The sequence below is a fragment of the Erpetoichthys calabaricus genome, chromosome 11 (assembly GCF_900747795.2).
Source record: "Erpetoichthys calabaricus chromosome 11, fErpCal1.3, whole genome shotgun sequence".
Classification (NCBI taxonomy): Eukaryota; Metazoa; Chordata; class Cladistia; order Polypteriformes; family Polypteridae; genus Erpetoichthys; species Erpetoichthys calabaricus.
The window spans coordinates 12,593,933-12,666,021 of NC_041404.2; the positions used below are offsets into that span (position 1 = coordinate 12,593,933).

The window sequence follows — 72,089 nt, forward strand, 5'->3', positions numbered from 1 at the left end:
AGCCCAATTACTTTTTTTATAGTAAAGAGAAACCCAGCGCAATACTTATTTTATTGAAGTAAAAAAAAATACCTGCATTAATACTATCACAGCAGCACTGGGTTTAAGGCAAGAAGCACAAGTACAGGGTCAGTTGCAGGAGTCAATCGCATAGCCAGGGAGAAAAGAGAATGCTAGGTGCAATCTGGCAACAGAAAAACATTAGTAACGTGTCAGTTTAGCTTTCATCCAACTATAGGTATGTTGGAACAGCGCGATCAGGTTATGCAGTAGCCGATGTCCATTCTGTAAATCACCAGGGGCTGAGATTTGAGATGTAAAACAGAATGGATGTTACTTACTTCACAGCACATGAAGAACTACATTTACTTATAAGACACAAGATTATCATCACAGGCTTCATGCTTGTTTTCAGATTCACAGTGGTCAATGATGACATTCAACTGCTTGTTTTAATGACATCCGAATGTTCTGACAAAGGAGAACTCCAGAAGACTCCTTGTGCATGTAAACACAGATTTTTAAGAAACCAGGCTTCTGCCTTAACCAGGTTACAGCCTTTATCTTGTTTAGGTGTGTCCGAGTAAATGCACTCAGTGAAAAAAATATGGAAAAAAAAAAATTAGAGAGAGATAGAGATGGAAAATAAAGCCATCAGCAGCAGTATGTAACAGCTTAAACTTGAATTAACTGGACCTGTTCATTATGTGTTATTTTCAGTACATACTGATGCAAACATAAACCTAAAATCTGACAACGTGACTGGTAGATAAACCCGATTTAAAAAGACAGCTATAAAGAATTATATGCATGAAATGTGTTAAAAGAAACCATCCGGAATAATGGCAGCATTTACTATTTCATGTTGTAGTGATATACTGTAGTAATGTTGATTTTAATTGGGAGCATAGGCGTAAGCAATATTTATTATTTTTTTTAATGGCCAAACAAAATGTCAGTGAATGCAGTTGTTGCGTGCAAATGATAAATCAGGAATCTTATCATGATTATATAATCTGTTTATGGTATATAAACCTACATGTATCCAATTGACAAACTGAAAAGAAATTCTTGGCAATTTACAGACAACCTTAGTAAAAATGTTTTTTTTTTTTTTTTTTTTAATAATGGATCAGTCCGATTGACTCTGAGGCTTACAAAAAAATGTATTTAATTAGGGTAGGGGGACAAATATGAAACTACAATGCAATATAATATTTAATTATTGTAAAGGGTGAGCTTAGTGCTAGCAGTCTACAGCAGTTGCAGTACAGCATATCTGGACGTTGTTTTTTTAAACAACATTGTGTTGTTTTTTCTCCTGTCTCATTATTTATCATGCCAGTTCATAAGTACGTCTATAGTATTCTACAAATGTCCGTTTTTCTACTTACTATCCTGACAACTCTTAACCCATCTAAATAAATGAAATGGCTTGCACAATGTAATTCTTACTACTAGTTCATTATAAAACTGATGATGAAATCTTCACCTCCAGCTCAACAGGTTAAAGTTTTTACTTAAATATTTGTATCTCCCACAGAGTAGTACAATAATGGCACTAAATTATAAACTACAGACAATGAATACAACACTACACACTGAACACAGCATGAGACGATACATAAAAACAACAGACGCCGTGTACAATCATGGAGTTGTCAGTGCAAGTAAGTGCCGAGTAGCCTTAGAGCACAAACAATGAAAACTGCTCCTAAATCTTGTGGTTTATGTGCTAATGACCCAATACCATTGGCCAGAGCAAAAATACGATTGTGAATGATGGCCGAAATCTCAACTATACTGTTCGCCTGGCCAAGCTGCGTTACATACAGTACAGTGGATTCACAAAATACTCAGACCCGTTTACTTTCTGCACACTTCATTTTGTTAAAGATTTGTTGCAATTTTAACATCAACATTAATTTATACTTAATCCATAATGACAAAGTAAAAACATAATTTCAGAAAAGTTTTCAAATTAATTAATAATCAGAAAGTGAAACCTATCATCTATTAATTAAGCACTACGTAGAAGCCCCCTGTAGTTGGAAGCAACTACAGATTAGACTCTTCGTGGGCAAGTCTCTACAAGCTGTGTGTATCTGGACTACGGGCACATCCTCCCAAGTTCCGTTAGACTGGATAGGAAGTATCTGTAAACCTTCACGTCTCTCCACAGTTGTTCTATGGTACTCAAGTCTGGGCCTTTGGCTGGACCATCCAAGGTTAGTCAGAGACTTGTCCCAAAAACACTCCAAGCATTGTCATTATGTAATCAATAAAGTTTGTAACTGCACTTTACCGGAGAACTTTTCTCAGCCCTCTGCACCTATACTATGTGAAGAGTGCTATACAAAAGTACACCGAAAAGTTGAATTGAACAGTCACCCCAGACTGAGGTTGTGTGCACGGTTTGGTAGTTTTTGTTTTGTTTTTTTAAAAGACCTCTCTATACTTAGCTTCATTCATCCTTCCATCATTTCTGACCAAACTCCCTATTCCTACTTCTGTCTCTGAGAAGCCCCCAGGAAATGATGGAGTTCTGCCAAAAGAGTCAAATGTTTGTTTCATCATATCAGAGAATCCTTTTTTCCCCTCATGCTCTAAGAGACCTTTAAATGCCATTTAGTTATTCTACCATAAATACCTGATTGAGGGAATGCTGCTGAGATGGTCATCTTTCTGACCGGTTTTCCAATCTAAGCAGAGGACTTCTGAAACTATTTTAGAATGACCACTGGGTTCGCGGTCACCTGCCTCACTAACACCCTTCTTGCCCTGTTACTCAATTTGGCAAGAGGTCAACTCGAGGAGAGTCTATTGGTTCCAAACTTTTTTCCATGTCCCAATTATCAAGGCCACTGTGCTCCTGGGAACACTCAAGCTTTAGAAGTGGTTTTATTCCCTTGCCCTGATGTATGCCTCACCACAGTCTGATTGTGGAGGTCTACAGATAGCTTCTTGGATTGTATTGCTTTTTTTTTTTTTTTTTTTTAACTTGACATGCAGTGTGAATTGTGGGTGCTTACACAGCCTTTCTAAATGATTTCCAATCAGTTCACTTTGCCACAGGTGTCTGCTAATCAAATTTTAGACAAGTTTCAAGGATAAATACAGCAACCAAGTTTAATCCATTTAAAACTAAATCTACCACGTAAAGCGTGCAGAAAGTAAAGGTGTCTGAATAATTTATTAATCTACTGTATATGACAAACTAAAGAGCTCTGTATGCCATTAACATACCAAGAGACCCTCACTACCCTCAACAATTCTTTTGCAGTCCTGAGCCGAGCAGACTCTAAACCAGGATATGGTGCACTGAGAATGGATACCACTAGGCACCTACAGAAGACGAAAGAGACAATCCACAGGCATTGGCAAGTCCTCTTCACTAAAGCCAAGGTTTGTTGTGCCCTCTTTATATCACGAATTGTTGTGACTCAAAGAAACGTTAAGCTGTTGACCTTCTCCATCCAATGAATACTGGAGTGGAGTCTACTGTACATCCTGCTTCCTGAAATATCCAACTTACTGTTTTTGCTCATATTAAGGGAGAGATTAACGCCCTGCCACCACTGTGTCATAAGGCATTTGTTCAGCTTTCCTCTGCTTTTTAACCATTAGTTACTGCCCTTAAAATGCAGACTAGACAATTGATTAAAAAAAGATGGGAGTTTCACTTTCTCCATCTGCTTCGACTGAACATTAACCTTTGTTACACTGGTATAATGTCAAAATAAACGCCATCTCTACAACATAGGCTGCTTCGATAAAGTTACGTGGACACCATTGGCTGGCAGATTTAAGGAACAAGCCCCATAAAAGGTAGGAATTTAGCACCATCATTGTGCAATGGAATTTGGCGTCAGCTTGCATTCAGCCCCAAGGAGGAGCATTCTTATTTCACATTACTGCACTTGTATGATAGGAAGGTGCTGCAGTACTTCAACACAGAGTTTGAGTATAGTTTTGGCTGTGTAGCTCTCTGCAGTTTGTTCTTTAATCACCTCTTCTATCGAGATGTAAAACAAAAATAGAACCTACTCACCCTGCCTTTTAATTAACCAATTTCTTAATATTTTGCAAAACAAATAAATTGAAAATGTAAAAATAACTGTCACAACTACCTTTCTTTCCTTTACGTTTTCAATCGCAAGAAAAAGGTCAAATCAGTTAAGACTAGCCATTCACATGTTCTTTATTAAAGCTGTGTCACTGGGCAGATGCCTATGGCAGCATTATGGGTATAATTCATAAACTCAAGATAGGGTACCAATCCCTCACAGCACACACTCATACAGGGTCATATTAGAGTAACCATTTACTTTAACATGCACATCTTAGGATGTAAGAGCAAAATTGGTGGGCCCAAATAACCCACGTTGGCACAAGGTGAATATACAGTACAAATTCCACACAGACAGCAACCAGACTAGGACACTCAAATCTATATATCAATCTAAGCCTTACTCTGTTACAATTTAGATGACCAAAGCAAAATTAATCTATAACAAAAAAAAAACTCCTTTGCAACATTTAAATCACTGTTTCTGGCATGACACAGATAACCTTGTTACTGGCATAATCTTTCATGTTTTTTTGAAAACACACCAGTCATGCTATAAACAACCTTCAAGCAGACAGGCGTTTTTAAAACAGAATGTGCGATACAACTGACAGCAGGAAAGAAAAACAACTCTCTCACCTGAAATGGGAAGATGTTTTCATTGCGGGCCATGTTCTCCTCTAGCCATGACTTCTGGGTGAAACCTGGGTTCGTCCGGGAATACTTCTGTGATGGTATGTGACTGTTGGGGAAGGTCTTCTTCAACGGGGATATGGAGTTAAGGGGTGCCATACCTCCATTGAGACCCCTACGATAATCCCGGCCCTGTGATCCTCCCCAGCCCCCATAACCACCCCCAGGACTCCAGGAGTTGGAGGAAGGAGTTGGGGAGGGGCTTTGGTAGCTGCCCCAGGGTGATGCCGGTTTACTGAGATTATTGGCCAAATGTGGCAGCTGGCTAAAAGCAGCATTCCTATGTGGAAATGGTGGTGGATGGGGACTTGCTGGAGACCTCCTGTGCTGTTGATGCTGATTGTGAGGATGCTGAAAATGTGGGTGGGGTGGATGGTGCTGAGAAATGGGTGCAATCTGAGGTGAGAAACTGCCCCCAAAGCCAGGACCAACATGGTGTGAGAAATTCTGAAAGAGCAATGGGGCATTACTGCCAGAAGCTGCTGGGTTGAAAAAGCTAACATCTTCATTAATGATTGTAGAGGGGGTGGGCTGTATGGCAGCAGACCAGTTATTAAAACCTGTCAGGGATGATGTAGAAGTAGTGCTGGATTGAGCAGCGGTTCCAAGCCCGGATGGCTCCTGGTAATCAAACCCAGTTAATACTGGGGACTCAATTCGCAATTTCTCCTTGCCATTTCCACTCTCGGGAGTACCACTGTCTCCTTTGCTCTCTTCTGGTCGTGACTTGTCATGCTCCGAGATGATACCAGTTTCCTGATGATTAGGAGAGAGCTGTTGTTTTTCTTGTGTTTCTTGTATTTCCTGTTGCTGCTGTTGGGCTTTGGATTTTTCAGACCCAATGATTTCATCCTGCATGTTGCTGTGGGCAGCTGCTGCAGGAAAAAGCCAAGCTGATCCAGCGCTGCTGCCATTAGCAGCTGTGTTATTATTTATAAAAGCAGCAGGACTTGGAGATGTATTTTGATGGTGATGCTGAGGCTGCAGATGTGGATGAAATCTTACTGGAAAAGCTGATTTATTACCAGTGTTATTCTGCACTAAGACTCCAAACCCGTAATCCCCCATTTATTATATTTTCCAGTATGACTTTCCCCAACAGTATTTGTTGTCAGATGTCCTAAAAAACAAAAATTATAGATCAAAATAAAACATATCAATTTCATACCTAAAATGAATGCACAATTTAATTATCAGCAAAATAAGTGTATTTTATTTGATCTACATAAACCAGCAACCACTTAAATGAGATAAAGATTTGCATGCAACATTTTTAATTGCATTTCAGAGCAGCGCAATACCAACCCTATCATGCTCATCATTGGTGATCTACATTTGCTCTGCGTTTCTATCCGCCTCCTCATGTATGTAATTTCGTCTATAATTTTGCACACACACACACGATATCGGAGCAAAGCTGCACAGGCCATCACATGTAAATGCTGCAATATCGTGGTGGCGTTGTGTGAAATAAAAAAGGGGAAAAGGGATCCGCAAACAACATATGAAAAGGGAGAATCGATCACCTCGTTCAAATGGAAGAAAAACAAGGAGTGAGGGACGAAATCGGGTTTGGACGTAGCAGAAGTGTAAGGCGTGATGTGAATACAATCTGCTGCGGTGCACATCTGTATCGTCACGCACACGCACATAATAAGGCTCACCGGCCTTGTGACGTGGGCAGAAACGCAGAGGCTCATGTCCTCGGTGCCCCAATACATTCTCCACGAAACAAAAAAGGTTGGCGATTCCATCTCGACAATTAGATTTACAAATAAATGTAACCGTACCTTTTCGTCCGTTCCTCTCGGATCCTTAACCTGCCAAAACCATTTAAAAACAGGGAAATTCTGATGACGTCTTCTGTTTGTTCGGGATTTGGGCCAGTTTTCCTTTTCGGCGATAAATAGCTGTTGAAACGAATGTTAACGTTTGTTAAAAGACTCTTTACCACTGAAAACACAGTCCAGGCCGATCTACTCCTTTTTCAAAATCGTAAGAGCCCCAGCAAAATCCTTCAAATTATTAAAGAAAACTGAAGTGCTTCAACGGATAAACAACGTTCTTTATTGTATCCTAAATAAAATGTTAAAAAAATAATAGCAATAATAAAAATAAATGTTCTCTATTTACTCGATTTTTCTTGTGCTGACCTGAATGACACAGCCGTACGAGATAGTATATTTTAACTATTTTTACAGATAAAATTACGTCATCGGTCGGTTCTCGGATTCCCCGAATTGTAGTGTTACGTAAAGGAAATATGACTATACAAATATCAGATGTACGTTTCGACAGTTTTCATCTTTGTTAATATATCCTTTTCGCGTCCGTATTTAGTTATTCTTTTATTTTAATTTTCTTTTGCCGGCGCTACGTCGCCGCCGTCCTTCTCCTCAGAACCGACCGAGGCTAAATGACAGTCAGGCGAGCCGCGAGACACTTCCGGCTAGAGCCTGTCCCCCTTTGAAACCCCGCCCATCACGGGTATTTAAACCTATCTAGCGCTGCCTACTCTGCAGCTATTGCTTAATATGTGTTATCATTGGCTAACTGCTTTTAAGGCGACGCCCCATAAGGTCAAAAAAGGAAGTCCTGGCTAATGCTCAATGTTGCTTTGAGCGGGTTCGGCCCAGTGAGGTCGCAGAGTACTATATGCAGCTTGTAGAGGTGGAGTTAAAGGAACTTGAGTCCCCACTCGAACATTAGCAACATTTCGACGAGAACAGGCCATTCAGGGCAGCAAAGCTCGGCGACCCTATCCAAGTCTTCTTCCAAAATAATATAAAGTCAAGTTTTAAGGGTCCCTAAAGCCCAGCTCTCTGCTACACTACTTGTTAATGTATTCTATGGGATTGTGGTTCTCTGCGTAAAATAAAACTTGCAACATTTGTGCAAGGAGCTTTGTTGAATCCTGGGGGACTCAGTAAAACCTGCTGGAAATGTTCGAGTCCATAAATTTGGAGTTGTTTGGACATGGTGGAGAAATATTGTATTCACCAGTCGAGGAGTGACATTTGAAAATGTCTTTATCACACTCTATTGATTTGTTTTTCTTTTAAGCATGGTTCAGTTTTCACATAATTATTTTACGTTTATATTTTTACATGCTTCATTATGTTTTCTTTTACAGATAGCTAAATACCTACAAAATGTATACTGTGCAGCATCACACGTTTGACGCAGCTAGTACACAAGCACAAGTAGTTACTGGCTGAGGGACACGCAGTGACCTTGTGGATTTTAAATGCAATTCTTTAACCATTAGACCATACTGGTTGATTTATCTTCCCCATTAACCTGCTCAGGATAAACTGGTTTGAAAATGGATGGATGATTGTTTTTTTAACAGTGACTTTATTGTAAGTCATTGTAAATGACATATTTATTCTCCCCCTGCTTTAACCATCATGTATGGATTATCACCTCAGCATTTCATAGTCATATCACCGAATATACTGTTGCCAGTTAAGCTGCATTTTCAGTCCATCTCTTTTTAGAACCTTCCTTACACTTTGTAGTATTGCTGCCATCTGAAGCCCGTTCTCACGCGATCACATGCAAGGGCTGGAACTGATAATAGTTAGATAGGACATCAGCCCAACACAGGGAATGTTGATTTGCTTACTCCTGGACAATTTTGAATCAACAATCATTTTGTAATTTTTCTCATGCATTTTTGCACATGGGAGTAAACTCATCTATCCATGCATGCATGAACAATACTGTGAACGAGATTGCCAGTCCATCAAAATATCCATTTATCCCCACACAGGCATAGGAACAATTTAGAGTTGCTGACCTGCACATCTTTGGGATATAGGGGTGTGACGAGGGGTAACATAGACACAAGGTTGGGAACATGCGTTGATATTGCGTTGCCAGACCCACCACACGACAAACCACCTGGATTGGGACCCGAGTACAGCGGGTGACACCTCAGCACCACACTGTAACATTGTGAGTTTTTTTTATAGTGACTGGAGTGCCAATACCTGCCACCAACCCCCAAGTTTTTCCCTGTAAGTTGGAGGACCTGCTTGCAGATTAACGTCATACCCAGGACGAAGCAATTGCCGGTTATGGGCCTTGCTCAAGGGCACAACGGAGTAGAGTAACTTCTGGCATTTATGAGATTAGAACTGGCAACCTTCCGATTGCCGGCACAGGTCCCTAATGTCAGAGCCACCACTCCACCCACATTCACAAGGAGAACATGAAATTCCGCTGAGTCAGTGACTGGGGTAAGATTAAATGATAATAATATGAGACAGCTTTGTTAACCACTGCAATACCTTGCAGCCATGAAGAAATTCATGTAAGAAGAATTGTGAATTTGCAAAAAACAGTACACCCCATACAGTTATCAAACTAGACACCAAGCACTGTAACATCATTCTATTTACATCATATTAAACTGTATACCACTAAACAGTTACCATCTTGTATCTAGTTTTACTGCATTTGTAGATACATGTACAGGGAGAATAAGGTTTCTATAAAATTGAGATTAAGTACTTAAGAAAAATTTTTGCTGATGAATAGCAGTTCTTCACTTTTGGTGCATGAGGTTCTATCATCGCTTGGTATTTACTGTATATTAATGCATACTTTTACAAGATATGCAGTTTTTATCATTTGAAATCTCTTTAATATTTATGACTTAACAGTGCAGCTATATCCTTTTACAATGTTTTAAAATAAAAAGACATCACTAGCCATCTGATAATATGCGGTGATATTGTTTGCTTTGTAAGGCACTTTGTGATTTTGTTCAGAATGATCCACCCTTCACTTCCCAAAAGCACTCGTCTCCCTGCCTGTCACAATAAGAAAGGTCACTCCTAGGCCTGTGTGTATGTCTCTTACCTAGACACATTGTATGGCTAATCTCTATAAAAATATTTTTGAGATTTAAAGGTGCAAGTTGCAAATATGGTTATTGAAAATACTGTTGACACTTATCTCAGAAAATAAACAATTGTCCCTGTCCCCACTCTTAAAAGAAGAGCAAAATTATGTATTTATTGTTTGTTTCTAGGACTCTCTTCCTCCAGTTTGTGTTTCACATTAGAAATTAACAGAAAGTATTGCTTCAAAGTGGCATCCTGCTTGCTCTACATATTGTTTTCATGCCTAAATGTTGAGACCAATCATGCCCCCATTACCCCAAAACCCACCCCCACCCACTCATGTGCCACCTCCTGGAAGTCAAAGGACACCAAAGTCAGACACATTTTGATAGAAAAGGGGTCTGATAACAGCAGAAATCTGAAGGCAAAAGTGGGGTTTGGTTGTAGGAAGTGATGGGAGTTGAGGAAGAAACAATGTAATAATAGGAAAGATGGGGGTAGGACATGGTGGTGGACTGGAGCACCTGCTCCCCTTGTTCATTCCATTTTAGGAAGCGGGTTCCATCACATTTCTAGCAGCAGTACAAGCTAATGGCTTGCATGCCAGAAGAGTGCAGAGCAGCTGGGGCCTAAGCAAGAAATCTCATTAAAGTAAGCTGCTGCTATTTTCAGCCTGATTATTTTTCTCACAGGGCAGGTCATGAGGAACTTGCATCTCCTCTGCATGCTGCCATATGTCCTGACTAGCAGACCCATTTAGTGATCACATCTAGCTGAAGCTCCTAAAATATTTTTTTCAAGGTACTCTTTTTAACTGTAGAAATCCAAAATTGTCCTGTGCCAATGAGATCTTGAAACAAAATCCTGCAATAATTTTATTATAGAGCATTTTACATAGGTTAAACACAGAGGCTGTACACTGGCAGAATTAAGATGGCTTCACATTGATTGTGCTACCATTTGCAATCTAGTAGACTGATGTATTTTTTATACCTAATGCTGTAAATAAGCAGCCTCCTTAACACATAGTACCAAGCTGTCACATGAATTTGTACTGTATGCAAGCCCCTTTAATGTCTCTTCCATGCACCCACTTGCAGAGACCCTGAATGTTTCTCTTCCTGGAGCATTTCCAGCACATCTCAAAATGTCATCATTGATCCCTTCTGTGCACCCTCTTCCCTCCCAAGATGCCCTAATCTTCCCATTATGCACACACATACACCCTACACAATCAGTGACGCACCGGTCTACAGCAATACAAGTGCTTATACGGTCAGGTGTAACACATGGCACTACACATTGTCCAGTAAAGACTGTGGCACTTGTGCTTGACGGACCTGTCCCAATTTTTTCCCTGCTGATGGGAAAACTGCTGAGTAAGACAGGGGCACAGCTCTCAGCAAGCAGCTCATCAATGATTTAAGTTCCTCCATAGAGCTGTAACCATGGAGACATGAACTGAGGCTGAAGTAATGAAAGGAGGCCAGACTGCTCCTTCTTGAGTCACTGGAAGTGGAGTATGAAACTGCAGTGAAAATACATAGAGAACTGGTTGTTGGTTGTAATATTTAGAGAACTGAGACTCCATCGGTTGTAATATTTAGGCTGCTATGTGTTTTATTTTTTTTCTTTTCATAACAAATGTGTGCATGACAGTTGCTAATATTTTAGGGCCAATATAAAAGCAGAAGCTACATATCTGGCCAAGGTAGTGTTGAATAGCTATTCATGTCTTCCAGTGCGCAAATCTGTTTGGCTGTGGTGTAGCTAAAATGGCCAGTGGGACTAAAACCTTCCTAGGACTTGTTCCCTTGTCCTTTTCCCATGAGTTGGCCTTTGTTGCACTTCAGGCTGAAGGGTAGATGTTGGGGTTTCTAATGCCATTCATTTACAACTATACTTTGACTCATTTACTGAATGCAGGTTTCAGACAGCTGGGAATGTTTGGTGTGGGTACATGGTTTTTACGACTGTCAGTTTAGATACTGGTTTAATGCGCAATACTGCTCTGGCACCTCATGTGAGGTCAGAGATCACATCAGGGAAGGGGTTATTGCTTTGTATGCGAGGAATAAATGATTACTGCGATACCCAACTTAAACTAAACAGAACCAACTAATTTGTTTGGTAAAATAATGAAAAATAAGATTGCTGAGAATGATTTTCTGAAAAAAAGTGAACAACACAAGAAAATGCCCTGCTCCGTCTCCTTTATGCACACATTTTGTTGCTTATTTCTATCAAACAGGTTTGCCTAGATTTTTTTTTAAAGGGCAGAGCTGCTGTCAAAGGCTGAAAATGGCCACTGGATTTTAAGGGGATCCTTGCAATACTGGGAAGTCCCTGGTTCGATCAAGGTAACTGTTGTTAAGAGGCCTGCTGAACACAAACAATCTGTCCGGGTGTGTCTCATGGAGCCCTGCAGGACAGGTGTGTTTTCTGTTCCCAAAGCAACTGCAAAGGAGGAGCTATTCTGTATCTGTCCAGCTCTGTTCAGACAATAGTCAGGAATCTTCTAGATTTGGCTGCCAAAGCAAAGATGCAGCTCATCAAGGTTGGTATGGCCCAAGGATTTCTATTAGACTTACTATATGAGAATCCAAAGATAATGCTTACATCCCTTGGATTATGTCTAGTGTGCTAGAAGCATATCAATAGTGCACAGCAAGAGTATGCCTTCCTCCTGACATTGCCAGCTTGTTTCTGATTTTCAGCACAGTATCCTATACATTGGCACAATCATATTAAAACAACAATTTTACATACTGTGGTGCTCTTCACAATTTTAAATGAGTTAAAGTTCTATACAGACTACCAAATGCAAAATCATCCCTCAGTATAAAGGGCCAAAAACATACAGTAGTTCAACACAGGGGAAAGGCTTAGGATAATTAAAAAATAAACAGCTATGGACCCTCAAGTTTTACATAAAGGACATCCTAAAAAATAGACGACATGGCCACTAACCTCTTTAGAACTATTCTAAAAATGTTTAGGCTGTCCAGGTAAGTGTCCAAGATTGTGATAGTGGTATGCGTAACAAGGAGCTGGTCCATCTCAATTATACAAAGACTGTCCTACCATTCAAGAGGTTTTAAAAACAGTTCTGCAGTTCTTTGAGGAACTTCACACTTGTCTTGAAGCTATACAGTATTTTCTTGAAATGAAGCATCTTAATGTGTGTATGCTAGAGCATGTTTATGTATTTGTATTTATCACAAGATAAATAAAAACATAACCAAGATGATATTATCACACAGTGAATCATAAATTTTAAAATGACATGCTACCTAATGAGAAGACTAGCCTTAGCACACATTTTAGTATAGCATACTCCACTAGAACTGCCAGGGCAAAATTACATATTATACTATTCCAATGGCTATTACATCTGCTGTCTAACTTACTATGTGCAGTACACCATTCTTTAGTATAGCCATTTTTATTAGTTGTGGGATTTAGATTTCAAGAAAAACTGAGTCTTTATAATTGTAATGTATGCTCCAAAATGTGGGCTTTTCCACACTTTTCAAGTTGAAGTTCAAATTTATTGTCACAAAGGCATTTTAAAGTATATAACCAAATGAAATATGCCAGTGCCTAATAAACATATGAAGTAAACAAAAAATATTGCTTACTATGTTATTACTATGATTAAACATAATGCATTTATTAGGGTGTACAGCCATCAACATTCTATACTAAATGAAAAAATAATATTCTTGAGTATGTAGGTTGTGGAATCAAGCGGGTGTGCTTGAACCCCAGAGGACAGCATCCTGCAACAGGAACAAAACAAACATTAGAATATTAAGCACACATATCCAGCTTTTGTTTCAGCATAAATCAGGTGTCAAGGAGTTTTTTTTATTGAGAATGGTAACATTTTCACATTCATTTAACACTGTATAGCTTGGATCAGTACCACATGAAATGCATCTGAAGCATTATTTGCAGGTCTTGTCTAATTAACATGGAAAAGAAACATTCTATGCAAAAGCAGGAACATACTTAAAAGAACCACAAGAAAGAAATCTATAGTTGGTCGAAACTGAAAATAAATAAAGATGATAAAATAGTGAATCTTAGAAATAGGCTAACACCCGAAGAGTGACTCCATATGCTTAGAACAGGAAAATGTATTTTAAATGATGATTAATGGAATATCAGGCATAGCCAGTGAAACAGTTGCCTGATTAATCTGAATATCACTGCTTCCAGAACTTGAATTAACTTTAAATGCTGGTGTCTACATCTACTAAAATCTTAATATAGTGATTTAAGTATACAGAAAAAATGGAATCCACAAGCAAAACCAATAGTGCATTGCTCCATGACACTGGACCTTATGGTCATTATTACTATTATTATTATTAATGTCAACAATAACAGTACGTTGTATAGTGTAACATTGGGTAGTCCTGCTGCCTCACAGCATTTTAAAAAGCATTTGACTCTTATCATGGGTCCCAATTGAGTTCTCCATATATTTATGTACATTTTTTCTTAGGGTTCAAAGGCATTCAACTGGGTTGACAAACAACAGTAGTTGTTTTCTGCCAAGTATGCACAAGTTTGACTTGCAATGGAAGTATGTAACTTTGGCTTCTGCAGTAAACTTAGACCTAGGAGGAGAGCTAGGGTGCCTAGTTTTTATGATAGATAGATAGATAGATAGATAGATAGATAGATAGATAGATAGATAGATAGATAGATAGATAGATAGATAGATAGATAGATAGATAGATAGATAGATAGATAAATAGTGTCAGACACATTTTCTTGTTCTTTTTCTTTTCCCTTTTTTCTGTTCTTTATACTTACGTTAAATCTGCTGCCAATGATCCTCTCTCTCTCATACTTCTCTCTTCTGTTTTTGCATATTTCCCCATCTGTCTCACTCTCTCTGCAATCCTTTTCACTCTCTTATGTCTTTGCATTTCTCTGTCCATTTTCTCTGCCTCTATCACTCCCTCCCTCTCTCCCATTACTCACTCTCCCTACCAACACTCCAAGGCCCAACAGCTGTGGCCTGCAGTTGACAAACAGCAGACAGCAACTACCTCACTGTTCACTTCACACCAAGGATGTAGGAGCATGAATCGGCAGGAACTGCAAACATATTTTTGCCTCTCTGTGGCATGTGAATCTGTCATGTGACACAGCAGACTGACAACACAATGGCTTATCCAAACACTCCCTTCAACAAGCATTTTAAAAGGCGTATTCAGTTTCATTTCTTCCCACTTGGCTGGACATCTCAGTATTGCGGATACATTAGACTTTCAGTATTTTGGCCTGACTTTCATTCTTTTTTTTCATTGTTAAATTACAGCTTGCTGCAGCTTCTTGACACGCAGCACCCAGGACTTCGTCAACATTTGCTGGGCTTTATCATTCACCTCAGTTCACCAAAACAAGATGTGCTGAGAACACTACTGTGAACACAGGAAATGAAAACATCCAAAGAAACATACATTATATCACATGTGTGTTAAGACCATGTACAGGGGCATCTCAATAAATTAGAATATCATTTAAAAGTTTATCATTCATCCATCCATTATCCAACCCGCTATATCCCAACTACAGGGTCACGGTGGTCTGCTGGAGCCAATCCCAGCCAACACAGGGCGCAAGGCAGGAAACAAACCCCGGACAGGGCACCAGCCCACCGCAGAAATTTATCACTGAAAAGTTAATTTATTTCAGTAATTCAATTCAAAGAGTAAAACTCATATATTATATAGATTCATTACACACAGAGTGATATATCTCAAGCGTTTATTTCTTTTCATTTTGTTGATTATGGCCTACAGTTAATGAAAACTCAAAATTCAGTGTCTCAGAAAATTAGAATATTACATAAGACCAATAAAAAATTATTTTTAATACAGAAATATTGACCTACTGTAAAATATGTCTAGAGAAAGTACACACATGCCTGCATGCTCATCCATCTAAATAGAGATTTAACTAATATGTATTTTAAGTGACTTCCACAGTTGCATGCAGATAATTAAATGACAGAAGGGACCCCGATGACACTTGAGAACAGAGATGTATGTTTCCAAACCTTTGTTTTCTCTAGGACTGTCCAATAGGCACATCTTTTATTTTCAGAAGTACTCCCTCTAGTGGAAAATAACAAGAAATTGTACCATGCATTTAATCATTGTGTCTTTAGTGGAGTAAATGACCTAAAAATCAGACCTTGGCAAAAGGGGAAATAATAAATGCAGAAAGGCAAAACAAAGAAAATATGTTATATGTCAAACAGCCTAAAGACTATGTTTCTAAACACAGACATACATATGCAATTCTGGCATGGAAATAATTTAAGTGAAGGAGATCTCAAAGACATGTCATATTCACCTCCTTTGGAAAGAACTTTCTATTAAATGTGTGGATTGGCACAAACCCCAGTGCCTCCCCTTTGGGAGGCTTGTGTAGATGCTATGAGTGTTTGCCAGGACAGGTCTTTTTGTACTGTTGTCACTACATAATGGAGAATCTGATATTCATGAGACAATTCACTCTGTATTAGAGCACATGGGGGCCATGGTATAGTTGCATTCAGTTGATCGTGTTTGTCAATTCATTTTCCAAAAAAAAAAAGGCATTGTTTCAGGGTTGTGAGAAGTCAGAAAAAATGCCAGCATCATCAGCCACAGGGAAAGATCCAACTCTGGACATTGTGTCAGCCCATCAAAGTGCACAGTATCTCACACTTGGGCCAATTTACTGCATTCAGTCAACCCAAAATGGATTATTCTGGCATAAAGGGGGGATACTGGGATAGATTTACAGGGAATGTAGTCTCCAGGCAAAAATGGCAAGACTGAGATTCAGTTCATTTAATTACAAGTCACAGGAAGCCTGTGCCTACACAGGTGGCAACAGCCATAAGGCAGTAATTAACCCTGGATGGTATACATCTGTCTTTTATAGAACACACCCATACACACAACCACAATTGTGCATACCAAACCAGACTAGAGTTGCCAGTCAACTCTGACATACGTGGAAAACTTGGACCTCAGAAAATTTACCTTGACAATGGGAGAATGCGTAAACACCATACTGTGACATGATGAAGGAACTACCATACTCAGAATAAAGTTCATCCCTTTTTTTTACTAATTTAGCTGAAATATGTATCAAAAAAAGTACTAAGAAAGGAGTAATGTTATATTTACATATTTCATAAAACTGAACACTATTAGAATAAGAGGGAGTGACTGAACCTGCATCCTTGTCATTTGGTCAGCCAAGCCACTAGGCTGGCCAGGTGTCTAAATTTCAAATGGGATGAGCTTTCTTGTTTTTTTCCTAATCAGCTAATTGCTCTACTGAGTTGCTTGGCAACAGTAGCATCTGAGGTATAGATTTACTTCTTCCTAATTAGGTTCTCTCTAAAACCACATTATACAGCTTCTACTCTGAGCCATGACAGCTTTAGTCTTGCAATGACAGCTCTAAGCAATGCAACTACAACATAGCACCTGGGGGTCATCATTCCCAATTTTATGTAGTACCTTTTATGGGTCTTTTTAGTGGGCATTATATTACAGCATTTTAGAAAGTAAAATAATACAATAATTCAAAGAAAACATACATTGTTATGCATTTAATGTACCAAATCTTAAGCTGGGCCACTGTCTGCATGGGGTTTGCTTCTTATTAAAGTGCCTGCAAGAATTTTTCTCTAGTTATTCTGGGTTTCCTCCAAAAATCCCAAAGGTGCATGGTTTAGGCTAATAACTGGAGAAACTGGTCCCATGTGATTCTAAGTGTAGTTTCAGGTATAAGTGAACTCCACAAAGGATATTCTTTGTGTCACTGTACAAAAAAGTTCAAAGTCAAAGGGAACTTTATTGTCATCTCAACCATATACAAGTATACAGATAGATGAAATTGTGAAGCTCAGGGTCCACAGTGTAACAACAAGTGCAAATAAAAAATAAAAAATTAAAATTAAGATTAAAATTAAAACACAAAAAAGACAAGACATTGTGCAAAGACAAGACAAAGTAGCAGCAATATTGACGTGTAGTAAGCGATATGAACATTGATGCAATGTATGGTTTTGTGCAATGTAGATACATAAATATAGTCAATAAATCTGTAATATAATAAATAAATAATAGATATAGATAATACAGCACAGTGTGAGGTAGTACAGAAATGGCAGCATGACTTAGTGTTTGCCTTGCCATATATGCAGGTGACACCCGCCTCCACCCTGTTTTCTCCTTTTTTCTGACTTCACAGTATTATATCAAACTTCTTGGAGAAATACCTTTGGCAGCTTCACACACATAGTATCTCTGCAGCCTGTAACATCTCTGATCTAAGCAAAGTCTTCACACTGTATTATACTCTAGCCCCCTTTTCGGCTCATTAACTTTTACCCAGTGCCAAAGTACCAAAGTCCTATTTATGGTTAAAAATGTGCAAATTCCTGCAGTTAAAAAATAATCAGCTGAAGAATTTCTACTATATTTGTCTTGGATCTGGCCTTTCATTGGTTTACTCCCACTATACTTGCTTCTGCTCCATGTTTCCTTATGACAAAAAAGCATAATTTTAGACAGTTGATTTTATTGAACACCGATTTCTAGCTTCTCTCTGTTATTAAAGAATACTATGCCCTGGCCAAAATCCTAAAGTTACATGACAGTGACTAGTGTATACATTTCCTTTTCTGCTATTACCACGCCATGTTAATACTGTTTATTGGTTGACTTTTTCATTCAAAATTAAAATTATCTGGTACAATATGAGCATGTCAGTGTGACAGTTACTACGTACCTATCATTCCTGAAGAAAATGTTTTGGAACTTCCAAGATGCCTTAAACATTCTCTGCTATCGCAAAGCAAACAGACAGACTACAGACTAAAGGAACTGTGCTCTGTTCAGCCCACACTTGAGTCTGGACATGCTGAGGACCAATCTTATGGAGAAAGAAGTGATAAGTAACTTTTACATTGGTGATTACGATTATAGATTTATTTGCCTGAGTGGCATTAGGTGGGAATGCCATGTTCAGGTAAGAGTAGACAAGGCCATTAATAAGAAGTTTATGTGCATAGTCTTCCTTTAGTTTGTTTTAGATATTCATCCTCATTTACTTCATTAGAGGGTCACAACCTATTTTGGCAGCACAGCCCACCAGGCTCAAAACAATTTTGGATAAGGCACCAGCCCATCTCAGAGAGGACTGTGACATGCTTATGCTCACTCATACCAGTGCCGGTTCAGAGTTGTTAGTCAGACTTTGGGAGAAAACTGAAAGCTGCTGGGAGCAGGCTCCACTGTTACAGACAGGTTCCACCAGACCAGTGGAACTGTTTCCAGGTGGTACTCACAGGAAGTACTCCAGGGTCCATGTTGAAAAGTAAAGGTGGAGAGTAAAGGAAAGGAAAGAAATGAAACAAAACGGAACTGTGACTGATTTATCCGGTGACAAAAACCTATAAAATATACTCTGTCTGAATAAAAACATCTTTCCTTAAACATGTGACAGTATGGTTTGATTGTGCCTGGGTGTTTGGGGTGTGGTGTGTCCCCTAAAGAACACAAAAGATGATCATTAAAAAATAATCACATTTATAAAGGAAAATGTGGCAAAAAAAATGTAACACGAATAAAAACAGCATTATGTAAGTGGAAAGGAAACCCCAAATCACATAAATAAATACGTAACTGTACTGTACTTAAATCCCTCACAAAAAGTCTGAAACAGCAGCATGGATACATTGGTATTAACAGTTGCAAGTGAAATTAAGACAGACATATCTTGATTTAGGCACAGTGAGCATGTCGTCACAACACATATAAATGTTAAAGTTAAAGCATTTTCACATGCAGGCAAATCTGTTTATCATTTTTTAAAGTCTTATCTCTTTCCCCAAAGTAATTCTCTTGAATGTGAAAATCAGAAAATCAACCCACAAGCAGACAGTTTTGCAGGTAATTTGGCCAATGTGAATTGTGAATACCTGACAGAAAACTTGACATAATACCTGGAATGTGAAACGTGAGTTTTTTTCCAGAGCTCTGAGAATTTTCATCCAAACTCTTTATGAATCGCTGTCAAGGATATATCCCACATTTTACTCTTGCCAAATATTAATTTCCATTCAGTTAATTTTGATTACATAATTTTTATCATGTAAAACAAATGAGTTAAAAACATATAAACTTGTATAAAGTGTGTTTTTTAGGAATTCATTGGGGCAGCGACAAACGTGTCTGAATAGAGAGCCCAGACTCCCGTGGCACTGACCACCCTTTTACTGTGCATCTCCATGTGCTATTTTACAACATGCTTTTTTCTTCTCCTTTAGATTTTTTTCTCTTAAAAAATAGTCAAGTCAAACTGAGCCTTAATGAGCACTTACTGAAATGATTGAAAATGGAGCCTATTCTTGTAGGTTTGCCCAATCTCACATGGGTCTTTCTGACGTTTTCCTATTGGCACAAGTGTGTACGTGTGTAGTGGCATGAGCTTTTATGTCGTCATGAATGGCCCAATGAGGATGGGTGTGTCAGGACAGGTCTGTTGATCTTTAGGTTGTGAGGCAGCAACAGTACCACTGTTTGACTGACCCAATCCACTTTATGCCATGTTAAAAAGCCCTTTGATAAAGATTTCATTAACTCACCAGGATACTAGTAAAAGGACCACAGGTTTTGCTTAAGCTCTATGGGTTAAGTTTGGCAAAAACACATTCATTAGGGCATTAGAACTTTAAACAAAAGTCTTTTCTGCCCACATCAGAATTAGTTATTAGCTTGGTAATGCAGCATCTAGCTGTTTTGGCACCAGACAGTGCAGTTGACATCTTCTGTGTATGTTTTCATTTGAGTTTTACATAGGGATGGCGTCAGAAGAAATTAAGCAGCGGAGACGGTGGAGTTTCACTGGTTGGTTGATGCGCGATTGTAATTCACAACAAATATGTGGGAGAATGCGTGAGCAACATATTAAAAACTTCATCCTGCCCAATGCAAACGTTGCAGGTGTGAACTGTAGTGTGCAAGAAGCAGGTTGTTCTGATCAAACACGTGTAGGGTAACACTGGCACTTGTAAGGAAAACCAACACACAGCACTCAGTGTATACCACTGTATTACAGGAGATCATAAAACAAAACAAAAAAAGCTCAGCCCACCTCTACATGTCTCTAAAAGGGCACTGAAATAATGCTATTAATGTTATGCTGCCTTAACATTTATTATGTTATCAAACATTTCACCTTCAATAAAGTAAAAGCAAAAACACAGCCATACAAACATTTTATTACAACACTGAACCTACTTTTTGAAGTTTTGAAATTGAGGAATCTGAAAACCAAATCTCCACAAAGGTTGTATAATCTAAACAAAATCTAGACAAAAACATACATGAGAAACATGCTCAATACTGTTTAAATAATTCCAGTAAGTTATTCCCTCAAATTAACTTTCAAATACAGTACACATACATATAATTTCAATTATGATAGATAAGCCTCTTGTGAGCATTGATTTTACATATTTTTACTATTACTCAATGTCACATAATGTTGAATATTAGTGGAGCAGCATTTTGGAATAAATCTTTGCTTTATCTAACTCAACTTGTAAAAATTATCTGATTCAGAATGATTGCATTAAAGTAAAAGCACTCATAGATAGATAGATAGATAGACAGATACTAGGCTTCAAATACTATATTGGAGGAAGAAAATATCTACCAATTCAATATCAAGTAACAAACAGTATAATCAAGGAGTTGGAAGGACCTAATAAGCGAAGACAAGAATTTATAGATTACAGCAAATCAAGAAGGCTATAAACATAAGAAGGGGTAAGCATAGAATTATAAATATAAATGAGAATGAAGAAGGTTTTAAAGACATTTGAGAAGATAATGACTCCAATATAAGAGGCAAATGAGGGCCAATTGGTTGTCAAGAGATCATAAAAATGAAAATCTGTTCATCTATATAAAAGGCCTCCATATGATATTTAAGCATTATCTGCTTATGTCACAAACATAAAACTAAAATAGCAGTTTTCTTAGGATGAAAGAGGATTTGAAGAATATTAAAATACTAGCAGAAATACCCGGCATTACCCAGGAGGAAAATAAAGTTTTTTTTTAAATTGTTTGAGAAAAATATAATTAAAAAAAACATAACTTGACAGATTCATTTTTGTTTTGTGGTGTAGTAATATGTTTTTACATTTTTTGACGACAAAAAAAAAGTCATTTAAATTAATATTATTAGGTGGGTGATTTAATTCTATTACCACTATAACATTGTTACAATAAGAATAATGCAAGATGAAAATATAATTAACAAAAACAAATATTAAACGACAAACAAATAAAACTACAGATTATTCATGATAAAACTGTTGGTTGCTTTTACGGAGCACACCAGAAATGTTCAGACTGTCAACTGGATTATAACATATATACAAGTCCACAAGATTGTTACAGTCTGCTGTATATATAAGATGGAACACTATTTGCACTTCAAGAAAAGAAGAAGTGGATGCAAAAGGGTCAAACTGTAACCCTTCTCTGACTAATTAAATTTTTTCTTAGGTGAAGGTAAGAAAACACAAAAAAGTAAAGGTAAACAAATGCAAAACAGGTATAAAAAATCATGACAAAAGGAATTTTAGTGTGCTAATAACTTGAGAAGTATGAGAATAAGCATGAGAAGTATAAAGTAATACAGATACTGAAATAAACGTTGACACTGTTTGATCACAGTTTAAATGTGTAAATCCAGGCAAAACTTATAGCCCATATGATATCAGATGTAAATTCTCAAAAGCATACACAGACTGGGCTGGCTACTTTGAGCAGCTGTTCGAAGCTGATCCTCCGGCTAGGACGTTGGATATCTCTGGGTTCACGGTTCTTGAGGCTGATCCTCCAATTAGCTGTGAACCACCCGATCTCACTGAGATTGCACAGGTGGTGAACCAGCTGAGGGGGGGAAAGGCTGCAAGGATCTGTGGTATCCAGGGTGAACTTCTCCAGGCTGGTGGTAAGGCTGTCCTCCTGGCATTGCAAGCAATCTTTGCTTCCATTTGGGAGACTGGCATCATCCCAAATGACTGGAAAATGGGACTTGTCGTCCCTATCTGGAAAGGGAAGGGTGATCACATGGATTGCAGCAACTACAGGGAGATAACACTGTTCTCTGTGCCGGGTAAGGTCCTTGCTAGGGTCATCCTCAATAGGATCCGTGATCACTTGCTCACCTACCAGCGACCGGAACAGTCTGGTTTTACGCCTAAGAAGTCTACCATCGACCGCATCCTGGCACTGAGGGTTCTCATGGAGCGCAAACGCGAATATCGGCAGAGTTTCTATGCAGCCTTTGTCGATTTTCGCAAAGCGTTCAACTCAGTTCATCGAGCTGCCCTGTGGGACATCCTGAGGATTTGCAGGATCCCCTCAAGGTTGCTGGATATCATGGCCGGCCTGTACACTGGTACTGTGAGTGCTGTGCAGAGTGGATGCAGGACCTCTGCGTTTTTCCCAGTTGATTCTGGGGATCGTCAGGGGTGTGTTCTTGCTCCTACTCTGTTCAATGTTTGTATGGACTGGGTGTTGGGCAAGGTCGTGGGGTCCAGCGGCTGTGGGGCATCTGTTAGTGAAGAAAGGTTCACAGATCTTGACTTTGCTGATGATGCTATGATCTTCGTGGAGTCAATATAGGCTTTGATAGGGGCGCTCGAGAGACTGAGCGAGGAGTCTGAGTGTCTGGGCTTGCGAGTGTCCTCAATAAAAACCAAGATCAAGGCCTTTAATGACCTCTTGGGCACAGCCATCAGCAGTGTGTCTGTCTGCGGAGGGAGTGTTGACCTTGTTGAGAGGTTTACTTACCTTGGCAGTGACATTCATGTCTCTAGTAACTCCTCCTATGAAGTCAGTAGACGGATTGGGAGAGCATGGGGGGGTCACGAGGTCGCTGGAAAGAGGTGTGTGGCGCTCCCAATATCTTTGCAAAAGGACGAAAGTCCAAGTCCTTAGAGTCCTGGTGCTTCCTGTCTTGCTATATGGTTGCGAGACATGGACGCTATCCAGTGACCTGAGACGAAGACTGGACTCCTTTGGTACTGTGTCTCTCCGGAAAATCCTTGGGTACCATTGGTTTGACTTTGTGTCGAATGAGCGGTTGCTCATGGAGTTCCAAATGAGGCACATTACCTGCATTGAGAGGGAGCCTCAATTACTGCACTACGGCCATGTGGCGTTTTTTCCCAAGGGTGAACCAGCTCGTAAGATCCTCATTGTTGGGGACCCGAGTGGCTGGACCAGACCACGTAACACCTGGCTGCATCAGGTAGAGTGTCATTTCCGGAGGGTGGGACTGGATAGCGTGTCTGCCTGGGGGGTTGCAAACCGGGATGCCAAGTTGTTTCGTTGTTTAGTGGGTGTGGCAACGCACTGTACCAGTGCATGCTCCCAAACTTGACTTGATACACAGACCAGTTAGTGTACATTTTTGTTAACCTGTTTCTGTGGTAAATAGATAGCAATCTTTTATGTTTTTGAAGGGATAGAAGAACATCCAAAACTCTCAAAATCAATAGATAAAGGAAAATAAATTACTTATACAGTACTCAGTTACTCTAACCTCTGAGTCAATTAACTGATCTGAGCAGATCACAGTGATCCTTCGCTATATCACGCTTCGACTTTCGCGGCTTCACTCTATCGCGATTTTTTTCTCATACATGCTTATGTCACTACGCATGCACTTTCTGAGAACTTTTATCTAAGCCGCACAATGGCTCCTAAACGTGCTGCTTTTTCTAAGCCTTCTGACAATAAAACTAAGCGCCGGAGGAAGATGCTTACCATCCAGGAGAAGGTGAAACTTTTGGATATGATCAAAGATGGCAATACCCTACAAAAGCCTCCTCATGCATATGAAAAGACAGCGCCAGCAACTGCCTATCAAGATGTTCTTCAGCCGTGCACCCAGACACCCACTGCCTACTCCTAGTACTCCTTCAGCGGAAGAAGACAACGACGCACCTGCTGAAGATACTGCACCACCTGAAGACTCTCCTACTGAGGTCGTGCCTTCATAGGTTAGTAGTTGTGTGTAAGAACTGTGTGTGTGTGTAATTAAATGTATAGTACAATAAAAATATGATATTTGTAACGTCTAATATGTCTTATTTCTCTTATTTTGTCTAATATATTGGGTAATACGAGTGTAATGGTGACTAAAGGGTGTTATTTCATGTCTAGAGGGCTCTAATAATGTTAAAAAACGTATTTAGAAGGTCGTAAACTGGTTTTCTATACTCTAACTGTGAAAATATTCAATTTTATAAATAAAGAATCCTACTTCGCAAAAATTCATTTATCATGGTAGAGTCTGGGACGGATTAACCGTGATAAACGAGGCTTCACTGTATACAGAAATATTTCCCCTTAAAGTTTACACCTCTCTTTGACACAAATCAGTCTGGAGCAGTAGGAGGAGTTGAAGAAAATGTTAGCAAATCTAAACAGCATCTTTGATCATATTGAGAAAGCATAAAATCTAGTCAGGTTTTCTGTGAATAGATTATAGCAGTGTTTTTACTGAAATTTAGCTGCTTCTGCTGACTAGTGACAAAGTTCTTTGACTCGCTTATATTTAAATATCGTAATGAAACAGCAATGTGGGGCTTTTAAAAAAAATCTGATGCATTCTGAGAGTGGTTTTAAAAGAAGGACATCACATTTTATTAAACTGTCTTCTGGTAACCTTAAGGTAAATGTGAAGAGAATGAAACAAGTGTCATAGACTTCAGAAGGAAAAGAACAGTGTTCCCATCTGCTCAAAAAAATGGAATATTGATTTAGAATGTCATATCCTACAAATATCTGAAAATCTACTTTCATGATCAACTGATTGTGCTCTGAATACAATTAAGAAATTCGACACAAGTTGTTTTTCTTTCATAGACTTAACGATTTCAGCGATAATTGGTATACTTATTTATGTTCTATGCTTTACAGAGTGCACCCTTTTCTCTAAACTAAAACCTGTGTGCTTAACATAAATTTAAAATACAGTTATTGATTAAAGAAGCAAGCATAGTAGTGGATGAGATGATTAAACATCTTTGGAACTGCTATGTGCAGGCTTTAATTCTAAAAGGGCTTCATCAAATCCTTAATGATCCTCCTCATCCTCTGCACTATAAAAGTTAAGTTATACCATTCTGACAAGTAATAGAATCTTTCAGTACAGAATAAAAACAATATGTAAGAGATAATTTGTACCTCTAGTAATTAGGCTGTTAAATAATATGGAATAGTTCAAGAAGAAGGTATAATGAAGTCATATTTATTACATTGTTTTTTTCCTTCTTAACATATACTTGTTCTTTATTTTGTCAGACATGTTATGTATTTTATTTAATTCTTATTCACAGGACTCAGAAGAGCAAAACTGGCTAAAGTTGTATAAAAACTATCAACACAAGAAATGCAAATGCACCGAACATACAAATGCACATACCTGGGCACTCAAAAGCACCGAATGAGAGAAGTTTAATGTATATCATGGAGTGCTTTTCATAGTTAAACTTGTGCTGCAACACACTGTGGCAAAACTCTTAATCTTGAGCAGGTTTCAGCAAAGATGGCAGTCTTCTTATCTTTCTGCACTTCATAGATCTTGGAGTACAAGAATACTCCATCCAATGCAGGTGCTTCATAATACAAGCTCGAGTAGTGATAATAAATTACATTTCTCCAGAGTATTACCCTTGGTCAATTCCTGGTAATAAATGTGGAGAGATTGCATGTTCTAAAATTAATGTCCAAAATATGAGATTGCACTGAATGAAAGTGATATCATGACTCCCAAAATGCCAGTTTGCTGTACCAATAAAGTGTCTCTCAATTACCTTAGCTTTCCCTTAGCTAATACAGTCAGAATCACTTTAATGGTACACCTTTCATTACTCATCATCTGATGTCTTTCTTCCAGATAGTATTTCTTGTGTGTGCTTCTTTATAATGCAAATGTAGATTAATTTACAAATCATATATGTCTGAAGAAATAAGCTATTCTGTTTACAACTTCCATCCATCGATTTTCCTATTGTGCTTATCCAGTGCAGTGTCACAGGGACGCTGATGCCTATCCAAGCAAGCACTGAGCACAAGGCAAGAACAATCCCTGGACAGGATGCCAGTTCATTGCAGTGTGTACAAAAAACACACAAAAGAGGCCAATCCACCTAACCTTTATATCTTTGGACTGTGGAAAGAAATTAGAACACCTGGAGAAAACCCACATGGACACAGGTAAAACATGCCAACGGCACACAGTCAGCACCTGGGAACTGAACCCTGGCTTCCTTGTTTCAAGGCAGCCACTGTACCACCATGTAACCGTTGTTTACAAAATATTACTTGTAAATAGACATCCGCCAAAAACAACAATGAAGTAAATAGGAATAAGATTGTCAAAGAGCATAAAAATTTGATTGATTTCCTCTGCTAAACTCAAAGCTTATTTTCTTCCAAAGGGACCATATGGATTAAAAGGTTCAGAGGAAATAAGTTTGGACACGAGACACATCTGTACCAGTGGAGCCAATATGGAAATGGTTCAAGGAGAGGTAGGGTGAGACAAACAAAAGGCATTTGGTGTCACTAGAACATAAATATGTTCTAAGTTATACATTTAGAACAAGATAGCTTTCTGCACATCTTTGACTCTTCCTCCCTGAAGACAGTTACAAAATATTGTTAAATGTATGGTGAACTATATAAACATAAATTTTCATTTGCACATACTTTTTGCTTTATGGCAAACCTGACTCTTGGTGATGCAGCTTCTCTGGCTTATCTGGATTTTGCTTCTATCCTCACCCATGGACCTCTTTCACCAACCATCATAAAATTAATTCTCTTTTTAACATCCTATTCCATTGTGGTCTCACAGCCTTCTGAATTTATAAAATTATTAAACATCACTTTTATTAGTTTGCTCTTACTTTTTGAAAGAAATGGCTCCTACTGATTAACTTTATAAGAATTAGCCATAAAGGCTACATGTTCTTCTTGCTAACCCCAATCCACTTCAGGTTTTTGTTCCCATTCTTGATAGCTAACATTTTGCCAAAAAGCATCTTGACCTGATTTCTGAGTTTTTCCAACTCACAAAAAAAAGAAATTACTCATGAAAAACTCATCCACTTTACCAATGTATTATTAGTCCTCTATCTACATTTTGAGTTTTTAATGTCTGTCAACAATACAGTTCAGTATATTCTTTCTCACGGAGTATGATAATTACCATGTGTGATCAGTTCTTAACCACTGATTGTGAATCTACAGTGCCAAAACTGGACATATTTGTTTTACATTTTTTATATGAGCTGGCCATCTCTGTTTTATTAATCTAAGCAACATTTTTAGCCAATCAGCTTTCTCCAAAGTTAAACAGCTTTTGATCATGTATCATTATCTCTCCTTTTGTTGCATTTACCCGATGTCAGTATCTGAAAAGCAAAATAAGTTGTTTGCTTCTTGTTTTCCTCATGACATTTGTAACAATAATCCTTGCAGCCAGCAGTTGCCAACATCAAATAACACTGTCCTCTCTCTGTATCACAGAAGGCCAATATGTGTGATGTATCTCTGTTATTTTCAAGCTATAGAAAGCCCTCTCCTGTGGTAAGTTACAGACTCATTCTGCTTTTGCCTTGAGTAGGTCATATACCTGTCTCCTCACTATAACCAATGGCTGATCATTGTCAGTGTGTGTTACCGTGTAATATCTCTCTGTCTCTGAGGGTGTACCAGCAACAGAGCCAAAGTTGTGAATATTAGGTATATTGGCAATAACAAAATGGACCGGTGAGTGTTAGAAGCCCTTGTGATGGACACCAACCTTGAATTTAATTAAGTGGTTTAGTTATTAACATGTTATGGGTGGTATTACTACAGTCATCTTTCCTGGATCAAGCAAATCCACATCGTGGCCCAGATAATGGCAGTTCACAGCAACACACAATTATCTGTCATCCATATCAAAACAACTTGTTCCATCGTTTTCAAGACATACTTTAACCACATATTTTCTTGCTCCCAAGAGCTAGGACATTTCTTTCACTTACTCTTATGCCATGTAAATAGGGTAAACATCCAGTAATTATGTGCTGGTGAATTTCTGATGCAGTGTGCATTCCTAATACTACATTTTAAAACAGCATCTGGCCAAGGACACACTAATGCTAGACACAGCCACTGATGAACATTTGGGGAATTTGTCAGGGTACAAAATATTTGCTGGAGTTGTATAAATCTTTCTCATGTTATATTCAAAAAAATAAACTTCTTCACATGCATTTTTATCCTATGTTGTTTATGGGTTGCACAAGTTTTTATTTCACAGTATTTCTTTCTACAACTTATTCTTTTGGAAAGAATTGAAAGGATATTCTGCACACAGTGTAAAATGTGTAGCAAATTACATTTTCCTGAAACAAATCTTCACTGGTTTTATTTTCACAGCTTCAGCCTCATAAAAAGCTACATTTACATCCGCCAATCAAAGTATAAATCCCATCTTGACAAACAATTTGATCTCTTATTATACACATAGAAAGGGGAGTTACTTTCATTGTATCTCTGTATTTGCCTTAAAAATAATTTAAAAATGATGTTCCTTTACTTGCATTAGGAACATGGAAAAACCCTGCATGAAACAAATTCCCTGCTTCAGAAGCTTAAAGCATATGGAGGTTTTGCCTTACCTAACTTTCAGTGTTACTATTGCGTTGAACAGAAAACAGTTCTGAAACTACAGTAAATTAGTACGGCTTATGCCCATTCTAATAATCTACCGTAACCTCAGTAAAAATTGAGTAAAACACATTGACTAATGCAAAGATACTTTAAAGGCATATTACTATCAAGGTTAATTGAAAGAACAAACACTAAACTATCATGAAAATTACATACTACAAGAACAGCTAAGTTCATCAAACTGTATTGTGAAAGTACAATTGGCTGCAAAGATAAAAGCATGCCACTCCCAATGCTGAATGGGATTCGTAGTTCATACACTTATCCCGCCCCCATGCGAGAAGCAGGAAACTAGAAAACTACAAATCCCGTGCTGCAGCGGGAAGTAGGCTTCATTAATGTATTATTCTCGGCTTTGTCACAACGGACAGCTCCTTATTAATACACCTGTCGCATACCTGAAGCGGTCGAGTAGAAGCTTCCTGTTGGAAAGTGATGGCTGAAAACAATGGAAGCAGTAGCTGCGCAGCGAATTTGCCACCCGGCGACCCGCAGCTCATAGGCCTGATTGTGGATCATCTGAAGAGTCGCGGCCTGTTCGACGAGTTCCGTAGGGACTGCTTAGCCGACGTGGACACTAAGGTAATTCGAGGCCGCCACCGCGGCCTTTGTATGTAAAAGTGCACTCGGTAAGAAAGCGACAGGGAAGAAGAAGAAGCTGGCCTTTCGGAATTTCCACTGTGTGTTACCAGCACCCCTGTTCGACAGAGATCGTGTGGAAAGATACAAGAGTCTATGGAGTCGCCTCTCTAGAAGTGTTTGTTGGAATAGCCTGCATTTATTGTGAGAGGCACAGTGATGTTGTTAAACTAATGAACTGCTAATATGTTGTTTTTTCACATACACGAAAACAGATTACTCATGTTAGGAAGGTTTCCAACTAAATCTTGTAGACATGGGTATGTCGGATTTCGGTGCGCTTCACTAACGATGTGTCGGTTGCCGCGACTTAAATAATCCGCATAGCTACGTCTTGTTGTAATTGAAAATAAGTGAAGTGAAAGCCCGGTTCAGCAGCTGTCCGTTGTATTTCCGCATTTCTGTTGCTTCCGGGTTACGAAGCGGAGTAGATCTATCACCTTTACAAAATCCTTTCATGTCATTCCAAAAGCAAACTTTTGTACCTGTACATGCGTTGGAATGCGAATAAGCTGTCTTTGCCAATGCACGCGCTACTTTATCTAGAAATAGGTTTTCATCTCCCACAATGCACTGCAGCAGTAGACGCTATCGACAGATTCGCGGTCTTTTTCGGTTATTTGCTCGGGCCCCCGGAGTGACGGTGTCAATTTGCCTGCTGAAAAATCGTAGCCTTGTACGTTTACTGCTAAAATGCTTAACCGAACTACACTTGAATACTTCAGTTCCGCCATGTTTTGCTTTCAGAGTGTTTATCTTCAAGATGCGATACAATTATAAAATTCCATTCTCGTCATTAGGAGTACACCTCACAAAATTTAGTTGATAAATAACAAGGTAACGTGAAACACCTGGTTTAAAGTTCGCAATTTTGGTACTTTTAAAAGAATGATCAGGTTTGTTTATACAGTTTAGAAGTTATGCAGTTCATAATATTGCACCAAGCCAACGAGACTACTCTGAGTATGCATTTCAGCCATGCAACTTGAGGATTTGTTGTTTCACTAAATACAGGTAATTAATTACTTAACCCTAGCGCGCTCAAGCAAAAGCCCATAGGGGTCTCGAGAAGCAATTCCAAAACAACAGACCTGCAGGATCGCCAGATATCGCTTGGAATTCTAGGCCAAACTCTTCTTAAAACAGCCTAACAGCAGTCCAGTTGAAATATTCTGTAGAGTCATGCCCTATGTGTCAGTATGTAATGTTCAAAATCATCGATCTTCTATTTAAGACTAGGTTTGCATTGGAGGTGGGTCATTTCCTCTTGCAAGTAATAATACTAATACATTTTATTTACATAGTGCCTTTCTCATGCTCAAGGCACTTACAGAATATAAGAGAATGGCAGGGTATATAGCATTGAAATCTTATTTATCTGGTTTGTTCGATAGTGAATTCAGAGAAAAAAAAAACAATTGATGGTCTAGCACACATACATACCGGTTACATGAGCATCTTGCCAGAGAAGTAAATTGAGAGAAGGATAATAAAGTTAAGTAGAGCTAAAAGCCTTCCTGAACAGATGAGTTTTGAGTTGTTTTTTAAAAGAATTCATGGAGTCAGCTGATCTCATTAATTTCGGTAGGTCATTCCAGAGTCTGGGCGCTGTCACCATGGAGTGTAGATTAGTGTGGGATATAACAAGATTGACCGGGCGGCACGGTGTCGCAGTGGTAGTGCTGCTGCCTTGCAGTTAGGAGACCCGGGTTCGCTTCCCGGGTCCACCCTGCGTGGAGTTTGCATGTTCTCCCCGTGTCTGCGTGGGTTTCCTCTGGGCGTTCCGGTTTCCTCCCACAGTCCAAAGACATGCAGGTTAGGTGGATTGGTGATTCTAAATTGGCCCTAGTGTGTGCTTGGTGTGTGGGTGTGTTTGTGTGTGTCCTGCGGTGGGTTGGCACCCTGCCCGGGATTGGTTCCCTGCCTTGTGCCCTGTGTTGGCTGGGATTGGCTCCAGCAGACCCCCGTGACCCTGTGTTCGGATTCAGCGGGTTGGATAATGGATGGATGGATAACAAGATTGCCAGAATCAGAGGACCTTAGTGGACAGGCAGGCACACAGTGATGGAGAAGGTCACTGATGTAGTTTGGCGCAAGGTTGTTTAAGGCTTTGTAGGTTATTAGTAGGATTTTATATTAGATTCTGTAAGACACAGGGAGCCAGTGAAGATGGAGCAGGATGGGTGTGATGTGCTCGCTGCTGCTGGTTCGAGTAAGGACTCTTGCAGCTGAGTTTTGAATAAGCTGGAGCTGTGATATAAGATTAGAAGGGGCACCTGCCAGTAGGGAATTACAATAATCAATGCGGGACGTGATAAAAGCATGGACACGCTTCTCCGCATTAGAGAAGGAGAGGAAGGAGCAAACACGGGATATCTTATGGAGGTGAAAGTAAGAAAGTTTCTTAATGTGATTTATGTGGGCGGAATAAGAGAGGGAGGAATCAAAAATGACACCAAGATTCTTTACAGTAGAGGCAGGTCTGATGAGATCACCTCCAAGATAGACTGGGAAGGAGCTCATTTTATTAAGTTGCATTTTAGTCCCAATTTGCAGGAGTTCAGTTTTGTTGCAATTTAAATTTAAAAAGTTCTGCTCCATCCAGGTTTTAATCACACTAAGGCAGGTTGTGAGCTGAGAAAGCTCTGATGAAGTTCCACTTTTAACATTGAAGTAGAGTTGAGTATCATCTGCATAAAAATGATAACCCAGTCCATAGCTATGGATAATATGGCCAAGGGGAAGCATGTAAATACAGAAGAGAAGTCCGTATACCATATACAGGAGACAATCATGACCATATAATAAATGAAATAACATACTTCGTACCTTTACTGCAGTTCCAACTTTCCTATAAAAGTAAGATACTTATGAAAACTTGCAATAACTTAAGATTCTAAACATTTTAATGTGTTTGCAGTTTATATTTAAAACTGAAGATTTATTTGTAACTTTTTTTTTTCCCCCCAACCCATTGCATGTAGCAAAGCAATGACACTGGCCCTGATAGATTTTTTTCTGTACTGTGTTGTTTCCCTTCTTTGTCAGTTAATCGTGCCCTTGAAATCTGATCATTTTAAAAGCCTTTAGTTTTTGTTCTTGTTACTTTTACAGTAATCCCTCCTCCATCGCAGGGGTTGCGTTCCAGAGCCACCCGCGAAATAAGAAAATCCGCGAAGTAGAAACCATGTGTTTATATGGTTATTTTTATATTGTCATGCTTGGGTCACAGATTTGCGCAGAAACACAGGAGGTTGTAGAGAGACAGGAACGTTATTCAAACACTGCAAACAAACATTTGTCTCTTTTTCAAAAGTTTAAACTGTGCTCCATGACAAGACAGAGATGACAGTTCCGTCTCACAATTAAAAGAATGCAAACATACCTTCCTTTTCAAAGGAGTGTGCGTCAGGAGCAGAGAATGTCAGAAAGTGAGAGAAAAGCAAACAAATCAATAGGGCTGTTTGGCTTAAGTATGTGAAGCACCGCGGCACAAAGCTGTTGAAGGCGGCAGCTCACACCCCCTCCGTCAGGAGCAGAGAAAGAGAGAGACAGAGTTTGTTTTTCAAGCACAAATCAATACGTGCCCTTCGAGCTTTTAAGTATGCAAAGCAATGTGCAGCATGTCGTTTCAGGAAGCAGCTGCACAAAAGATAGCAACGTGAAGATAATCTTTCAGTATTTTTAGACGAGCGTCCGTATCGTCTAGGTGTGCGAACAGCCCCCCTGCTCAATCCCCCTACGTCAGGAACAGAGAAAGTCAGCGCAAGAGAGAGAGAAAAGTAAGATGGGTAGCTTCTCAGCCATCTGCCAATAGCGTCCCTTGTATGAAATCAACTATGCAAACCAACTGAGGAAGCATGTACCAGAAATTAAAAGACCCATTGTCCGCAGAAACCCGCGAAGCAGCGAAAAATCTGCGATATATATTTAAATATGCTTACATATAAAATCCGCGAAAGGCGAAGCACGATATAGTGAGGGATTACTGTACTTACTTTAACCAGCAACTACAAAGACCTGCTCTGTTGCTCCTTTCATTGAGTAAAGTCAGATACAGTGGGGAAAATAAGTATTGAATGCATCAGTTTTTCTCAGTAAATATTTCTAATGGGGCTATTGACATGAAATTTTCACCAGATGTCGATAACAACCCAAGTGATCCACACATACAAAGAAATCAAAACAAATAAGTCCATAAATTATGTGTGATAAAGTGGAATGACACTGGGAAAAAGTATTGAACACGCTTACTGAAATTTATTTAATACTTGGTAGAAAAGCCTTTGTGGGTAATGACAGCTTCAAGACTCCTGTATGGAGAAGACAGTCGCATGCATTGCTCAGGTGTGATTTTGGCCCATTCTTCCATACAAACTGTTTTCAAATCTTGAAGGTTCCGGGGGCCTCTTTTATGAACTCTGATCTTCAGTTCTTTTTTCCCATAGATTTTCAATTGGATTCAAGTCGGGTGATTGACTGGGCCATTCTAGCAACTTTATTTTCTTTCTATGAAACCAGTTGAGAGTTTCCTTGGCTGCGTGTTTGGGGTCATTGTCTTGCTGAAATGTCCACCCTCGTTTAATCTTCAGCATCCTGGTAGATGGCAACAGATTCTCTTCAAGAATGTCCCAGTACATTTCTCCATTCGTCCTTCCTTCAATTATATGAAGTCTGCCAGTACCATATGCTGAAAAACAGCCCCACACCATGATGTTCCCACCTCCAAACTTCACTGTTAGTATGGTGTTTTTGGGGTGATGTGCAGTGCCATTTCTCCTCCAAACCTGGTGTGTGCAATGACATCCAAAGAGTTGTTTTTGTCTAATCTGACCAGGCTGTATTCTCCTAGTATTCATTGGCTTGTCCAAATTTTGTGCAGCAGACTTTAAATGAGCCTCAGCATGCTTTTTCTTCAGCAGTGGAGTCTTGCACGGGGAGTGTGCATAGAGGCCATGGCAGTTGAGTTCAATACTTATTGCTTTCTTTGAAACAACTGTACCTGCTAATTCCAGGTCTTTCTGAAGCTCTCTGTAAGTGGTCCTCGGCTCTTGGACAACTTTTCTGATTATTCTTTTGACTCTTCTGTCAGAAATCTTGCGAGGAGCACCTGGTCATGGCCGATTTATGGTGAAACGATGTTCTTTTCCCTTCTGGATTATGGCGCCAATGGTGCTCGCTGGAACATTCAGAACTTTAGAAATACGTCTGTAACCAATGCCATCAGTATGTTTTGTAACAATAAGATTGCAAAGGTCTTGAGAGAACTCTTTGCTTTTTACCCATCAAGAGATGCTTCTTGTGTGACATCTTGGTAATAAGAAATCTTTTTATAGGCCATCAATTAGGACTAAACCAACTGATATTAATTTGCACTGATAAGGGGGCAGGATTGCTTTCTAAATACTGACGGATTTCAGCTGGTTTCTTGGCTTTCCGTGCCTTTTTGCTCCTCCTCTTCTTCATGTGTCCAATACTTTTTCCCTGTGTCATTATACTTTATTACACAATTTATGCACATATTTTTTTGTATGTGTGAATTACTTGGGTTGTTACAGACATCCATTGAAAATTTCATGTTAAATAGCCAATTTTGAAATCTGTGTTCTGAGTAAAATGTTGACGCGTTTAATACTTCTTTTTCCCTGGTATTTGTGTGACCTGCATGAATAGGTTAAGAACCCAAACCTCCCCCCGGAGGGGGAGCTTTAGGGGGGAATGGTTAAGGCTTCATGGTGGTTTTGTTGTACTGTACTCGGGTATAGCAATGTTTTTATATTTTAAAAACGGACCATAATACTGTGTTCATTTTTTCAAAAGAACCTTTAAAAGACAACGTGCAAAAGAATTTTTTTTTGTGTGGAACTCAATCAAAGATAGTCCAACACTCACAATCCTGGGTCCGTTGTTGCCTGATGTGCTTCCTTTCACACCTCCGCCACGTCTCCGCTTGCAGGCTTTCATAGCTGGCGCTAGCTGTGCAGATTCTCCTCAATCTATCTGCCTTCCAGCACATCCGTGCCCATGCTCTTGTACATATAAGTAGTCTAACCCAGAGAACTCCCTGACTGCATCCTGTCTGAAAGTGCATTATCTACATGCTGCTGCAGTATTAAATATAAATAATGTTGATATTGAGACATTACATTTGGTGTAAAGTAAAAATCTAGAGTAAGGAAAAATAAATTGGAAAGTAGCTGAACAAGTATACAGGTACAGTATACTGTATGTATTCTTTTGATAAGATACATGGTAATAGGTTATATTGAAGAGAGGGCCAGTTTTTAAAATTTGTACACTGTAAAAGTGTGAAATCCTAGGTACTAAATTGTTAATGCTGTATAAAATTCATTATACCAATGGTATATTCTTTAATAGAAGGAGGAGGAGGTTGGGAGCATGCACTGATATAGCTGTATTTTAAAGGGTACACCATACAAAGTGCATCATAATTATGGTTCTGTTACACAACGAAACAATTGTGCAAGTAATTTGTTCATGTATGAACACTACATTTTTTTTTTAAACTGCAAAAACTCGCCAAGACAGACATAGCCCATTTTTATTGATGTTTTGGGCACTGGGTTTTCATTCACAAAAACAGCAAAGCTTTAAAGAAAGCTTTACATCTGTTTTTTAAAAGTACAACTTGCCTTGAAGTATTTTAATAAGACAGACTGCATAACTTTAGAGTTTACATTGTATTTATATAGAGGCAAATATTGGTAGTATTACATTTTGTTACATTTCCAGTGCAAAAGCATAAAATGTTTCTTTTTTCCTATCTTTCCTGCACCACTAAAGATTGTTGATGTCCAAAACATGATCTAACATCTACTGTATAAGCACAAAGTACAACATCTATCAGGTCTGTGCATTTCCTGTCTGAGGCTAATGCACCAGGCCATTTTAAATTATTTGACTTGACAACCATCCTTTTGTTGAAAAACCACATGTATGAGTTGATATCCTTCAAAAGTTGTGCATGTGCTGCCACCATCGGGCATTAAAGTTTAATCACCGTATGTTATTTACATCCCATTTTTTCCCAAGAGTATGTAGTGGGAAGATTTAAGATTTTTTTTTTAATACAAATTCTAAATAGAACAAGGTTAGTTAAAGCAGTTTGTTCTTTGCAGAGAAGAGACCTTTATTTCTATTTTTTTTTTTTTTTTTTTTTTTTTTTTTTGTTTCTTAGCCAGCTTACCAGAACTTGAAGCAGAAGGTTGACAACTTTGTTTCTACGCACTTAGACAAGCAAGAGTGGAATCCTAACATAAACAAGAATCAGGTGCGCACTGGCCTGCGGCAAAGTGTCATTCAGTAAGTGCTTATTTCCTATGCTAAATGATACTATTTGAACAGGAAATGCTGTAAAGTCAATGTATGTTGTGATCGGGAATATAACCTCTAACATATCTGTAAAGCCCTTTCATATTAGCTTCTTCTAATTTTTAATTTGGTTGGTAACAGAAATAAAAAAAAAAAGAAAAAACTCTGGAGTGAAATCCTTATATTCACTGCTCATAGTGTTGTACCTAATCCATAAAGCAGCTGCCTTTATCCAGTCTCGATGTTAAAAATTACCTGCCAGGAGCAGATCTCATTTTTTTTTTAAAACCACCCATTCAATATAAAGATCATTCAAGCACCATTTAGAAGATAAGTCAGTCAGAATTTTTGAGACGGTTTGAGAGAGAATTACAAAGTCATGAGGCAGATACCCTAAAGGTCCTATTGCCAAACTGCTTTAATTACAGTTGAATTCGGATTTATCTAAGGGTGCAATCGAGCTGTACAGGGTAAATGTAGAAAAGCAATTTTAATCCTGTTTTTGATATGTGCCTCTGATGTTAATTTAGTAGTCTATAGTTATTCCCAAACATTAGAACAATCAGAAATTTAACTATACTATTTTATATATAATGCAAGTGATATGTTCTCAGTACTAAAAAAAAATCTTTTTAATAGAAAACAAATTACATTAAATATGAAATTGAAGATGCTATATACAATACAAAAGACGTATGTGTCATCGCAAAGATGACATTTAAGGCCTAGGTGTTTATTTGTTGCAGCACAATGCAGCAATTAAAGTGTAAAAAGTAAAGGTGCTAGTATTGTACCATGAGAAATTAAAGACATTGTCACTTTGGAGTATGAAGTGATAATGGTCAAGGAAATAGATTATTTTCTGTTAATGTGAAAAAGGAGACCATAAAACATTCAAGGGCAGTTCCTGCAGAGCCACTCATAATGGCTTTTTTATTAGATATTGTGCCAAGGTCAAATAGTAAGTAAAGAAAAAATACCACAATATTATGCCATTGAAAATGTGTTTACTGTTCCAAAGAAAGATATTACATGTGTGCTGTTTATAAAAGCATTGTTGCCATAGTTGTGATACAAATGTGCCTGGATTTATAAGAAAACTAGCTACTCTGATCTTTCAGGTAGACGCAAAAGTTAGTTAAATGTGTTCATACCAGAATCATGGGATAGAAATGATATAGATGGATAGATAAAGACTGACTTCAAGACTGCATAAGATTGGCTAGCTCTCCTTAAATCCAGGAAAACCAATGAAGATATCCATTACAGCATAAGTGATGGCATTAGTACTATCCATATATTAGGGAGGATTGAAAAGGTCAGGTGTAGAAGTTGTGTACGTTTTTTAAGGCAGCATTTACTTTACTTCCTAAGGAAATCTGTTCTTTTCATGTATGTAGTAAGCTACTGGATTCATGTATGCAGTAAGCTACTGGAAATGTTCATGATAGCCAGTGTGTTCTACACTGCATTTTCCTGGGGAAGCAATTTGAGCTCAAAAGAAGCACAATACCTGAACAATCTTAGCAGGAAAGCCTGCTTCATCACAGGGTAAACCCTGGACACACTGGAAGCTGTTATGGAAAAGAGGACGGTGGCAAGTTCGGATACAATCATGAAAAATATCCTCCAGGAGGCACTCTCTTGGAACACTTTTAGCCACTGGCTCATTCCACTACTGTACGTGTTACAAAGTGCCTCTAGGGGTCTTCCCACTGCTATCAGGCAATTCAGTGCTTCATCCCGATGTACTCCAATATATTTTGCAGATATTTCAAAATTAAATTTAACATTTATTTTTACTTATTTATTGGTTGATTGGCTTTATTTGTCCTGTGAGTCTGTATCCTTGTTTTTTTCTCTGCTGCTGTATGCATCTGAATTTCCCCATGAGATAAAGTTGATCTAATCTAATTTATATTTAACCCAGTCAGAGCCTGATCATAGCTAAGGGAATCCACCAGACTGAAACCCTTGCAAAACTGAATGTGATAGTATTTAATCTGATTTAAAGAGGAAAGCAAATTTAGAAAAACATACAGTAGTTGCTTTAAGGCTTGATGTGTGAACTTAGAAAACTTTTTATGATCTAAAATGTTGTTTCTTAGGGAAAACTGCAGTTGAAGGCATTATCAGTTAATTTTTTTAGCTGGTAGGAAACTGGCCTTGAACTGTATTCATGGCAACCCTTGAGACTAAATAATGTTTGTGTTTGTTTGTTTTTGTATTGCTATCCTGCTGCCTTCATTTGATGCACTAAAACACACATGTGAAGTGAACTGCATTCAGCACAACAACCATTGCAGTACTTACTAATACAACTCCTACCATAGCAGCCAACTAAGCTTTCAAACTCTGCTATGGTACTACAGCTAAAAGAACAGACATCACCACATCAAAATAGTTAATAAATTTGAAAATTCGAAAATCTTCTGTAAAATTGTCACATTGTTATTAATGATGGCCGGCTCTCTATATTACATGTCTGAGGTTTTGTGAAAGAAAAGACCAGATTGAATATACAGTGGTGTGAAAAACTATTTGCCCCCTTCGTGATTTCTTATTCTTTTGCATGTTTGTCACACAAAATGTTTCTGATCATCAAACACATTTAACCATTAGTCAAATATAACACAAGTAAACACAAAATGCAGTTTGTAAATGGTGGTTTTTATTATTTAGGGAGAAAAAAAAATCCAAACCTACATGGCCCTGTGTGAAAAAGTAATTGCCCCCTTGTTAAAAAATAACCTAACTGTGGTGTATCACACCTGAGTTCAATTTCCGTAGCCACCCCCAGGCCTGATTACTGCCACACCTGTTTCAATCAAGAAATCACTTAAATAGGAGCTGCCTGACACAGAGGTAGACCAAAAGCACCTCAAAAGCTAGACATCATGCCAAGATCCAAAGAAATTCAGGAACAAATGAGAACAGCAGTAATTGAGATCTATCAGTCTGGTAAAGGTTATAAAGCCATTTCTAAAGCTTTGGGACTCCAGCGAACCACAGTGAGAGCCATTATCCACAAATGGCAAAAACATGGAACAGTGGTGAACCTTCCCAGGAGTGGCCAGCCGACCAAAATTACCCCAAGAGCGCAGAGACAACTCATCCGAGAGGTCACAAAAGACCCCAGGACAACGTCTAAAGAACTGCAGGCCTCACTTGCCTCAATTAAGGTCAGTGTTCACGACTCCACCATAAGAAAGAGACTGGGCAAAAACGGCCTGCATGGCAGATTTCCAAGACGCAAACCACTGTTAAGCAAAAAGAACATTAGGGCTCGTCTCAATTTTGCTAAGAAACATCTCAATGATTGCCAAGACTTTTGGGAAAATACCTTGTGGACTGATGAGACAAAAGTTGAACTTTTTGGAAGGCAAATGACCTGTTACATCTGGCGTAAAAGGAACACAGCATTTCAGAAAAAGAACATCATACCAACAGTAAAATATGGTGGTGGTAGTGTGATGGTCTGGGGTTGTTTTGCTGCTTCAGGACCTGGAAGGCTTGCTGTGATAGATGGAACCATGAATTCTACTGTCTACCAAAAAATCCTGAAGGAGAATGTCCGGCCATCTGTTCGTCAACTCAAGCTGAAGCGATCTTGGGTGCTGCAACAGGACAATGACCCAAAACACACCAGCAAATCCACCTCTGAATGGCTGAAGAAAAACAAAATGAAGACTTTGGAGTGGCCTAATCAAAGTCCTGACCTGAATCCAATTGAGATGCTATGGCATGACCTTAAAAAGGCGGTTCATGCTAGAAAACCCTCAAATAAAGCTGAATTACAACAATTTTGCAAAGATGAGTGGGCCAAAATTCCTCCAGAGCGCTGTAATAGACTCATTGCAAGTTATCGCAAACGCTTGATTGCAGTTATTGCTGCTAAGGGTGGCCCAACCAGTTATTAGGTTCAGGGGGCAATTACTTTTTCACACAGGACCATGTAGGTTTGGATTTTTTTTTTTCTCCCTAAATAATAAAAACCACCATTTACAAACTGCATTTTGTGTTTACTTTGTTATATTTGACTAATGGTTAAATGTGTTTGATGATCAGAAACATTTTGTGTGACAAACATGCAAAAGAATAAGAAATCAGGAAGGGGGCAAATAGTTTTTCACACCACTGTATGACCATACTGAAAGCAAAATTCATGTGTTTGGGTTAGTCCATGACTGTCTGTTACAACAAAAGGACAAAACAGGGAGTCCTAAATCAATATGTCAAGTAGTCCATAAATAATAGAGCTGTTCATAAAGATTAGATATGAATAAATGTTGTGTCCTGGAGGATGATAGATTAGCAAAAGTGGAATGACTCCCTTAACTAACTTAGCCACCATCACATTTGCTAGCAGTATTTTCCTCCAATATGATGTGCAGGAATCAATAGATCTTCGGTCATTTTTTTTTCTATTATGTCAAGACTCTTAATAAATAAATAATAAAAAAAAAAAAGTCAATATTCTTGGTCTGTCATAAGATTATTTTAAAATAAAATTTTTAAAAGACTTTTCCTTCTCTCTGCAAAATGTAAAACTAGAAAATAACCCAGTGATGCCTAATGTTGAAATGTGTAGTTTAAATTTCTTTTACTAGTACTTCTTTGCTTAGATATATAAAACAATTAAGGATTCTTCCTTGGATATACAATGCCATGTGTTTACTCCATTAGTTCAGATAAAAGTACTACATCCCTTGTGGATATACCACGGCGTGCTAAGGATACAAGTGCTTCTCCATTTTCCTGAAACAAATTCTGGTAAAGGGGATGGGTGGTACTGGTAAGCTGCAGAATAAACATGACCAAAAAAACGGGCCAAGTTTTCTACAGAAATACTCTGTTCATTTGAAATTTATAATTGCAAACTAATCTAAAAAAAACAATTTTCAGTGGTGATCACAGCAGCAATTGCATGCTTTGCGATGGTGATAGTAGTGTAATGTTTAGATTTGAAGCCATATAAAATTTTGTAACCAGCTAAAGTATTTGTCCTGCATGTGTAGGTCTTGGCTTTTTGTCTGTATGTATATACATATAAAGATAATAAATGCATTCCACCAGTCATGGATGTGTGTGTAAATAAATAATATATATATAATTTTTAATTTTGTAATATTGTAGCAGCGCTGACAAGATGCATCAGCCCAGGGTGAGTGACCCCTTTGTAAGAGCTCGTTTTCCAACGCTACCGGCAGGCATGCCTATAAAACCAGCAAGCCTGCAATGATAAACAGTCCTTTTTAACATGTTGACTGCCAAGTATAAGTTGGGAGAAATTTCTTTTCCGTGTGCTAACCACAAGTTTTTTTTTTTTTTAAATATTAATGAAAATAAACTTTAATTGTGAGTTTTGCTCATTAATATTTCATTACTACTGTATATTAAAATAACAGAGTTTTACAATATTGTCAAATTCACCATTCACCTGTTGGGCGTCAATGTGTTCAGGAAAAAGTAAGAGGTTCTGTCCTGGCACTTGGCAATGGTGTGTTATTGGTGACAGGAGCGGGACGAAAATAAGGACTTCTGTCCAACTTGACAAAGTGTAGAGTGCCACAAAGCCCTATACTGTAATGGAATTATTTAGAACTTCAGAGGAGTTGCTGGAGAGTGAGAAACCACTGAGAAAGACTGCTACTTCAGCAGCTTGTCCACCACTTTTTTTGTCTAAGTTCCATTGGCCTTAGTACACAGATGTTGCTGGCAAAGCTAAATCAATATGTGAAATACTACATAGATAATAGCTTTGGGGTCATGGAGCTGGAAAAAAGTGTGGCATACTGAATTGCCACTGACCCTAGGAGAACCATGTGAAGCATGGCTGGTGGGAAAAATGTGCACCCAAAGGGTGGGGCAGATCGCAGGGGTGTCGTGGGCATCAGTGGATGAAGAGACTCGGACCTGGGGGGTATTTTTCGTACGTGGATTACTTGTTTAGCCGGATGTAATTGTTGATGATTTGGCCTGATCCTGGATCTGTCGGTTTTTCGAAACTCTTGCTGGATGTGTTGTCATAGCAACACATCCAAATCCTCAAACCTGCTCGGAGCAGGTTTGTTCTACGTAAATAAGGATTAGCTCACACACTTAATCAGTGTCTCTGCATGGAATTCATTCAGTCATGACTTCGCCGTACATGAATGAGCGACCAATTGATACCAGTATGCAAATTTATAAGAAGAGAATTTCTTATAGAGAGGGTTTTGTGCGATTGGCAAGATCCTTTATTGCTCCTGGAGGAAATTCTTTTCGAAAGATACTGCTTTAGCCGAGGGGGAATATTGTACCTCAAAAATTTATTAGGACCTTATATTCGAAGGCAAAGTCGGGCTCTCACAACCACACAGACAGTATGCATTGCTTTGAGGTTTTTTGCAAGCGGCACTTTTTTTATATACTGTAGGCGATGTGGAAAATCCTAACTAAAAGTGCAGTTTGCCAGGCAATTCGTAAAGTCTGTTTGGCTCTGAAATATTTCCTTCGGGTTTTCATAGTGTTTCCTGGACACCTGCATGTGCAGAAATTAGAGGAGTTTCTTGCCATTGCAGGTAGGTAATACACAAGCTAAAACACCCACAGTTCCATGAAGAATCTCAATCAGCCTAACATTCTCATTACCCAGGATTTCCAAATGTGATTGGGGCACTGAATTGTACACAGATCCGAATAATCAGACAGTGTCTTCATCAAATATTTGACCTTCGTCAATATCACATTGGTCAGACACAGGTTCAAGGGATATGACATTCCCTGCAACCGACCCAACAAAAAAAGAGGACTATATGGAACATACCTATGGCACACATCGATGACAATGAAGTGACCACTGCATCCTGCCACTGGTTCTGAGGAGGAGCTTCCCCCTGGAATGCCCTCAGAAACAGGGCGATGGGCATTTTGCTGGAGAGACAACTCTTCTGCAGGGGTTAGGTCTGGACAGCGTGGACCTTCACCTGTTTTTTGCTTGTCTGCCTTCTTATTAGCTTTAGAATTAATTTTTTTATATTATATATGATTCTTTGTCAACAATTCTTTAAATAGTTATATACCAATATTTACCAGTTTGAAGTATATTCTTGTACTTCACTTTAACTTGTTCCCATGTTCTCCTTGTGCTCACGTTTGATCTGGAATTATGACATATTAAATATGAATTTACATCCATCCATCCATCTTCTAACCTGCTGAATCCGAACACAGGGTCATGGGGGTCTGCTGGAGCCAATCCCAGCCAACACAGGGCACAAGGCAGGAAACAATCCTGGGCAGGGTGCCAACCCACCGCAGGACACACACAAACACACCCACACACCAAGCACACACTAAGGCCAATTTAGAATCGTCAATCCACCTAACCTGCATGTCTTTGGACTGTGGGAGGAAACCAGAGCACCCGGAGGAAACCCACGCAGACACGGGGAGAACATGCAAACTCCACGCAGGGAGGACCCGGGAAGCGAACCCGGGTCTCCTAACTGCGAGGCAGCAGCGCTACCACTGCGCCACCATGCCACCACATGCATATTTAATATATGTGAATTTCCCCTTGGGATTAATAAAGTATCTCTATCTAATTAATCTGACACATATGAAATGAAACGCTGCATTCAGTAAGTACAATGCACACTACTTAGTGTTTAATTTGTCAGCCACTTTTTGCCAGCCTTCTTTTCTGGTTTGGGCTGCTTTTGCAGTGTTACCCTTTGTGCATATTAAATCTTGACATTCTTCATGTCCTTTGAATTTTCTTTTGCTCCACTTGAGTGAAAAAAAAAAATGCACCCGTTCTTTCGTCATTTTGTTGCAGCCTATCAAAGACTTGCTGATCATGTTTTCTAGACTCAATATACATATATGGGCTTTTCACTCAACGCGGGCGCGCGCATTCATCTCGGATGATTAGATCCAGCTAAACTAATCTACTACACGGATGCGTTTGAAAAACCGACTTATCCCGGATGAGTTTCACTGGCATTAACTCATCCAAGATGAGGCATCTGATCTCCAATGATTTAAGCGACGTACGGAAAATACCCCCCTGGAACGGTGTTTGCAGCATCACTTCAGTGAAGGAAAACTGCTCAAAAAAACCCAGTATGTGTGCAACTTGACATAAAAGATTTGCCTGCTCACTTTTTTAGACTGATGCACAGGGATTAACACATGGTGCAGCGCCCCATAGCATCACTTGAGCCTTCAATTTGTCCTAAGTGAGTCTCCAAGGAACTCTTTTTAATGGCCTATTACAGTACACCCCCAAAATTCGCAGGCGTTGCGTTCCTAGAGCACCCGCGAATTGTGAAAAACTGCAAATTTTGGATGTGGTTATATATAAAAAAAAAAAAGCCTATTTTTATAGTTTAAACCCTAAATATGCCCCCAAAACACTTTAATTTAATTTCAAACTCGGCTTAATACATTACCTAAAAATAAGAATGTAAAGGTAAGCCCGTATACTGTACAGTACTGTACTGATACGTCACCCGCAGTGCTAGAATGTAAAATACCAATGTTACCTCTGTATGTAGTGTAATTCATGCAAGCATGTTTTCATTGCCAGAAGCCTTAGAAGGTGCAGGACGTTTCGGTGGCATCTTGGGGCTTTAACCCTTAAACTGCCACATACTTGGGGGTAATGCATCCCTGGACGCCAAATACTTTTTTTGCCGCACTTTAAGTAAACGTCACAATTCACAAAGAAAACGTGAAATTTAAATGGAACACTTTTTTTTCCCCCCATGCAAAGAGCATCACAATTACTGCAACACTGATCATTTTTACACACTGCTAATGAACTGTAAAAACTATTTTTAAAAAAAAACAAAAAAAAAAAAAACTACTGGAACAATATGTACAAGGTGCAACTGACGCCATTGATGAAATTCAGTAAGTCACCAAGCCAACTGCTCTTGAACTGGCTGCACTCAAATACAGAGGTAAGCGCTGATGCTTGTAGGCTCGTCTAGTGCAGCGGCGTAATCCCATAGACAGTGAGGCTGCAGGGGGTCACAGAATTGCACAGAAATACAGGAGATTGTAATGACAGGAACTTTATTCAAACACTTCAAACAAACAAGTCTCTTTCAGAAGTAAAACGAGCTCAGTATGCAGTTCTCGATTAAAGAATAGACAAACGTCATAAGGGAGCACAACAGGAGCAGAGGATGTCTGGGGGAGGAGAGAGAAACAATCAGCCAAAAAGGACAGGTACTGTTCAGGCTTTTAAGTATGCGTAGTGTCGTGCGAGAAGCATTTCACAAGACAGAGCAGCCACAAGTAAGCCCAGCAAGTAAGGGAGCAATGTGAAGGTAGTCTATCAGCATTTTTAAGAGGGTTTTTTTGAGGAGCGTCCGTGTCTTCTAGGGGTGTGTTCAGCCCCCCTGCTCACAAGGGCCTGGCAGTGGTCATGAGCTGGCTGCTTAACAAATGTACGGCACTGACTGATCAGCTCCTGCGTGCTCGCAAATGGCACTGGGAAACGACTATAGCCGGTTGTGGCAGTTTAAGGGTTAAGAGGAACAAAACGGAAAACACAAGAACACTCAGCTGGAGATGCATCAGTCAATCGGCAGCAAGGAGAAATTAATAACGCTGTAGCGGTCCAGTGCTGCTAAGATTCACACTGTCTAAGCCGCCGATTTATTTATTTTTATGGTGAAGATTCCAGGGACGCACCCATCCTTGGCCCTACCCACACGCACTCACAAACGGAGACAAAAACAAAGCAAACCGGTAATCAAACAGCAAATAAAGAATGCAATGAAAACAATACCGCCACTGTGTCCCTTATAACAAAGCACAAACAAAACACACACCGTAATTCATGAAAAACGGCAACAGATGAAAATAGATGGTCCAGAGATCCGCACGTTGAATGGGAATGTAAAGATAGTCCTACCACTAATTCCTGAAAATAATGGTGGTGACGGGTTCAGGAGCGCTTCTTTCTTTGCAGGATGGCCATGAATCCACTTACAGTCCTTATGTACACAGGCAGATGGCAGACAATCCAGACGCCAACCACAAAATGATGCAGAACAAAACGAATAAGTACAGGTAACCCAACAGAAGACAGGAACTTGAAACATAAATTATAAAATGCCTTTTGCTTTTGGTCACCGGCCCCCTTTTTAAAAGCCGCGCGGACATCCATTGACCCCAACAGCCCCAGCACCCTCAGCAGAAGACCAATCAGAGCCACTGCAGGGACTGCTGGGAGTTGCAGTTTCAAATTCTGTTGGCTTCTTTCACCATCCCAAGCCGAGTTTTCCTCTACAGTTCCTTCCTGTTCTCTCTACGGTACAGTATTGCCACTAAAAAGCCATAATTGCGGAGGATATTTGCGGTTTCTGCTAACAATTATTAGTTAGGTTCTAAGGAAATATCCGTGAACTCTGAACCGCAACTTCGTGGGGGTCTACTGTACCTTTAAAAGGGCAGCATAGTCCTTATGTTCATACCTGAACTATGTGCCCTTCAGAGGTTGGTTGGCAGAGTTGATAATCTCCAACTAGTCCTCTTTGTACTTGCTATTGAACAGTCAACCAGTCCCTATGTACTAAGTGTGCTGTATACTGTTAGAAGGTTTTACTACACCCCAACGTACCCATAATACTAACCAGTTGTCAAATCATCCTCTGTCACATACACTGAGGGGGATGAGTATTTTCTCAGGGCACTGTATGTCCTGTGTTTGTTGCATTACCACCTGGAATTAAAATGGGTTTTTGGTGCATTTTGAAGGAGCAAAATATCTTACTGTCAAGTTGGAGAGCACGCACTGGTACAGTGCGTTGCTGCACCCACTACATAACAAATCAACTCGGATCTCGGTTTGCAACCCCCCCGGGCAGTCACGCGGTCCAGTCCCACCCTCCGGAAATTACCCTCTATCTTTCACAGCCAGGTGTTACGTGGGCAACCCCTTGGTCTGGTCCAGCCATTCGGGTCCCCAACAATGAGGATCCTACGAGCTGGATCACCCTCGGGGGGGGGGAAACGTGCCACATGGCCGTAGTACCATAACTGAGGCTCCCTCACAATGCAGGTAATGTGCCTCATTCGGGACTCCATGAGCAAAGTACCAAAGGAGTCCAGTCTTCGTCTCAGGTCACTGGATAGCGTCCATGTCTTGCAACCATATAGCAAGACAGGAAGCACCAGGACTCTAAAGACTTGGACCTTCATCCTTTTGCAAAGATTTTGGGACACCTCACACCCTTTTCCAGTGACCTCGTGACCCCCCATGCTCTCCCAATCCGTCTGCTGACTTCATAAGAAGAGTCACCAGAGACATGAATGTCACTGCCCAGGTAAGTAAACCTCTTGACAAGGTTGACATTCTCTCCACAAACAGACACACTGCTGATGGCTGTGCCCAAGACGTCATTAAAGGCCTGGATCTTGGTTTTTATCCAGGACACTCGCAAGCCCAGACACTCAGACTCCTCGCTCAGTCTCTTGAGCGCCCGGATCATTGACTCCGCGAAGATCACTGCATTGTCAGCAAAGTCAAGATCCGTGAACCTTTCTTCACCAACAGATGCCCCACAGCCGCTGGACCCCACAACCTTGCCCAACACCCAGTTCATACAAGCACTGAACAGAGTTGGAGCAAGAACACACCCCTGATGAACCCCAGAATCAACTGGGAAAAACGCAGAGGTCCTGCCTCCACACTGCACAGCACTCACAGTACCAGTGTACAGGCTGGCCATGATATCCAGCAACCTCGAGGGGATCCCGCGAATCCTCAGGATGTCCCACAGGGCAGCTCGATGAACTGAGTCAAACGCTTTGCAAAAATCGACAAAGGCTGCAAAGAAACTGCTGATATTCGCGTTTGCGCTCCATGAGAACCCTCAGTGCCAGGATGCGGTCGATGGTAGACTTCTTAGGCGTAAAACCAGACTGTTCCGGTCACTGGTAGGTGAGCAAGTGATCACAGATCCTATTGAGGATGACCCTAGCAAGGACCTTACCTGGCACCGAGAGCAACGTTATCCCCCTGTAATTGCTGCAATCCAGGCGATCACCCTTCTCTTTCCAGATAGGGACGACAAGTCCCAATTTCCAGTCAGTTGGGATGATGCCAGTCTCCCAAATGGAAGCAAAGATTACTTGCAATGCCAGGAGGACAGACTTGCCACCAGCCTGGAGAAGTTCACCCTGGATACCACAGATCCTTGCAGCCTCCCCCCCCCCCCCTCAGCTGGTTCACCACCTGTGCAATCTCAGTGAGATCGGGTGGTTCACAGCTAATTGGAGGATCAGCCTCAAGAACCGTGGACCCAGAGATATCCAACATCCTAGCCGGAGGATCAGCTTTCAGGAAACCGTTTTCCTGTCCCTGCCAAAACATCCTCATGGCATGATGCTGCCGTCACCATACTTACCATTACCCCGAGAACACTGTTCCTACAGTGAAGTGTTGGGTTTGCACCATACATGGCAATTCCCATGATGGCCAAAAAGTTCAGTTTTAGTCACATCTGACCAGAGAACCAGGAAGTATACAGTGGTCCTATGAACAGATACTCCTCTCTGCTGTGGATATCTTTATAGCTCCTTCACTGTTATTTTGGTGTCTTTGTTGTGTCTGTGATTAATATCAGGTTTGTAGTGGTTGCATACAGTGGTGTGAAAAACTATTTGCCCCCTTCCTGATTTCTTATTCTTTTGCATGTTTGTCACACAAAATGTTTCTGATCATCAAACACATTTAACCATTAGTCAAATATAACACAAGTAAACACAAAATGCAGTTTGTAAATGGTGGTTTTTATTATTTAGGGAGAAAAAAAAATCCAAACCTACATGGCCCTGTGTGAAAAAGTAATTGCCCCCTGAACCTAATAACTGGTTGGGCCACCCTTAGCAGCAATAACTGCAATCAAGCGTTTGCGATAACTTGCAATGAGTCTTTTACAGCGCTCTGGAGGAATTTTGGCCCACTCATCTTTGCAAAATTGTTGTAATTCAGCTTTATTTGAGGGTTTTCTAGCATGAACCGCCTTTTTAAGGTCATGCCATAGCATCTCAATTGGATTCAGGTCAGGACTTTGACTAGGCCACTCCAAAGTCTTCATTTTGTTTTTCTTCAGCCATTCAGAGGTGGATTTGCTGGTGTGTTTTGGGTCATTGTCCTGTTGCAGCACCCAAGATCGCTTCAGCTTGAGTTGACGAACAGATGGCCGGACATTCTCCTTCAGGATTTTTTGGTAGACAGTAGAATTCATGGTTCCATCTATCACAGCAAGCCTTCCAGGTCCTGAAGCAGCAAAACAACCCCAGACCATCACACTACCACCACCATATTTTACTTTTGGTATGATGTTCTTTTTCTGAAATGCTGTGTTCCTTTTACGCCAGATGTAACGGGACATTTGCCTTCCAAAAAGTTCAACTTTTGACTCATCAGTCCACAAGGTATTTTCCCAAAAGTCTTGGCAATCATTGAGATGTTTCTTAGCAAAATTGAGACGAGCCCTAGTGTTCTTTTTGCTTAACAGTGGTTTGTGTCTTGGAAATCTGCCATGCAGGCCGTTTTTGCCCAGTCTCTTTCTTATGGTGGAGTCGTGAACACTGACCTTAATTGAGACAAGTGAGGCCTGCAGTTCTTTAGACGTTGTCCTGGGGTCTTTTGTGACCTCTCGGATGAGTCGTCTCTGCGCTCTTGGGGTAATTTTGGTCGGCCGGCCACTCCTGGGAAGGTTCACCACTGTTCCATGTTTTTGCCATTTGTGGATAATGGCTCTCACTGTGGTTCGCTGGAGTCCCAAAGCTTTAGAAATGGCTTTATAACCTTTACCAGACTGATAGATCTCAATTACTTCTGTTCTCATTTGTTCCTGAATTTCTTTGGATCTTGGCATGATGTCTAGCTTTTGAGATGCTTTTGGTCTACTTCTCTGTGTCAGGCAGCTCCTATTTAAGTGATTTCTTGATTGAAACAGGTGTGGCAGTAATCAGGCCTGGGGGTGGCTACGGAAATTGAACTCAGGTGTCATACACCACAGTTAGGTTATTTTTTAACAAGGGGGCAATTACTTTTTCACACAGGGCCATGTAGGTTTGGATTTTTTTTCTCCCTAAATAATAAACACCATCATTGAAAAACTGCATTTTGTGTTTACTTGTGCTATATTTGACTAATGGTTAAATGTGTTTGATGATCAGAAACATTTTGTGTGACAAACATGCAAAAGAATAAGAAATCAGGAAGGGGGCAAATAGTTTTTCACACCACTGTATACTTTCATTTTGTTATAATGGATTTAATGGTGCTCCATAGGATATTCAAAGTTTGGGATTTTTTTTTAAAACCCATCCCTGACCTGAACTTCTTAACAACTTTGTCTCTGACATGTTTGGAGTGCATCTTGGTCTTCATGTTACTTGCTTAGTGGTTCTGCAGAGTTTATGAGCCTTTCAGAACAGGTCGATTTACACAGGCATCATGTGACACTTTGATTGCACACAGGTGGATCCTAGTCAACTAATTATGTGAATTCTGGAGGTAATTGGTTAGACCAAGATCTTATTTAGGAGCTTCACAGCAAAAAGGATGAATATATATATATGCACTTACAACTTTTCAGTTTTTACTTTTGTTTCATTTATTTATAAATACTGTATATATTGCCACAGTAGTTTTGTCTTCTGGATACATTCTGTGACTTCTCCTGCATTGTGCTTTCCTGATTGCTCCCTAACCCTGGCAATACACACTGTAAACTTATTTTCTGTAAATTTTGTGTGTGTGTGTAAGATATGTGTAGGTGAGCTTACTTGTTTGTCTGCAGACAGGTCTGGAGTTCTTAGCAAACTTGTATCTTGTCCTCCTCCTTGAAATTTTCAAGTGTTGATCTTTAATATTTTCTGTGTCTGCATTCTGAGCAGGTCAGGAATGCTGGAAGCTGGAGTAGACCGCATCATTGCTCAAGTAGTGGACCCCAAGTTAAATCACATTTTTAGGCCCCACATAGAAAATGCAATTCATGAATATTTGACTGCAGAGAACAAGCAGGAAACGGTGCCAACTGCACACTTGGATCCTGAGAAACAAGAACCCATAGCAACTGCTCCCAGCACACCCTGAGGTAGGACATTCTGGAGTTTTATTTAAAAAAATAAAAAAAAATAATGTGCAGTGTGATGATGTGTTGGTTAGCATGGCTGCTCCACAAATACAGATTCCTGTGTTTGATTTCTCTGTTCTGTAGATTTGTGTGGCTTTATGTCGGTTTCAAGTTTTGAAAGGAACCTGAAAAGTGTATTCAGACGGGCAGGGATAGGGTTCCTGTGTGCTCAAAATAACAAGTCCAAATGAATGCAAAAATAATACATTTCTTAAATAAAATGCACAAAGGAGAGGGATTCAATTGTTACCTTTGATATTATATTGGGAATATTATTTTTAATTAACAGCATTATGCTCTAATTTGTACTTACCAACTGCATATACTGTATTCTTTAGACATACTGTATAACAGAACCCTCATTTTGCAGGGAACCAATTTAAAATTTGTTAATGTGAATTTGTTCAACAGTGCTTCAGTTGAGAAATGGAGTGTTTAATATATATATATTTTATAATAGATACAGCGAAATAGACAACACAAATATAAGTATGCTGTAACAAATGTCATTTCTAAAAATATAGCCATATACCACTCGCCACTCAAAAATTTAAAATGTAAAATTTAGAAAAATGTCCTGTTTAAAGAAAAAAAAATGTACGTGTATGTAAAATAAAGAGAAAAAAAAATCTTAAATAGTAGTAATGGATGATTTAAGAAGTGAATATCAATCCAAGTTAATAGTTTTGTTATATGGGTATGTAAACACATTAACTGTATTAATGTTAAGCCTTAATATTAGCAAGCTAAAGAAATATTTAGATGGTAACACACTGTTGTGTGTTTCTGCCAAAGCTCTGGTGTCTGATCCGGACTCAGCCCTTGCAATTAAAGACGTACACATTCAAAGAAAGCAGCACTGCAAGCACCTGCTTTTCAATGCAAATTTCTCATCAGTATAATGAAATATCACACACACACACACACACACACACATGCAGAGTTTAACTTCAGCACATTTCAGTTGTGTTGCAAAAAGCAACACTTGTTTCAAATTTCAGTTTGGAATAAAAGAAACACAACTTCAAGAAAATAATTGTCGGACAGGATGATGAATCTTTTTCCCTTGGGTGTTGATTTTTTAAAAAAAAAAATTTTATATCCTTCACTGGACTCCGTTTTAATTGGAGGCTTGTCTTTTGATAAATAAACACAATGGCTCTTTTTATCTGAATTTGTTTTCAATAGCCTGCTGGGAATGGACCTGTGTTGTAGCGTAAACAAGTTGTTAATGATTATGTGTTGCTGATATAACATTATTGGGAATTGGTGCTTCTTAGTTTATATTTCATTCACTCTAAATAATAAACTATGTGGCTGAATTTTAGAGAGTGGCCTAAAAGTCTGCTTGCGGTGCTGGAACATTTTTTTTATATTCTACTTTTTTTGATCAACATCATTGCTGTTGGAAAATACAATTACAATCTATCCAAATTATAGATAATTCTCTTCATTTTTGGCATTAAAGAACCATCTAAAGCCCAAAAAGGGTGAGATCACCAAGGCATTTTTTTTTTTCCCAAGGAGCATCATTGCCCCTGTCCAAATCGGAGACTACTGTATGTGCCATCTCCCATCAGTTAGGTGAAGGAGTTCTAGCCTTTTTGTTAACCTCTTGCATAAATGTGCAACTTGATCTGACCTTTGTCTTTCATTCCCCAGGATGATGTGGCCACATGTTGGGTAGAAGGTCTTTTAGTGCCGGTGCAGCCCTTCACTGTTTATGACTAGAGACACCTCTATACTTTTGCCTGTTTCTTGCACAGCAGGGGGAAAATCTTGGGATAATGTGGCACAGTGCTGCTGAGTTTGCATTCCCACCAACCCATCAATATCCCCCCTTTTTGTTCCTCTTCAGAGACCTCATTCACGTTTATGGTATACAGACCTGTAGTAGGCCATGAGTTTCCACGCCTAGTTTTTATTTCACTAAAGTTACCCATATGTTTAAGTGTAGTGTGTGTTCCTTGACGGTATCTTTGCATCTGGCAACCTTTGTTAGCCATGCAGGCCATTCTACATGTCCTGGGTCAAAATGATTAACACTCTACTGTACTCTACCACACACTCCTTACAAGGATAATTAATATTTTAAATTTTTAGGTAATGTGTTGCATTTTCCTTAGAACTAAATAGCATTTTCTTTCCTTTCAGGTTGTACTGACGTGTGCGGCTATGTAAGTTACAATGAATTGGAGGGAAACCAATCTTCCAAGAGGACTGCGCGGTGTTAAATGAGTAATCGCATTGGTTGCAGTTTAAGAAGAACATCTGCAGCAGTGCACTTTGACCAAAGGAGCTGTGTGCTGAAATTTCTGTAAATGCAGGCACCTCTAGAGTAAGTGAAGAGATGTGCACCTGTGATACCACTAGGCACTGGGATCTAAATGATGTTCTCAGGTGAAAAATGAAGGATTTTTAGAAGCTATGCTATAAGGGTTGTAATGGCTGAATGCTATCTTTTAATGCACAGTAATTTTAGCTGTAATTGTTTGCTGCTACATCGAGGTTTCTACTTGATTTTTTTACAGCTTTGGGGTTGAAGGAATTAAACAAAAAATAAACTTGAGCCAAAGGCCTTAAAATTTCTCAGAAGTTGGGCAGGTGTGAACATTTTTGTATTACTGACTTTTCAAAAAGTGTGTTTTTTTCATTAAACAGGAATGGGTTTATATTGGTTTTTATTTGCTAAAACCTGAAATACACCAAGAGTGCCAAGAATAGAGTCCAGCCAGCACTGCTGTTAGGGATTTCCCACAACTACTGAGACTGGGGCGATTGGGCTGGGCCGCCCTCTGAAAGGACTGGAGTGCTCCTCTGCACGAGTACTTTGTGTGTTTAAGAGAATCTTTAACGTGTGTGACGTGTCACCACAGATTTACTTTGTAGAAGTTGGGGTAGCAACTGTTCATGACGAGAGGAGCCTAGTATGATGTGACCTGTGTTGATGAGTTGTGCATCCATCACGGACTGAAATTTTAGTTAAAAGCCTTAGTTTCTTACTTGGCTGACAGTGGGTAGACCAAATTGGTCTATAATTTCTGTGCTTTATTTGTAAAGATTGTGGAATGATTTTTTTTTTTTTTTGTTAAATGATTAAACAATCTAAATGACTTGTGGTATTTCTGTCATCTTTTTGAGTAGATACACTATCTTTGTTTTGATGAGCACATCATTATCTTTCTGTAATTTGTCAGGTCCCTCCACCCCATAGACATCTGCCTGATTATGTACAAAAGCACCACCCTTCAATTCACAAGTATATTCAGAAAATTGTAAGATGACAAACATTAAGCTAAAATATTTTTTTCAAGGTAGCAGGACATTTACAGGTGCTGGTCATAAAATTAGAATATCATGACAAAGTTGATTTATTTCAGTAATTCCATTCAAAAAGTGAAACTTGTATATTAGATTCATTCATTACACACAGACTGATGTATTTCAAATGTTTATTTCTTTTAATGTTGATGATTATAACTGACAACTAATGAAAGTCCCAAATTCAGCATCTCGGAAAATTAGAATATCAATTAAGACCAATGCAAAAAAAGGATTTTTAGAAATGTTGGCCAACTGAAAGGTATGAACATGAAAGTATGAGCATGTACAGCACTCAATATTTAGTTGGGGCTCCTTTGGCCTGGATTACTGCAGCAATGCGGCGTGGCATGGAGTCGATCAGTCTGTGGCACTGCTCAGGTGTTATGAGAGCCCATGTTGCTCTGATAGTGGCCTTCAGCTCTTCTGAATTGTTGGTTTCTGGCGTATTGCATCTTCCTCTTCACAATACACCATAGATTTTCTATGGGGTTAAGGTCAGGCAAGTTTGCTGGCCAATCAAGAACAGGGATACCATGGTCCTTAAACCAGGTACTGGTAGCTTTGGCACTGTGTGCAGGTGCCAGGTCCTGTTGGAAAATGAAATCTGCATCTCCATAAAGTTCGTCAGCAGCAGGAAGCATGAAGTGCTCTAAAACTTCCTGGTAGACGGTTGCGTTGACCTTGGACCTCAGAAAACACAATGGACCAACACCAGCAGATGACATGGCACCCCAAACCATCACTGACTGTGGAAACTTTACACTGGACGTCACGCAACGTGGATTCTGTGCCTCTCCTCTCTTCCTCCAGACTCTGGGACCTTGATATCCAAAGGAAATGCAAAATTTACTTTCATCAGAGAACATAACTTTGGACCACTCAGCAGCAGTCCAAAGGCGAGACGCGTGTGACGCTGTTTCTTGATCAAGAGTGGCTTGACACAAGGAATGCGACAGCTGAAACCCATGTCTTGCATACGTCTGTGTGTGGTGGTTCTTGAAGCACTGACTCCAGCTGCAGTCCACTCTTTGTGAATCTCCCCCTCATTTTTGAATGGGTTTTGTTTCACGATCCTCTCCAGGGTGCGGTTATCCCTATTGCTTGTCCACTTTTTTCTACCACATCTTGTCCTTCCCTTCGCCTCTCTATTAATGTGCTTGGACACAGAGCTCTGTGAACAGCCAGCGTCTTTAGCAATGACCTTTTGTGTCTTGCCCTCCTTGTGCAAGGTGTCAATGGTCGTCTTTTGGACAACTGTCAAGTCAGCAGTCTTCCCCATGATTGTGTAGCCTACAGAACTCAACTGAGAGACCATTTAAAGGCTTTTGAGTTAATTAGCTGATTAGAGTGTGGCACCAGGTGTCTTCAATGTTGAACCTTTTCACAATATTCTAATTTTCCGAGATGCTGAATTTGGGACTTTCATTAGTTGTCAGTTATAATCATCAACATTAAAAGAAATAAACATTTGAAATACATCAGTCTGTGTGTAATGAATGAATCTAATATACAAGTTTCACTCTTTGAATGGAATTACTGAAATAAATCAACTTTGTCATGATATTCTAATTTTATGACCAGCACCTGTATTTACTGTATATTTACATTTAGTTTTAAAAAAGGTTTTTGAGGACAACAGCCTACATTAGCTGAACAGCATTTTCTCATCAAAATGTTATCACATGATCTATAAACGGATCCAAAACTATTTTGTTTAAACTTATTTTACTGGGTGTGAATGTACAAGTTTAGTTTTTAACTTTTGTTATGTTAGGTACAGTAAAGATTGATTTAACTAACAAAAAGTCACGTAAAATTAGTAATGGCAACGTTCATAGCTGTCAAGGGGTCAAACACTTGGTCCTTTTATGTCAAAAGAAGGTCCGATTACTAACCTGCAGAGACAGTTGTTGCAATACAATCAATAATGAGACAAAGAGAAGCTATATCCCCAGAGTTAAGGGCAAAACTCTTTTATTTCTCAAAAGCAAAAAGGGTTCGATATTCATCTGAAAGCTTAGTAGGTGGAATGCATTGATAGAAATTAAGGGAGAGATCATTGAGTGTCTTATGGGTAAGGCCTACTAGCATTTATTAAGGCTCCTTTGCAGGATTTCCAGTGTCCTACTTGTCTATCTTGGGTGTAGAGTGCGGTTCTACAGAGTTTGTATGTCTGGATTGTGGTGCAGACCATTGCTCAAGCAGCATGTGGCTTCATTCCGTTGTTTTTCTAATGTGCATTTACCTTAACCATGAGCTGTGGGTTTTGCTCTGAAGGAAACCTACAACTGAAGGCCAGAGAGCATTTATAGGCAAGGTCATTCTAAATTAGATTAAACCTTTATTATTCCAGAGGATTTTTTTTTAGCAGGAAAGTTGAAAATGAGTGAAAGACGTAAAACAATAAGCCAAGAGACCACATATGAGAGTCATTGTTATAATCTGTACGCACATCCACACTATTTCTACAAAAAAGAGTAATTAACAGTACCCCATATTTCAGAATTCAGCAGGTCAAAATACTTGTACAGTAGCTCTGGGGATAAAACAATTCTTTAACCCTTGGAAACCTGAATCGGCAGCCTGATGGCAAAAGGTGAAATGTAGGGGACGGAGCGTAGATTACTGTCAAAGAATCTAATTTTCTGTGATTTCACTCCATGGTAAAGGACTGCTGCAAATCAATAACTTTACTGAGTTTTGACAATGTTGTTTCAAAGTGAATGTGGCAATAGATAAAAGACTAATGTAAATTTTAGTTTTGTCCTCTTTTGAAATAATTGAGTTTCCTTAGAAGGAATAGTCCGTTCTGTCTCTGCTTACACATTTGTTCTGTGTGGAGAGCAAAATTTAGTTTTATTATCAATGATTTCTTTCCCTCAACTCAATCAAAAAACGGGTCCATGGCTGTCTTCCTTATCTTGTAACAGACTCACAATGGCAGAGTCGTTCACAAATTTCTAGTTGTCTTTTCCAGTGTGAACTCCTGCAGCCAAAGGATGGCAGCCTTGAGGTGACCCAGGGGATGAAAAACTGCAATCAACACACTTTGTCCAGAATCCTTCCTGCCAAGTTAGGCTCCAAACAAAATTTATCCCGTGTCTCAGAAATGTGAGATAATTGTGTATTAAAGATAGATGAGAAATCAATAAAGCTGAGTCTTGCATGGGCTGTTTGATCTGATCCTACAACAGATTCAGAAGTGTTGCTGTGGCATCTCTCTGCTTTATGTTCAAATCGGTAACTGTGTCTCTGGACCATGATGACAAAATGAGACCTCACTGATCATGCAGTCTGTGTCGTCTGCCGAATAGAAGCTAGTAATGCTAGTGTGAATGCACACCCCTTACAAGTAAAATATTCCAAATAAAACTCAAGTAAATTGAAACAATTAGATCATGACATTGATAGTAATTTAAGCTACAGCATTTCATCTTCTCTCAGATGTAAGCTGTTTGGATAGAGTTGATGTGACTAGATACCTGCAGAGCAGTCTTTGTTGACTGTAGATACAATTTGGTGATAATGATGATAGATTTATGTTCAGATGCTGGATATGCATATAAACCAGGACTGCTCACCAAGGACCGCTAGAGTGGCTGCAATGTTTCAGTAGAACCAGTTTTTAACTGGAGCTAAGTTACTGTTTGTAATTGACGTCCTTGCTTATGCTATAGTGTGTTTGACTCTTATCAAAACTGGCTTGGTGGGTGACACCTTATAGACTTGCTTATTATTGCAATCATATGTCTGTCCACAAGAGTGCGCTCATTTTCCAGTTTACACATTTTTCTTAACCAAACAGAGGACATACAGAGGATACGCAGAGGTTTGTGGTGTAAGAGATACAGTATCGCACAAAACGAATAAAACTCAAGTTTACTAAATGTCTTAGGAAAACATTAGATCATTCAGAGTCCAGTACCTGAGCACACAAACCAGAATCCAATTAGAAGAGTTTATCCCAAGACATGAATCAACCACCACTGATTCAGACATTAAGTGAAATGACACCCTTTAGGTTAAGATCAAGTTTAGCAACTCTGCTTTAAATCCCTGAAGCACCTAAAAAGCTTTGCAACCATTAATCGGGTATCCTATGAGTGAAGAGATGGCCTTGGCATGGGTCACTTCTGCAGATCTCTAGCCAGAAATTGTCCATTTAAGTCCCACTTACTGATGGGGCATGATATGCTACTTGAAACAGAAAAGAAATCATGGTGAGCTTTAAATCAAAGAAAAAAATTAATTCACAGTGAGAACTTGTAGAAGGCGGTGCAAAGAAGACCCAAATGTAGCAGCTGGTAAATGTGTCTGTGCAGAGAGGTCTGCCACCTAACAAGCTTTGTCAGCACCACTGCACTGCTGAACCACAGTACCGTGTGCCTGCATTTAAAATGTTCTTTTTTTACAATCCCTTTTTGAAGAAAAGATTGTGCTAGCGGATAGGTATGTTCTGAATTTATAAATGCTGTCCCAAAGGTGGTTCTGATTGTGGCTTCTTTAAATGTTAGATGACATCCTGCTGCATTTCTTAAATCCATCAGTCTTTTCATCCATCCATTTTTTCTAAACTGCTCATCAGGTTGTGAGTCATGCGGAGCCAATGCCTATCCCAAGCAGCAGTAGGCACACACACCCCTACTCATTCATGCTGAGCCAATTAAAGTTGCACACACCTATTGGCGATGTAAAAGAAAAGGCCTTGAAGATATTGGGAGAACACGCAGATTCCCCCCAGGCCATTTGAACCTAAGACTCAGCTGACTCAGCAAAACATGTTCAAAGGGGGTTGTGGGAAAAATGTGAGGTGTTGTCCATCCATCCATTTTCCAACCCGTTGAATCCGAACACAGGGTCACGGGGGTCTGCTGGAGCCAATCCCAGCCAACACAGGGCACAAGGCAGGAACCAATCCCGGGCAGGGTGCCAACCCACTGCAGGACACACACAAACACACCCACTAGGGCCAATTTAGAATCGCCGATCCACCTAACCTGCATGTCTTTGGACTGTGGGAGGAAACCCACGCAGACACGGGGAGAACATGCAAACTCCACGCAGGGAGGACCCGGGAAGCGAACCCAGGTCCCCAGGTCTCCCAACTGCGAGGCAGCAGCGCTACCCACTGCGTCACCATTCCACCCGGTGTTGTTTACATTTGAAATAAATGTCAAACTAAACACCTTGCTATCTGTTTTAGGAAAAGATCAATCACACTTGGGTCATCCAGCTCTGCTAACCAGTATGAATAAGGCAGGCTGATGCATTCTCACTCCACTAAACTTTGGGAATACCCTTTTGTACTCTCCTTTTCTTTTGTTTCAAACATTTTGGTGTACTTTTTCTTGGGTGCATGTCTAACATATGGTGTCTGGTGTCTACCTCCTGCTTTTTTTCTGCTCCAACTTTTTATTGTCCTGGTTTTGTTCCTCTTTCTCTGATATCCTGCTTGTCAAACATCTTCCTTCATTGGTGACCCATACCTATCACTTTGACTTTTAACTTCCACTTCATTTTTTCTGAACATTTGTTGACCCTTTTCTCTGGTACCTTCCTTCTCTATTTCCCAATGCCCCAGTACTCTACCCCTTTGACACAGTGTTTATCTTTACCGATTAGTAAGCTCTTCACTAATGTGCCCCCTGCTCCACTGAAATGCTCTTTCACCAGTGCCCTCCAGTTGTTTTGTCTACTTTCAGTAGCCTACTCTTTTGACTTTACGCTCTAACGAGTGGGCATATGTCTTCCATATCTCCTTTGATTTGATCTTGCCCCACTGTTAGTATCTTTTAGCCTTTAGTCACTGTGTACCTTCTGACATCCCACCTCATTACTGCTGCAGTCAGACAATGTGTATATCCCCTCTTGATTCAATTCATTGATGGACCTTCTTTGCAGCCCCTACACTGCCTTTTTTCCTACAGCTATACTTCTCTATATGACAACTTCTCTAAATCCACCATCATTTTCCACAATCGATCTCCACTGATGTCCTTTTCACATTGATATCCTAAGCTGTTAACATCCTGCTCTTGCTGTGCCTTTTCTTTGCACTGTCCATCTCCGCTACTGTCCAGTTTAACTGATGTCCTGCTCTAGTCATTTTTATTTACGTTGTCCGTCTCTAATGATCATGTATTTCTATCTTCATTAATTTTCATTCATGTTTTTTCTTGCATTGTCCCTCTCCACTGATGTCCTACTTAACCGATTTCTTCTGCAGATGGTCGGGTCTAGCTGTTTATTCATTTTGTCCTGTTATTCCGATCTCTTCTTCCACTTGTGACCTGCTCCTGCTGTCTTTTGTTTTATGTGGTGTGCCTTCTCTCTGTGTCCTGTTTAGTCGATGGTCTGTTCTGCTACTGTCCTACTGTAGTTATGTCTTCTGTATGCATTGTCCATCTCCAAAGATGTTTGTCTTCTGTTTGTTTGCAAGGTCTTTTTCCACTGGTATCCTATTCCATTGCCATCTTCTTCCATTTATGGCCATCTCTGTTTTGCATCTTCAATGTAAATTCTCTACCTCTACTGGTGTCCTGCCTCAGTGAACTCTTCTACTCATGATCCAGCCATTTTTTCTTTCTCTGGCTTGTTTTTCCTCTGTCTGTTCTGCTCCATTGATATCCCCGTCAAGTAGGTGTCCTAATCCATTTTTGTCTTTTGTTGGCATTGTCCATCTCCACAGTGACCCACTCCAGTGCCATGCTCTTCTGGTGACCTCCTGCCCCAGCAGGGTTGTCTCTTTCTGGTCCTTGGCCATGTGCACCAGCTGCCTACCCCATGTGCTGTGATGAATATGGGATCTGTGACGGCTTTCAATGTTGCATATTATGAGATGCACTCATTAAACTTGGACTCCAAAAGCACTTGACCTATTGAAATATTGGATTTCATCACGAGGAGACGGCTATGTGCCTCAAGTGCACAGTCTGAGGTCAAGCACAGACTGTGGCCATTAGGATATTCTGCTGACATGTTGCTCTTGCAGGAACCTGATACCTTAATATGAACAGACAAGAATTTTCAGCTGTCTGCTTAAGACTTAGCCTGAAGAGGCCAGAGTTGGAGACACTGACGTCCGCTGCACTGCCTTTGCTTGTAGGCTTTGCCAGCCAGCCCAGCTTTTACTATTACTCTACTGGAGAACACTTCATGCCTTTCCTGTGTCTGTGGCGCTTTATTTCTGTTTTACTTAGTGCAAGTGCCACTGTTTTGGAGAAAAAGCAAACAAATAAGTGTGTTGAGAGTAAAACGGAACCCCATGAGTAAGTTCCAGAGGGTCACAAAAGACCTAACCTCCTAAATAAGCCGTCGGCGCCTGTTATGCCCTTCAGCATCATCTTCCAGTTCAGCCAGTAACACCCTGTTTGCCCCTGAGAAGACACCTCCATATGCAGACTTTAATCTTCAGTGAGTTCCTGAGACATCATCCAGCTGGCTGTCTGGATACATGAACACAGGCCCTTATTCTGAAACGCTACATTTCAGTTCAGTTAGTTCTCTGCAATTTCACGTCCAATTTCAGCAACCTAACCCTAGTTTTTCCAAGAGATGCTGCACTCCCTATTCATCTATTGAGCACAAGTGTGTACCCAAGACATTTCCCAGTTCCAATGCTGACCCCTCAAGGCATAGGCCAGCAAATTTATATTATTTAACAGTGGGTGCTTTCAATATACCAAGATGAACATTATGACTATTTATAATGGCTGTCCCGTAACTGCTTTTCAATGGAGAACAGAACAAGTGTTTGAATAGGGTTTTTTTCTATCCCAGTAAGGAACTAGTTAACGAGAGCCATAACGATTTTGCTGTGCTTTGACTTGGCTCTGATGCCGCGCTGCCTTCTACTCCTGACGTCTGCTTACATCCAACGCTGTTTTGAGGCTTTGGCATTTGCTCCCAGCAGTAATTCACGAGTTGCAATTAGTTTCTAAATTTCTAATGAAATTTAATTTATTAGTTGAGGACGGAGTTGGATTGAGAAGCCACACTTTCCAACTGCGGTTTATTCCTTAAACCACACTGCATTCTGGAAATGAGCCACGGTATATGTGACGTGGCAAAAACCAGACTGTATATCTCAAATTGCAAAACCAAAGAGCGCCACCTGTTGGCAAGTCAGGGAGCTAGAGAAACTGACCCCAATACCTCAGTCTTCTTGAGGGCCACTGTGCCTGCTGTTGCATGGAATGTACTATTTCATAACCGCGCCACAAGCTTAGCCATGCAGTCTTTCGTCAGACTAGTGGTAGACTATTTGATCAGCTCCTTGATTTGGCTGCCTACCAATTCAATTATTCTTCCTTTGCATGATATTGCAGCCAATGAAGGGATCTTGTAAGAAATTAGGTGGCATCATTGTGTTGCCTTGCACTCAATTCTCTCTCCAGGAGCTCCTCTTTTAATTCCATCGGCTACTCAAATTTGGAGAATGGTGTAAGAACATGAGGTGACACAAGAATCCATGTGTTTAAAAAAATGGATGACAAAGACAATGTAGGAAAATGAGATGGCGTGGTACTTTAAGGTATGGGTGTGACAGAAGATGGAACAAAGACATGTGGAGTTATCAGTAAGGTGGTACAAGGAGGAATGTGGCAATAAGCCAAAGTGGTAGAGGAAACTTGGGGGTTGTAAGGTACACTGGCACAAAGAAGGAGGGTGGGTTAAAATGAAGTGGCCAAGAAAATTGTGAGGTTTGAGATGGATGGAATATGAAGAATAGGAGAATAACACAGAGTTGTACAAAATCTGGGGATGTTGTGAGATAAAGTGGTGCAAAGAGGAATGTAGAAATGAGACCAAGTGGGACACAGGCCATTGGGGTTATGTAAAAGAAAGTCACTATGGTAAAAACAGAACTGAAAAACAAAACTGGATGACATAGAAATGGGTGAGGTTATGAGATGCAAAGTGTAATGGAGAAAACAAGATGGTGTAGCAAATAGATGGCAGAGGTTCACCCACACAAAGCGTTTCTGCTCACATCTCCCCTGTTCTCTCCCAGCTTTACTGGTTACCGGTTCCATCAAGGATTAAATTCAAGATTCTGCTTCTCTCCTTCAAAGCCCTACATAACCTTGCCCCCCTCTACCTCACTCAGCTCCTAGCTCCTTATACTCCTTGTCGCTCTCTCAGGTCCTCAAGCAGTTTTCTCCTTACTGTCCCACGCACCAGACTCTCCATCTTGGGAAGCAGGTCCTTCAGTGTATTAGCACCTCAACTCTGGAACTCTCTTCCTCAGTCTCTCCGAGATTGTTCCTCTTTCTCCACATTTAAATCTCAACTGAAAACTTTCCTCTTTTACAAACGTTTGTCTTCTGTGTAAATATTTTTTTTACTCTGTATGTAAAGCGACCTTGGGTTTGTGAAAAGGCACTCTATAAATGCAACTTATTATTATTTTATTATTATTAGAGGTTTGTACCATTTAACTTCAGCATATTTTTTTCAGTTTAAACATTAAACCCATCTCTTTTTTGCCATTTGGTTATTTAGAAGCGCACTTCTTAAACAAAAGCCCCTCAGAAACATGATGTCCAAATCCATAGGAAGGTTTTTTGGAGACGTGTGGTACATTTTTGTATTGCACAAACAAACAGATAATTTTCGCCCACCAGCACGTTTTGTGGTTCACCATTTCTTTTAATTACATACAGAGTCTGACAAATCTGAAAATCGAATGCAGCTGTTGTTATATACCAACTGGTTTGGGGCAAAAAGTTAAAGAGCAACAGCCACAATCTGGGATGGTCCAGCATGAAGCTTACATTACAAGGCCCAAGGGCCCAAGGTTAATTACTGCCATCCCCTAAAAACTGGGCTTACTTCCAGAGGGTGACACCACTCTGCTTTTGTAACTGGCTTCAGTGACTGCTACTCTGACAGGGAGAAAAGTGGATATGTGTGGAGAGCACTTTGAGTAGTGAGAAAAGCGCTATATAAATGTAAAGAATTATCATTATTATGTTCCTCCTCTCTGAACCCTGAAATTTCCTGTAATGAAGAGTATGTGTGTTCACGTGAACCTAAGTTTGTACTTTTATGCGCAGTATGTACAACATATACCAGTATGTACTGTATGCATGTATGCACATTTAATTCCACAGTTTTGCTATCATTAATTAGTCTGTATGAGTCAGTGTTTGGTATCAATGTGCCTTACTGTAAGTGATTGCTGTTTATGTGTCTTTTTGCATAGCATACTGATTAACATGTATGTAACTGTAGGCACTTTGAGCTGATTGACTCTTTAGTGTGCACATTGCCTATTATTTGTGTCGGTGGCACTGTGTGCATGGATATAAATACTTGGCTGTCTGCACAGTGCATTTTTAATAACTCACTAGCCTCCACCACTACACATCCATAGCCATGGAAGAGGTAATCAATATGAAGAGTAAAGCAATCGGGCCATTTTGAAACATCAAGAGTAGAAATATACCAAAATGCAAAGGCAGTCAAGGCCAATCTTTTGTCAGTATCAGCTGACTCAATTGAAGGCCCAGCTTACATCTGCCTATTCACCTGACCTTTACACAGAGTAGGTTCAGTATGATCATATTAATGACTATTCATAGTATGTTTGAGTGAAAACAGTTATTAAATATAAATAAGACAAATACACTGAAGGAGTCACCATGAAGCACCCAACACTGAATTTAGATTCTACTTTTTTCTCAAAATATTTCAGTACCATTGCAAAAGGTCTCAGTTTTAGAAAACATATTGTCTAACATTGCAGGATTAGAAAGCAGAGTAATCATGTCTCTTACACTAAATTTCATACATCTGTCTCAACAACCATGCTGGATTATATAACTTCCCAGGACTAAAAGTACACTACTCAAGGCGCTCTTGCATCTGCACAATGAATTTACCCAGATCCTTTCTTCAGCTTTTTTAAAACTACTTGCAACTGGTACATCACAATCGTCCATCCATTTTCAAAATAACCCAGTTCAAATCAGGGCCATTGCTACTTTGGGTACAACAAAGGAGCATTGCATCAAAGGGCCCCAGTGCCTCACAAGCATCTACTGTATATCCGCAGAAAGGGGGTTCTTTCATTGGGAGGAATCCCCACACTTTCCTCAAGGAGTGTGTTCTAAAATCTTCACCTCTTCTCAACAATTGTAGCCTCTTTAACCGCAGCAAACATTGCCTTTAATGATGACATTTTGACTAAAAAAGCTGATGTCTCCTAAGCCACAAGCATAGACATTTGGAGAAGTCTGAACTGAAGTTGTCTGAGTGCATTCAGAGATGGACACTTTAGACCACAATTGTTGAGTCAGGGCTATTACCTGGGATAAGAACGGCAGATTTGCAGCTATATCCCATGTATCCAGGGTACACTCATGAACACACCCACTCACACCAGGTGTATTTAAGGTAAATATTCCTGGAATGTAAGAAGAAAACAACTATATGGGAAAAATCTAGACAGGCATAGAAGATTGTGCAAGCAACATGCATGATATCTATGCCCAGGTCTGGAGCTGAAACCATGTCTCTGAAGTGTTGTGGTAGCAGCACCAACTAGGGCCCAAACGCTATCCTGATGCTGTACTGTCTGAATCCTTTTGAATATTTACAAGTTATTTTTTTTTCTCATATTGGATACAAGCATCTAACATTAAAAACTCACATAAAGGTTATAAAGCGAAGGCTTTGCACAATAAAGCATATAATAGTGATACAAAGGTGTTGAGTCTGGGCACACATGTTTTTAAAGACGCACCTGCAATGGCACTAAATGAGCCGTTGCTGTTGTTGTACTCAAAGTCTGAACATTAGGCTTTTCCAGAAATTAACAGTACACAAAATACAGAAGGATAGTAAGACAATCTTCAACATAAAATTCGTTACATTCTTTAAATTACAAAGTCCATAAGAACAGTAAGTTTAGCATGACGTTCTTTAAATTCTGTAAGTACTAAACTGCTGGTCCACGGCTGAGATAGGAGAAACTGCATAATTCAATTGATAGGTTTCTTAGGATTATAACACAATTTAAGGTAATGTCTAGGAATGTATATCTGATCCAACTAGAGTTTGTCAGATAGCAACCTGGAGACTGTTAGACAAAGATAATCTATGGTCTGATAAGGTCAAAATTGACTGCTTTGTCCTCAGTCCTAAGTGCTAAATATTTGACAAAAGTGTAATACATCATACATCTTTAGAATACTTTCCAGTTATGAAGTGTGGTAGTGATGGCATTATACTATGCATCAGAACCTGGAAGTCTTATAAAGACAAAAAGCACAGACAATGAAAATGTCATAACTTAGCTCAAAAAAATTCAGATGGCACAAAAAGTGCTAGTTTTGTAAGATGCCACTGACTAAAAAAGAACATACTGTATATTTGCCCCCTGCTCACTTCGCTTGCCAACCCCCGTACCTGCACTACACGTTAGCCTCTTTGCGGTTCTGCCACTCGCATATGGGGATGCGGATGTACAATTTACTAACTATTTTACATTACAGCGAGTAATTAACCATATTAAAAAATAGTAAAACGTAATAATTTGAAAGAAAATTATGTTTCATGTTGCGTTAGAGTTATTCTTTGCGTTATACGATTTTGTTCTGTTTGGCTTTGAAATTAACATGCAAAAACTTTTTAAACTTACACTTTTACTGTAAAACTTCAGTAAAAACAATTTTTTGAATTAAATTTTTGTCACTATCGCATTGAATTTTGATTCTGTGTTTGGACTTTCATCATGACAATGCAACGTATAACTGCCCATGATTGAATTTTGTTTCTTTCCCTCTATTAAATAAAACAACTTTTTCGAATGCTTGGCTCTGAGATTTGTAAATTGTCTTTGCAAAAGCTATTCTAATGGGAAACTGTTAACGATTTAATACAAATGGCCTATCAAGATCTCCTTTGTTGTCTAATGTTATCCCCTGAAGATGTACTACATTACCTTTCTTGGATACATCCTTCTTTCTACAGTAATTCGTGCGGAGGAAGACCAGATGGTGTTAACGGTTGTAGATATTCTTCGGGATATTGTAAGTTGATGTTTTCATGTCCTGCACGATCACCACCAACTGTTTCGGCATAGTCTATCGATATGCATTTAACCAATTTCCCATGTAAACCGATCAACATTTTTGGCGTTAATTCATTTGACTTCATCGTTTCTCTGTGCTAGGATTGCTCGAGTACTCATTTCTTCTGTTGATAACCCTTCAAGATGAAATTCTTCAATAAGATTTGGACATAATAGTCATAAAAAGTCTTCTTAAATTGGGAACTTAAAGTTAGGAAAATGTTAAAATTTATAAGAGCTGAGAGAGCAAGAACTGTGTCTGTCAAAAGCATTCACACGAATGAGAGTACCGTGGACATGGGGCGTTAACCGTAAATGGTTGAGAGGAGGGCGAGACTTGAAAAAAATTACATGGCCAAAGTCTCGACTTGCAAGACTTGAAAAAATCTTCCAAAAAGTCTTGTTGCAGGATTTTTTTTATAAATATATATATATATATATATATATATATATACTGTATATATATATATATATATATATATATATATATATGGAAGAGAAGGTCTGTGATACACGAAACGCAGTTTATAGTATCCCATGCAATTCTTGCTCAGCGGTATACATAGGACAAACTTCAAAAAGAATCTCAACACGTGTACAGGAACATCGCAACACCGTCAGAAGAGAGTACGCACTATCATTGATCTATGCACATACTAAATCAACAGGACACACATTCAACTGGGACAATGTAAAAGTAAAATTTAAGGCCAGTACTAAAAGTGCCAGAGAGTTGGCCGAGTCTTAGCTATCAAATGAAAACACCATCAACAGACACTTGGACATAAATCCAGCATATGCTAACTTAAGAAGAACATGTACATAATAAATAAACTATACAAACCCCCCCCCCCCCTGATCATACTGACTTAGTCACCTACCCCACTCCCCCCCACCCCCAACTTAATGTGTTGCTATATATTGCCTTTGATTCTTGTAAGTCTAAGCATTATCCTCTGATGAAGACCCCTGGTAGGGGATGAAAGCTCAGGAATAAAAACTACTTTATGATACGTGATTCATTTTTTCTTCCTTTGTGGATCTCCAGCTGCAAATATATATATATATATATATATATATATATATATATATATATATATATATTTGTTTTGTCTTGGAAGAGTAATATGTTGCTGAACTTTCCCCTATTGTATTATTAATATGTAGCCGTTGTCAGAATGCCTCTAATCTCACAGACTTACCACTGTTTATAAGGTATTGTACCATATAACTCCTCCCCACCTTCCCTTCTATATCTATAACCTCAGGCAATTAGGTATAGTAAAAGATAAGCAGGAGTTAAGTTACACATAAAATATTATTGATAATATTCATAAATAATAACAATATGCAAAGTACATTTGAATATTGGCAGCCATACAACCTGATTAAATGGTGATGTATAGTTTCAGGCGGCACACAGACTTATAGTTATTTAAAAATGTCTCTAGTTAAGACATCATTGGTGCTCAGCTTTCTTCAGAACAGGCCGCAATCCTGTTCAAATATGGCTGCCGAGCTGTGGTCTCCATTGTGTTGTCCTTTCAGTTCATCAGTTTGGTCTTCATGATCAGAGGTTAGTAAGAGACATACTTCTTCATCATCAGAGGTTGGTAAGAGAGACAGTGTGAGGTTGAGCAAGTAAATTTATAGATGTTCTGTCCAACCCCTAGAGCCAATAGGGCGTCATAGTACTTAAATGCCTCTGAGACAAGCCAATTCCAAACAGCCATACCTCAGACCAATGGGGAATAGAAAATCTTAACACCTGCCACCCCCCCAAACCATATGTTAAGGTAACCTGGCTCCCTTGCAGGAGCTGAAAGACTTTAGCAGAGAAATACTCACCAAACTGGTTTAAGGCACATCCCCCCCATCTCTGTCTTAAAATTCAAAGAGGCCCATTACTAGGGGGGTTTAGGTAAACATGAATACTTCTCACTAATGTAACACTAAATTACATTGCTTTGCCTAAATTACAAATAAAGACATACAAAATATTTATCAAGTTATATGCAAAATCTTACATCACAACAATATTAATAGGGCTTAAGGGATCAATATGCATCATTCTCTTGCCCTATGCAGAAACAAGGGAGTGCCTGTCTGATATAACTAGCTCCTAAAGATCATATACCGCTGAAAAAGTTAACACACAAAATAAAAGTGAACAACATAAATATAAAATTACAAATAAACTGCAAAAAAATCATGTTCATAATAAGATAAAAAATAATACGCCAAATGCACAAACAATAATAGAAAAAGTGTGTCAAAGTTTGAAGTCTGGAAATTTTAAAAGAAATCCTAAGAGTTGTCAGCCTTAACAATGCTCTCAGATATATTTCTGTAAGAGGCAATTGCCACCATGACATCCTATGCCGACTCACATGACCATGTCATTTTACATACAGCCATATCACAAGCATGGGATAACTGTACAGTTATCATGGATCATGGGAAGCAATGGAACAATTGATTGTCAGCAGAGGCAATAGTAGGAAAATATGCAGAAAAAGAGTCTAAATATTAAAAAAAAGAAATCCTTAAAAAAAACTTGCTATTTTTGGCTTTGCCACTTTTTTCTTCAGCAACCAGGAACCAGGTTTAACCTATTTTGTTACAATTGCATTTTTCCAAGAGTCTCTGAAGCAAGCTGTGAGGAAAGAGATGTCCTCAGCAGGATTAAGCAGTGCAGAGAAAACATTGAACCACAGTACATATTGAAGGAGAAAAATGATCACTTCAGCAATGTACTCCATATCTACTATATTTATAGATACCCAAATATGTATGGTGCAATCACTATACAATTAGCACTTTCATTAGAATGCTTGCTTCCACTGAGAAAACGCCTGTGGCCTCACATATAAAACTTGCTTATGCTCGGAAACATTAGTAAATTACTTCTCACGTAAAAGTTGGGATTTATAAAACACAAAATGCTGTGGAAATTGGCTTAAAGTTACAGAAGGTTTCGACCATCCATTAAGTACTACGCAAACTTTTTTGGTGTTGGCATTTTAGTGACTCAAGCCAACAGGAGAATGAAGTAAACAGAAAACCTTACTTCATTACACATTTCAATGATGCATC

The 72,089-nt window shown here is 39.4% G+C and overlaps 2 protein-coding genes across 3 annotated transcripts in view; one reads left to right on the plus strand and one right to left on the minus strand.

The window, feature by feature from the left end:
- Positions 1–7,193, minus strand: part of cpeb4b (cytoplasmic polyadenylation element binding protein 4b) — a 97,523-nt gene extending 90,330 nt beyond the window's left edge. Inside the window, exons 1-2 of the mRNA XM_028812687.2 lie at positions 6,553–7,193; positions 4,709–5,882 (exon numbers count right to left, since the gene is read on the minus strand). Of these exons, the coding sequence (XP_028668520.1) occupies positions 4,709–5,830 (1,122 nt within the window). The 5' untranslated portion in view covers positions 5,831–5,882; positions 6,553–7,193. The remainder of the gene's footprint in view (positions 1–4,708; positions 5,883–6,552) is intronic.
- A 22,544-nt stretch (positions 7,194–29,737) lies between these two features.
- On the plus strand, positions 29,738–55,704 carry bod1 (biorientation of chromosomes in cell division 1). 2 transcript variants are annotated; one of them, XM_028812689.2, is made up of 4 exons: positions 29,750–30,047; positions 37,303–37,427; positions 52,353–52,552; positions 54,746–55,704. In XM_028812689.2, exons 1-3 carry the CDS (start codon positions 29,901–29,903, stop codon positions 52,549–52,551), a joined length of 471 nt encoding a protein of 156 aa, XP_028668522.1. In that variant the 5' UTR covers positions 29,750–29,900; the 3' UTR covers position 52,552; positions 54,746–55,704. The 2 variants fall into 2 exon arrangements, with proteins under 2 accessions (XP_028668523.1, XP_028668522.1); XM_028812690.2 differs by lacking the exons at positions 52,353–52,552; positions 54,746–55,704 and adding an exon at positions 42,573–42,755 and having other exon boundaries at positions 29,738–30,047.
- Positions 55,705–72,089: the final 16,385 nt, after the last annotated feature.

Bases quoted from the DNA above. Each gene is read 5' to 3' on its own strand.
- bod1 (XM_028812689.2), top strand. From the start codon at position 29,901: ATGGCTGAAAACAATGGAAGCAGTAGCTGCGCAGCGAATTTGCCACCC. The intron at 30,048-37,302 runs GTAATTCGAGGC...TTTGTTTCTTAG, and splicing joins TAGCCGACGTGGACACTAAG to CCAGCTTACCAGAACTTGAA. The intron at 37,428-52,352 runs GTAAGTGCTTAT...CATTCTGAGCAG, and splicing joins CTGCGGCAAAGTGTCATTCA to GTCAGGAATGCTGGAAGCTG.